Raw genomic sequence first — 72,089 nt, forward strand, 5'->3', positions numbered from 1 at the left:
GATTGTATTAGTAAACTTGGTTGCAGCGGTCAGTTTGTCTTTCGCATATTTAAAAAGACAATCACGGGACAAACGTACAGTTTGGAATGCAAATCCCTAATCTGTCTGTAGAACCTCAAACAATATTTCTCAACTCCCAATTATGAGCAAACAGCACTGTTTTTCAAAGTAGCTTATCCCCCGGTGAGTAGCATAGGCTTCATCTTCAGTGCCACTGGAAAGGTTATTTAATAGCCCTTTAGCCTATAATAAATATATATACAATGCCTTCAGAAAGTATTCAGACACCTTGATTTTTTCCAAATTTTGTTAGGTTACAGCCCCCCCAACACACATTACCCCATAATGACAAAGCAAAAACAGGTTTTTGGAATTGTTTAAAAAAACAAATGTAATAAATTAGCATACATCACATTTACATAAGTATTCAGACTCTTTACTCAGTGCTTTGGCAGCAATTACAGCCTTGAGTCTTGGGTATGACACTACATGCTTGGCACACCAGTATTTGGGGAGTTTCTCCCGTTATTCTCTGCAGATTCTCTCAATTCCTATCAGGTTGGATGGGGAGTGTTGCTGCACAGCAATTTTCAGGTCTCCAGCTGTTCGATGGAGTTCAAGTCCGGGCTCTTCCTGGCCACTCAACGACATTCAGAGACTTGTCCCAATGTCACTCCTGCCTTGTCTTGGCTGTGTGCTTAGGTTCGTTGTCCTGTTGAAGGTGAACCTTCGCCTCAGTCTTAGGTCCGGAGCGCTCTGGACCAGGTTTTCATCAAGGATCTCTCTGTACTTTGCTCCGTTCATCTTTCCCTTGATCCTGACTAGTCTCCTAGTCCTTACTGCTGAAAAACATTCCCACAGCATGATGCTGCCAAAACCATGCTTCACCGTAGGGATGGTGTCAGGTTTCCTCCAGACGTGACAATTGTCATTCAGGCCAAAGAGTTCAATCTTGGTTTCATCAGACCAGAGAATCTTGTTTCTCATGGTCTGAGAGTCTTTGAGTGCCTTTTGGCAAACTCCAAGCGGACTGTCATGTGCCTTTTACTGAGGAGTGGCTTCCGTCTGGCCACTGTACCATAAAGGCCTGAATGGTAGACTGCTGCTTCCGTCTGGAAGACTCCCATCTCAACAGAGGAGCTTTGTCAGTTTGGGTGGACAGCTCTAGGAAGAGTTGGTGGTTTCAAACTTCTTCCATTTAAGAATGATGGAGCCCACTGTGTTCTTGGGGACCTTCAATGCTGGAGAAATATTTTGGTACCCTTCCCCAGATCTGTGCCTCGACACAATCCTGTCTCGGAGCTCTACGGACAATTCCTTTGACCTCATCATGGCTTGGTTTTTGCTCTGACATGCACTGTCAACTGTGGGACCTTTATATAGACAGGTGTGTGCCTTTCCAAATCATGTCCAATCAATTGAATTTACAACAGGTGGACTCCAATCAAGTTGTAGAAACATCTCAAGGATGATCAGTGGAAACAGGATGGACCTGAGCTCAATTTTGAGTCTCATAGCAAAGGGTCTGAATACTTATGTAAATAAGGTAGTTCTGTTTTTATTTTTTATGGATTTTCTCAAATTGATTACCTGTTTTCGCTTTGTTATTATGGGGTATTGTGTGTAGATTACTGAGGACATTGTTGTATTGAATCCATTTTAGAATAAGGCTGTAACTTAACAAAATGTGGAAAAAGTCAAGGGGTCTGAAAACTTTCCAAAGGCACTGTATCCTAATATTGTACAATCTGTGTCTCTTCATTGGCCAGGGCTATTATTTGCATTCAAGACCGGGTTTTTAGATTTTTTGATTTCAGTTTGTCAGTGTCTTCTGTCATGTAAATGACGTAGAATTGCAGGAAATGCGTTTATAAAAGGCCTCCAAAAGTCTGGACCCTGCTAAAAAAAATCTGTGTGGAAATTCAAAAAATGCCTCTGCTCATCTGTATGCCACTACGCAGATGCGATTTATGCATCTGCATTGCTTTATTAAAAAGGGGTACCTCTCCCCCCTAACATCTTCCCGTGGCTATGCTTCATGGTTTCTCCTCTCTCTCCCCTTACTAACTACCTCTCGCTCTCCCTCTTGCTCTCTCTTTCTCCCTCTCTCTAGGTGCTGTCTCGTAGGGTGTTGTTGGCTTGTGTGTTCTTTGACAAACGGCTCACTGGCGGCCTCAGACAAGCAGACCTTCACAACATCTTACTGTCACTAGGGCTGTGGCTCACACCCACCCAAGTCCAGGTGTTGTTGAATAAGGTGTGTGTGGAGGGGCAATGCCCATACAGGATGCTAGCCTCTCGCTGGGAGGAGACAGAACACACAGAACCTGATATCAGCATGGAAGGTTAGACACACACACACACACACGTTCAGTATTTTTCTAATTGTTATCAGTGTGTCCCCAATGAGTGAGAGGGCAGGGGTGAGTACCGAAACACGCACACACTCTCTTTGTCTTCAGGTAACCGTGGGTTGTTTCGTGGAGCTACAAAGAAGGAGAAGGCTTGTGGCCGGAAGTCTGGGGGATCCAGGGGGCCAGCTGCAGCTGTGGGGGCTGAGGTGGTCTCCTACAAGGGCAGTGTGGTAAACATCCCCAGCCTGCTGCAGGCCCTGGAAGCAGCAGACAGAACACGGAAAGCCCTGGAGCTACGCATCGCCACCCTACAGGACGCACTGGGTACTACACACGTCTCCTTTTTTTCTCTCTCACACACTTACACACATTTTGTTAGACTCTTATTATATATCTTGTTAATTTCATAGATTTCTATTGGCTAACCATTTTTGTTATGCCTCTTCCCCCTCTCTGCTCCTCTTTCTTCACTGTCCCTCTCTTATTCTTTCTCAGTGGATGCTGCGGCTGTCACTCAGGGCCAGGAGGAGGGTCTTAGCAGCAGGCTGGAGAAGGTGGAACTTCGAAGCTCATCCTATGAGAAGAAGCTGAAGGAGGATGCTGGTCACATGTTCGCCCTCATCCACAAAATGCAGGAAATGGTCGACGAGGTGAGACGTTATAGGTTAACGGTTAGATAAACAGTAAAATGTTGATCATGTGTGAATGCACTGATTGGTCTGCCTCAATATCCTCAATATGGATTTGTTTCCCTCAGACGACAAGCCTGACTCAATCAAAAACAGCAAATGAAGAACACTGATTGGTCGGAGCAGAACAGAGAAGTGAAGATAAACTTGAACGATTACATTATTACATACACACACACGCACCAGCCGGCTTGACGGGGATGAGTGAGTGACTACACACATATACAGTCATGATGGAAAGTATTGGCACACTTGATAAAGATGAGGGAAAAAAACTGTATAAAAAAAAAATGATACAATTACTGAGCTATAATGTATGCTCCCAAATTTTTTTAAATTATATGATTTTATACTAATACAACTGCTCAAAGAAAGAGATTTTGTTTTTCTCAATAGATGGGGTCGAAATTATTGGCACCCCTCTTTTCAATACTCCGGCACCTTTGTGAGGATAACGGCATAGCCTTTTTCTCTAATGTTTTATGAGATTGGAGAACACATTGGGAAGGATGTTAGACCATTCCTCCATACAGAATCTTTCCAGATTATTGATATTCTTCGTCTGCGCTCATGGACTGCCCTCTTCAATTCAAACCACAGGTTCAATTGGATTCAAATTCGGAGACAGAGCTGGCTATTGCAAAATTTTGATTTTTGTGGTCAATTAACCATTTCTTTGTAGATTTTGATGTGTGCTTGGGGTTATTGTCTTGCTGGAAGATCCACTTGCAGCTAAGTTTCAGCCTCCTGGCAGAGGCAACCAGGTTTTTGGCTAAAATGTCCTGGTACTGGGTAAAGTCCATCATGCCGTTGACCTTAACAAGGGCCCCAGGACCAGTGGAAACCAAATAGCCCATAACACATTTTATTATTATTTTCTGCATATGCAGATGCCAGACCCACCACTGGCATTTACATTTGTTGGATATCATATTTCTCCAATGCCAAATCAGTGTCTTGTTTGCAATGAGAGAGCATCGCGGACCATAGCACTGTTATAGATCACTTTATATAATCACATCAGTTTTTATTTATCTTCAAAAATAGATAGGAAGAAATACGAAGCCCTCTATAATGAATTATTCCTACTCTAATTTTCCTACTTTCAGCACCATGAGCTGTCCATTTCCAATTGATTGTGCCGTGGCTGCTGCTTCAAGTTTCAGCACCACAATGTAAATGACTGAAATCTGGCTTAATGTGAGGTCAATAACTGATAAATACATCATTGGCAAGAAAAATGTTGTTTTTAATCAAATCTATTATAGTAGTAACAAGCTATTAAAGTTGACCTCCATCTTTGCCCTCTCCTCAAACTGAACAGAATATAGGCTATAGGCTAGTCTGTGTGCAAGAGTGCATTTTCTGGACTAGGTCAAATAAATAAAAATCTGAATAAGCCATTGACTCCTCCTGAACTGCTACGTTTTGGATGAGCAGAGCAGGCCGGGGTTGGAATATCCATTGGTTAGGCAGCACACAATAACGTTTTGGATGAGCAGAGCAGAGCAGGCCGGGGTTGGAATATCCATTGGTTAGGCAGCACACAATAACGTTTTGGATGAGCAGAGCAGAGCAGGCCGGGGTTGGAATAGCCATTGGTTAGGCAGCACACAATAACGTTTTGGATGAGCAGAGCAGGCCGGGGTTGGAATATCCATTGGTTAGGCAGCACACAATAACGTTTTGGATGAGCAGAGCAGAGCAGGCCGGGGTTGGAATATCCATTGGTTAGGCAGCACACAATAACGTTTTGGATGAGCAGAGCAGAGCAGGCCGGGGTTGGAATATCCATTGGTTAGGCAGCACACAATAACGTTTTGGATGAGCAGAGCAGAGCAGGCCGGGGTTGGAATATCCATTGGTTAGGCAGCACACAATAACGTTTTGGATGAGCAGAGCAGGCCGGGGTTGGAATAGCCATTGGTTAGGCAGCACACAATAACGTTTTGGATGAGCAGAGCAGGCCGGGGTTGGAATAGCCATTGGTTAGGCAGCACACAACGTTTTGGATGAGCAGAGCAGAGCAGGCCGGGGTTGGAATATCCATTGGTTAGGCAGCACACAATAACGTTTTGGATGAGCAGAGCAGAGCAGGCCGGGGTTGGAATATCCATTGGTTAGGCAGCACACAATAACGTTTTGGATGAGCAGAGCAGGCCGGGGTTGGAATAGCCATTGGTTAGGCAGCACACAATAACGTTTTGGATGAGCAGAGCAGAGCAGGCCGGGGTTGGAATATCCATTGGTTAGGCAGCACACAATAACGTTTTGGATGAGCAGAGCAGGCCGGGGTTGGAATAGCCATTGGTTAGGCAGCACACAATAACGTTTTGGATGAGCAGAGCAGGCCGGGGTTGGAATATCCATTGCAGTGTGTAATACAACCCAGTTTTATTTGCACCATCCCAGCAGCCATCTTAGAAATATAACTTTGCTCTATGCTTCTCCGAGCAGGCACTTTGTATTCTATAGGCCATGGATCATTTGATTGAACCACACTAAATAGCCTGCAAGCATACTTGATATTCCGCGCCCAGCAGAGAATCAGAGTTGAGGGGCAGCATTGGGCACACGGAAAATATTGACATTTCATCAATTACATGACTCTCCCCTGGACTAGAAAAAAAAAAAAAAATATATATATATATATATATATATATATATATACACACACACACTACCGTTCAAGAGTTTGGGGTCACTTTGAAATTTCCTTGTTTTTGAAAGAAAAGCAAAAAAAATTTCCAATAAAATAAAATAGATCAGAAATACAGTGTAGACATTGTTAGTGTTGTAAATTACATTAATGACATTGTAAATTACATTCTAAGTGACCCCAAACTTTTGACCGGTAGTGTATATACAAAACCCTCCTCCAGGTAACCATTCTGTAAATGTTTATCCATCCTCTACTGTAAAATATGGTGGTGGATCTTTGATAAGCTCAACATGTCAAGGATCTGATTCTGTATTGGGGAATCGTCTAAGATCCCTCCCAATGTGTTCTCTAATCTAATAAAACATTTAGGAAAATATGTATTTTATTTCATGATGTTAATGTTACTGCAAACATTCTTCATTCAACAACTCTACTTCCATCTATCGTTGTGATTTGGCAGGAATAAACACGTTTGAATTTTAAAAATTCAGTGTAAAAAAAGTGTTGAGTTATTTGGCATTTGTTTGTGTGATTTGACAAGAAAAAGAAAAGTTAGAATTCTGGCCTTACAGACTGGACTCACTTTTCACAGAGCAATGCAGCTAGGGGGAGCTAGAGCGTAGGCTACATAAATGATATGCCCGAGAAGCCGGTGTTTGGAGCATATGTTGGCACGGGTGTTGTTAGCCAATAACCCCAGCTTCGAGTGCATTATCACTTTTATACAACGGGTTACCAATATATTCAAATAATGATTGACATAGTTTAATTTATTTATTCATAATATTTCATCCTTCCACAAGATGTAGTCCCGACACAAATCTAGGGTTTGCTACCCAAGCCAGCAGGTTCTTCGTTCTATTGGTTCGGTTGCCGGAGATGTGACTGTCGTTGAGTCTTTTTGTTCTGTATCTATGGACGTGACCCAGTAGTTCGTTCTAAATGTTACATTGCCATACTCGCTGAACGTTATTTTCCCTTGCTTTCTAGCTAGCCAAGTACGGCTAACTTGCAGTCACGTCAAACAGTGCAGACAGAATAACAACAGTAACGTTAGCTGCATTTGTTTAAGCTGTTTTCCTGTGACATTTATTTGGACACCTCCATAACAATGAGGTAATGAGGCACGATTTCGCCTCGCATAGAAAATGTGCTCTCTCGGTAAGACACAGTCGTTCATCAACACAGCTAACACATTAACTTCAAGCAGAAGCTGGAAAGACCGCAAACAAGCTGCACTTCGTTTCGTTTTACCTTTTTTCAATTGACATTTCTTTGGGGGGGGGGGGGGGGGCTACGTTTTATATTTCGCTTGATCTGGCCCGTTTTTGTTTTGGGGCTGCCCCTGTCTTGTGAGTCGTGACCATAGACTTACATAATAAGGTCGTGGCTGCTCTCAGGAACAGGAAATCAGGGCCACGTGAAGGAAGTGAATGCATGGAGACGCATTGGAGGGGAACATTTTAGATTATCCTGTACTTCTGCATAGTTTTTAGCCTTAGATCTGAAAGTCAAATGTGGTCCCAGAAAATTGAATAGTATGTCACATATATGCAGATATGTGCACCACATCAATGCTCTCACTTTGCTGTTTGTGTATCTTAGCTGTCACTCAAATGGTGACGGGCTGAAGGTCATTAGCTGGAACTCTAATTGCTAGGGCGCTGGCACACGTGGGGGAAAATGGTGTAGCACAGCTTCCAGAAAAACTTTCACATTTGGGATTTAGTGGCAAATTGAGGTGAGACAGTAATTCTGTTGATAAATTATGCATATATGAACTATACATTGGCACATCCAGCACAAAGCGGGAGGTTTCTAAAATACTTAGCAGTCGCCAAAGTTCCAGAGCATGTCTTTAAGGAAATGAAAGAAGATGAAGTAGGGAGCAGAGGGATGAAAAATAAAGAGCCAGAGGCTGTGTTCAGAATCTTTTACCCTCCATACAACTTAGCAGTCATAGCGAGAATGAGTGGTTGCTTACTGTAGTATGCGCGGGGTAGAATACTCAGTTTAAAATAGTTGAAAGACCAGGATGTTAAAGTTCCCCAAAAATCTGTAGTAGTCATACACTGCTCAACAAAATAAAGGGAACACTAAAATTACACATCCTTGGTCTGAATGAATGAAATATTATTATTAAATACTTTTTTCTTTACATAGTTGAATGTGCTGACAACAAAATCACACAAATTATCAATGGAAATCAAATTTATCAACCCGTGGAGGTCTGGATTTGGAGTCGCACTCAAAATTAAAGTGGAAAACCACACTACAGGCTGATCCAACTTTGATGTAATGTCCTTAAAACAACTCAAAATGAGGCTCAGCAGTGAGTGTGGCCTCCACGTGCCTGTATGACCTCCCTACAACGCCTGGGCATGCTCCTGATGAGGTGGCGGATGGTCTCCTGAGGGATCTCCTCCCAGACCTGGACTAAAGCATCCGCCAACTCCTGGACAGTCTGTGGAGCGAGACATGATGTCCCAGATGTGCTCAATTAGATTCAGGTCTGGGGAACGGGCGGGCCAGTCCATAGCATCAATGCCTTCCTCTTGCAGGAACTGCTGACACACTCCAGCCACATGAGGTCTAGTTTTGTCTTGCATTAGGATGAACCCAGGGCCAACTGCACCAGCATATGGTCTCACAAGGGTCTGAGGATCTCATCTCGGTACCTAATGGCAGTCAAGCTACCTCTGGCGAGCACATGGAGGCCCCCCAAAGAAATGCCACCCCACACCATGACTGACCCACCGCCAAACCGGTCATTCTGGAGGATGTTGCAGGCAGCAGAACGTTCTCCACGGCGTCTCCAGACTCTGTCACGTCTGTCACATGTGCTCCGTGTGAACCTGCTTTCATCTGTGAAGATCACAGGGCGCCAGTGGCGAATTTGCCAATCTTGGTGTTCTCTGGCAAATGCCAAAAGTCCTGCACGGTGTTGGGCTGTAAGCACAACCCCCACCTGTGGACGTCGGGCCCTCATACCACCCTCATGGAGTCGGTTTCTGACCGTTTGAGCAGACACATGCACATTTGTGGCCTGCTGGAGGTCATTTTGCAGGGCTCTGGCAGTGCTCCTCCTGCTCCTCCTTGTACAAAGGCGGAGGTAGCGGTCCTGCTGCTGGGTTGTTGCCCTCCTACGGCCTCCTCCACGTCTCCTGATATACTGGCCTGTCTCCTGGTAGCGCCTCCATGCTCTGGACACTACGCCACAGCAAACCTTCTTGCCACAGCTCGCATTGATGTTCCATCCTGGATGAGCTGCACTACCTGAGCCACTTGTGTGGGTTGTAGACTCCGTCTCATGCTACCACTAGAGTGAAAGCACCGCCAGCATTCAAAAGTGACCAAAACATCAGCCAGGAAGCATAGGAACTGAGAAGTGGTCTGTGGTCACCACCTGCAGAACCACTCCTTTATTGGGGGTGTCTTGTTAATTGCCTATAATTTCCACCTGTTGTCTATTCCATTTGCACAACAGCATGTGACATTTATTGTCAATCAGTGTTGCTTCCTAAGTGGACAGTTTGATTTCACACAAGTGTGATTGACTTGGAGTTACATTGTGTTTTTTAAGTGTTCCCTTTATTTTTTTGAGCAGTGTATAATAAACACCATCAAAGAGTAAATAAAATATTTAACAATTGCATTTGATTTGCACAGCAGCATGTCCCAGTGGAAGGAGTTGACAGTTTATATTTTGCCAGTCCTACTCTGGTGGCATGTGTTTGATTAAATTCCACACTAACATTCGTACTGCCCTCATGCGTTTCCCCACACACCACCTGGAATTATTTGACATCTTTTGCAACACATCAACTGTGTGTGATCCATAAAGTATGGAACAATGCCCTCCAAGTCAAGCTTCCACAACAACAACAAAAAGGATGTAAAAAAGGAAGTACTCTGGAGAACCACGTCTGATCATGTGACTGGCACACGTGTGTGTGTGTGTGTGTGTGTGTCAAAACCGGTATTATGCTTATCAACGTTTGGTCAGGAAGGAAGGCATGTGACAGAGGGAGCCATGCCAGCTCTTGATCACCCCGCCAGACAGCATAAGACTGTTTTTGATGCTTAAAAGCAGGACAGGGGCAGGCCGGATCACAGATTTCACAGGCCAGTCAGATGAGGGCTTGTGGTGGGCTACTAAGCCTTGTGCCATTTAATTAAGAGGAACTCTCTTCATCACCCTAGATGTCCCATGTCCATGGATAAAGATGGGGTGAGGCTGTGAATATCAACAGTGAAGTATGGTTTGATTCATTAGTGATGGTTAGCTAAGGGGAGTAGGCCTACAATGGCCTAGTATGTTGCTGTTAGCAACATCAGGCTGACTGAATAAATGTCTGATGAGGTAACTACAGTGTCAATTTGTCAGAGCTTTAATGTGATCACATGAGAACCGTATTCATCACAGCCTTGATAAGCCTATACATTTCCCTGTTTGGCCTTGGGTTTGTTGGATCTCGAAAACTGACATTCAAATGTGTGGGTCTCTACATGCGCGTGTTTTATATGCCGAAAAAGTATGACATGAAACAGGAGTCAAGACAGGAATGTACTGAGTGTGGGAACCACCTGATCAACCATCTTCCCACCAAGGGTACACAGGGGTTCCCCACCAAGGGTACACATGTCCCTTCAGAGTCTCTGGCCATTGCAAAAACAAAACCATTCCTCAATACCCTAGGACAGTGGTTCCCAAACTGTGGGGTCCCCCCCAAACTTGTTGGATGTATTTGGTGTTTGTTTTGGTTGTGTTTCAGATGATTTTGTGCCCAATAGAAATGAATGGTAAATAATGTAGTGTCATTTTGGAGTCACTTTTATTGTAAACAATAATATTAACTGTTTCTGAATACTTTACTTTAATGTGGATGTACCATGATTATGGATAATACTGATTGAATAGTGAATAATGATGAGTGAGAAAGTTAGACACACATATCATACCCCCACAACCAAAACAAACAGTCATAAGCTTGATGTAGTCATTGCATGCTAGGAATATGGGACCAAATACTTAACTCTTTTACTACTTTAATACACGTTTACGTGAATTTGTCTCAATACTTTTGCTCCCCTAAAATGGGGGAACTATGTACAAAAAAAGTGCTCTAATTTCTAAACTGTTCACCGAAGATGGATGAAAATAGTTACATTTTCACGTACACTATGATGATGCTGAAGATGAATATGAACTTGAAAATGTTAGAAATTTCACTTGAAGTTAATACATTCTTAAGTTGCATGGACGCCCTGGAGCGAATGCCCAGTTAGTCATACCTGCAACATGCAGAAGCAGTCCATGTAGCTGAGTTAGAGAAAACGGTAGTCTCTTCCCACAATATCTCCAATGTGGATGACCATATATACATCCCAAATGGCACTCTATTCTCTATTTAGTGCACTACTTTTGACACAGGGCTCAGAAGTAATGCACTAAGTAGGGAATAGGGTGCCATTTGGGACGTAGACTGGATATGGCAGGGTGAGATTTATGGAAGTGGTAAGACCGGGGGATGAGATAAAGGAGGAAGAGAATACCTCTCTACTCTAGTCAAGCGTGATGTTAGTTATCTTATCTACCTCTGCCATAAATCCGTTACACTGTGGTGATTGTAACTATTAACAAAACAATGCCTGTCAGGTGTTTATACTATTAACACCTGCTAACAGGTAAACTGGTTTTGAAGGATGTGGACATTAGAAAGGACAAATTCCTTTTTGTTATCTTAAGGTGTTAATATGTTGACAGAATTTTTTAAATTATATATAAAATGTGTTAAATATGGGAAGGTCAAACAAGTTCCTTGTTAGATTCATTAGGAAGTGGTAATGGCCTCCTCCCAGGTTAGGAGGCTGTAACCTTTTTAAATGACGGAAATCTTGAACATTCCGAGGAAACTGAAAGCATCTTTACATGTGAGGAAAGTTTGGTAGAGGTAGAAGGAGTTTTTAACAGTTCCCCAAATCCCAAAACCATTTGAACATCTTATTTGACCCTATTGGAAAAAATGTTTCTGCATAAATTGGAGTCTACTGCAATGAGGGTTTAATTAAATAGAGCAGATATAACACAGAAATGTTTCAAAACATCCAAATGACTGATGATTTGTATGACAAAAGACAACCCACCCTCTGAGACAGAGGGATGGTGCAAGTGATCTGTCTTGTGTCAGGAGGGATGTAGACACTGACGCCTGGTGACATGCAGGATGTTTAGGAAGTCCACACGTGGTTAAGCCTGGTCCACTCTCTCTGTCATCAGATAGACACATGAGTTCAGATACGTTGAAATTCAGACTGACAGGAGGTCATCATGAGATTAATTAAGAGGCCCAAAATCAGTTCAGGTCTGAGGTCAAGATCTTTAAAAACCAGTCAGTTCAAGCCAGGAGCTTTAGAAACTCAAATTATGGAAATTATTATATTAAAAATCTCACCCATGCAGGTATTTTTAAAACAATGGCATTCAGATGATATTATGCTCACCCACTAACAGGTGAGCTCTTTTCAAACCGTGTTGACATTGGGAAAGGACACGCCCTCCTGTTTAGCATGTTGAAGGTGTTTGAGTGCCTTTGTGATTAGGAGGGTTTACCTTTTTTATTGGTCATTTCTAGTATAGGCCACTACGCCTACCTTCCACCTTGGGTGAGAATAAATGAACAAAAAAAAAGTTTATAGACCAGTATGAACTTTCTTTTGTCATGCTCTACAGATGGAGAATATGAGTTTAGGTTGGTTAAAACTGTTGAAATGTCAGATGTTGCTGTGAATCATATTACCCGGAGATGGGTGTAAAACTGGGTTTGAAGCTTAGAGCCTACATGCTGTTGCACACACTCAATCACATTCTGGCTATGTTTATACAGGCAGCCCAATTCTGAGCTTTTTCCATTTATTGTTTTTTTGAACAATCAGATCAGCTCTTTCTACAAATTTGGGCAAAATATCAGAATTGGGATGCCTGTGTAGATGCAGTCTCTGTAATGTATCACCTGACTGGGAATACAGATATGCATCTGTTGGTCACAGATACCTTTAAAAAAAAGGTAGGAGCGTGGATCAGAAAACCAGTCTGTATCTGGTATGCCCACCATTTGCCTCACATTGTCCGACTCCTCTTCAATGGTTGTGGTTGTGTGGATATTGGCAGGAACTGGAAATGACTGTCATATATGTTGATCCAGGGCCTCCCAAACATGCACAATGGGTGTCATGTCTGGTGAGTGTGCAGGCCATGGAAGAACTGGGACATTTTCATTTCAGCTTCCAGGAATTGTGTACAGATCCTTGCGACATGGGGCCGTGCATTATCATGCTGAAACACAAGGTGATGGCGGTGGATGAATGTCACGACAATGGGCCACAGGATCTCGTCACGGTATCTCTGTGCATTCAAATTGCCATTGCTAGAATGCAATTGTGTTCATTGGCCATAGCTTATGCCCGCCCATACCATAACCCATACCATGCTAAATTCTCTAAAATGAGATTGGAGGCAGCTTATGGTAGAGAAATGAACATTAAATTATCTGGCAACAGCTGGACAATACTGCAGTCAGCATACCAATTGCACGCTCCCTTCAAAACTTCAGACATCTGTGGCATTGTGTTGTGTGACAAAACTGCACATTTTAGAGGGGCCTTTTATTGTCCCCAGCACAAGGTGCACCTGTGTAATGATAATGTTTATGCAGCTTCTTGTCAGTTGGATGGATTATCTTGGCAAAGGAGAAATGCTCACTAACAGGGATGTAAACAAATGTACAGTATGCAGACAATTTGAGAAATAAGCTTTTGTGCATATGTGTTTCTCAACAATTCCACCCCTGCCCCTTCAACCCTCACTAGCTTTCCCAGTGGGGACACAGAGAGAGTCCTAAACTTCTAAATAATTCCTTTTTATAATTTAAAATGTGGTGTGCAGTTAAAATAAGTTGCCTTGAGGGTCCATTTGAATCAATTTAGGGAAAGTAGTCAGTTGTACAACTGAAATGTGTGTTCTGCATTTTGCTTAATCGACATCCACGGCACAGGGGAACAGTGGGTTAAATGCCTTGCTCAGGGGAAGAACGATAGATTTTTACTTTGTCAGGTCAGGGATTCAATCCAGTAACCACTGGCCCAACACCCTAACAACTAGGCTACCTGCTGCCACAAAAAGATAACCTTCACAGATTTACACCCTTCCACTGGTCTCTTTTGGTCCAGAGCATTTCACAACAATTTACACGTGGTGTTGTCCTTGTTCGTCTGTCTGTCCTCTGCCTGTCTTTGTCTATCTGACTCATAATTCACAACTGCAACAGAAAAGGTGACAGATTAATATGTTGGGCTTCATCTTCATTTTCTGACCTGGGGCCTCATTTGCTAAATTTGCTTAGTTCTTATACAATTAGGTCTTAAAATGTGATTTTGCGTTAAATGTTGTGATTTATAAATTAAATGCGTTTCTCTGCTACGGTAATTAAATTGCCCCCCCCCCCCCCCCCCCCCCCCCACTCACACACACACACACACACACACACCATCCCCAGCGTGTCGGGAGGCGTGGCTTGAACGATATAAACACAGCGGTTCCACTCTGAGAGCCCTCACTTAACTTCAACCGGCAATATCCACATTTCTTTGGACTTTCAAATCATATTCTGGCGAGTGGCAAGGACCTTCAACACTTTCCATTCAGTTAAGGTGTAGGTGTATATTGGTTGACACTCCATATTCTTGAATCTTGTCTAGAGCTGCAATAAACCAGACAGCGTTCCAAACAAAAGCCACTGAATGACTTGGCTATAGCCGACAGCCTACATGCATTGTTTTTATCTAGCTATAGCTTGATTTAGTACATTTTTATTGGTGCCCAGCTAAACTGTGAATAACTGTGAATAGCTATGAATAAATCTAAGCTAGCAATCGGACTTTTAGTCGTTGGCACTCTGACGCTAGTTTTTGGAACAGTTATAGTTTTCGTTGGACCAATCATTATCGACAACCAAATAGTCAAGGTAAGTGGAGATTCAATTAAAATATTGTTTTTACCTATAGGTTTTTAATAATTTAAAAACCTCTAACGCAACGCCATTAATATTTATCCTGGTCAGTCACGACTAACGTATAGCGAAGTGCCTATAATGAACCTGACGTACACATTGGTGATTGATTTAATTAATTAGTTATTAAAATTAGGTTGATCCAGCCGGAGACATTACATACATGTAACAAAACAAAAAAAGTCGAGCAAGACAGACTGATACATCACAAACTCAATGCAATTAAAAACAGTAGCCATTTACAGCAATTTACAACGATATCAATTAACAATTTTACTACAAGTTGAGTTTAATTGTTAATTTGGTTTTGAGGGAGATTTTAAAAAATGTATTCACATTTTATTATTGAGCTGGAACAAAATTTAGCATTCCTTGATTTGATATTTTAATGATTAAAATGAAATATGTGCACGTTCGTGTCAAATAGGTTATATCTTCTCTTAGTTTTAACAAGCAGAAACGTAAAGCAAAATAGTATGCACAATATTGTAAGAAGGTATATAATCACGAAGGAACTAGCCAAACATCTCATTCCAAAATCATGGGCACTATATAGGGTTGGTGCCTATATTTTTTAAGCGCAACAGCACTCGGCAGTCCCGTTCTGTGAGCTTGTTTGGCCTACTGCTTCACGGCTGAGCCGTTGTTGCTCATAGACTTTTCCACTTGATAATAACACTTACATTTGACCTGGGCAGCTCTAGCAGAGCAGATATTTGACGAACTGACTTGTTGGAAAGGTGGCTTCCTATGACAGTCCCACATTGAAAGTCATTGAGCTCTTCAGTAAAGCCATTCTATTGCCAATGTTTGTCTATGCAGATTGCATGGCAGTGTGCTCTATTTTGTACACCTGTCAGCAACTGGTGTGGCTGAAATATCAGAATCCACTAATTTGAAGGTGTTTGATTCCCACATGGGTCACACACTGAATATGGGCTTCTGTCAGTGAGCCCCTCCCACAGAGTATAGAATGAGCTGTCGTACTGCACGCTATGTATATTCATGTGTACATATGTTGTTTTGTATGGTAGTTAAATCATTGTCTTCTCCTCAGAACTTAGTGATAGACCCTAAGAATGAGATGTCCTACACCATGTGGAAGGATGTCCCTGTCCCCTTCTTCATGACTGTCTATTTCTTCAATGTCCTGAACCCTACTGAAGTCCTGGCTGGAGAGAAACCCATGGTGGAGCAGAGAGGACCTTATGTATACAGGTAGGCCTTCACACCTGACATCTTACCCCAGCTCTCTAACCCTTAACACTGACCTATTGCAGAACAGAGGGCCCTTCACCCCTCACCTCTAATCTCTTACCCTTAGGCCTACCTGTTTCCCATGGTGGATTAGAATGTAAAGAAATAAGTTGATCAACATCTTAATCTGAACGATCTGTTGCATGCGCCTCATTGCTTTTAAACTTTTTGGGGGATGTAGCCTTAACCTACTGGTTATATGAATTTTGGAGCAATCATTCCACAACTGTCCCAGAGTGTGTTGGGATAGGCTATTTCTTTCTCGCACAGAACAACAAGCTGACCAATAAAATAGGTGATCTTTTGTGCTATGGGGGATAGTAGATCGACGTAGGCTATTGATTTTTATTTTTATTACTACTCCTGTTGGAGTAGTTATCCCTCATTTTTTTTCTTTTTTCCCACCTTTATTTAACCATGTAGGCAAGTTGAGAACAAGTTCTTATTTACAACTGCGACCTGGCCAAGATAAAGCACAGCATTTCGACACATACAACAACAGAGTTACACATGGAATAAACAAGCATACAGTAGAAAAAAGAAGAGAATCTATATACAGTGAGTGCAAATGAGGTAAGATAAGAGAGGTAAGGCAATAAATAGGTCATGGTGGCAAAGTAATTACAATATAGCAATTAAACACTGGAATGGTAGATGTGCAGAAGATGAATGTGCAAGTAGAGATACTGTGGTGCAAAGGTGCAAGATACATAAATAAATACAGAATGGAGATGAGGTAGTTGGATGGGCTGTTGACAGATGGGCTATGTGCAGTGATCTGTGAGCTCCTCTGACAGCTGGTGCTTAAAGCTAGTGAGGGTGATATGAGTGAGGCTATTTTATAAATGACATCACTGAAGTCGAGGATCGGTAGGATGGTCAGTTTTACGAGGGTATGTTTGGCAACAAATGTGAAGGATGCTTTGTTGTGAAATAGGAAGCCGATTCTAGATTTACTTTTGGATTGGTGATGCTTAATGTGAGTCTGGAAGGAGGTTTACAGTCTAGCCAGAAACCTAGGTATTTGTAGTTGTCCACATATTCTAAGTCAGAACTGCCCAGAGTAATGATGCTGGATGGGCGGGCAGGTGCGGGCAGTGATCGGTTGAAGAGCATGCATTTAGTTTTACTTGCATTTAAGAGAAGTTGGAGGCCACGGGAAGAAAGTTGTGTAGCATTGAAGCTCGACTGGAGGTTAGTTAAGTATCCAAAGAAGGGCCAGAAGTATACAGAATGGTGTCGTCTGCTTAGAGGTGGATCAGAGAATCACCAGCTGCAAGAGCCACATCATTGATGTATACAGAGAAGAGTCGGCCCGAGAATTGAACCCTGTGGCACCCCCTTAGACTGCCAGAGGTCCGCACAACAGGCCCTCCGATTTGACACACTGAACTCTATCAGAGAAGTAGTTGGTGAACCAGGTGAGGCAATCATTTGAGAAACCAAGGCTGTTGCGTCTGCCAATAAGAATTTGGTGATTGACAGTCAAAAGCCTTGGCAATGAATACTGCTGCACAGTAATGTCTCTTATCGATGGCGGTTATGATATCGTTTAGAACCTTGAGTGTGGCTGAGGTGCACCCATGACCAGCTCTGAAACCAGGTTGCATAGCGGAGAAGGTACGGTTGGATTCGAAATGGTCGGTAATCTGTTAACTTGGCTTTCAAAGATCTTAGAAAGGCAGGGTAGGATAGATATAGGTCTGTAACAGTTTGGGTCTAGAGTGTCCCCCTTCTGAAGAGGGGCATGACCGCGGCAGCTTTCCAATCTTTGGCGATCTCAGACGATACGAAAGAGATTGAACGGGCTACTGATAGGGGTTGCAACAATTTCGGCAGATAATTTTAGAAAGAAAGGATCCAGATTGTCTACCCCGGCTGATTTGTGGGGTCCAGATTTTGCAGCTCTTTCAGAACATCAGCTATCTGGATTTGGGTGAAGGAGAAATGGGGAGGCTTGGGCGAGTTGCTCTGGGGAGTGCAGGGCTGTTGACCGGGGTAAGGGTAGCCAGGTGGAAAACATGACCAGCTGTAGAGAAGTGCTTATTGAAATTCTCAATTATAGTGGATTTATTGGTTGTGACAGTGTTTCCTAGCCTCAGAGCAGTGGGCAGCGTTTAGTGTCCCAGAACTTTTTTGAGTTTGTGCTACAGGATGCAAATTTCTGCTTGAAAAAAATAGCCTTAGCTTTCCTAACTGCCTGTGTATATTGGTTCCTAACTTCCCTGAAAAGTTGCATATCACGGGGGCTATTCGATGCTAAGAACGCCACAGGATGTTTTTGTGCTGGTCAAGGGCAGTCAGGTCTGGAGTGAACCAAGGGCTATATCTGTTCCTGGTTCTTTTTTGAATGGGGCATACTTATTTAAGATGGTGAGGAAGGCACTTTTAAAGAATGACCAGGCATCCTCCACTGACGGGATGAGGTCAATATCCTTCCAGGATACCTGGGCCAGGTCGATTAGAAAGGCCTGCTAATGTGATTGTATATTTAGGCTAACAATATACCTCAATTACTGTTCACTCATAATACTGTTCAATGCAGTGAGGAGTGGCTTAGAGTAGGTAGGCTATAGGGGTTATCACAGGAAAATATAATTTACTTAATTATGACTGAAGACATTAGCACAGTCTTTAACAGGCAGGGGAAACCACACTGGCACAAGGCGATCAAAAATGATAAAGAACAGCTCTGGCAGCTTTACTGTACGTTCTGCACACAGTCATTTTCTGATCCAACAAAAGCATCTGCAATATACATGTGACCCATGACACAACCAAAACAACTTACTGTATTTCTGTCAGGATGCAGTGTCCTGTCGATGGAATCCGAGCCTTGCTCTCTATATGTGATTACTGCATGGTTAACACATTTTGCTGACTGCTCTGTGCAACGTATCCACCTCTATATCCAAGATGCGGGGCGCACCTAGGTGGGTTGTTTTTCTTGGCTGAAGTATTGACATCAGTCAAATGCTTCTTCTGTTTTTGCTTACTGACGACATGCCCTCTGCTTGACAATTTCTTCCTGTTACCGGTCACGGCATTTAACATGTGTCCTTCTCGCAGAGAGAAGAACATACAAGTATAGAGGAAGGGATGAGCGGAGGGGTAGAGTGGGTGATGGCCTTGTCCCCTTTTTTAGGAGGGGGAACATTAGTGCTCCTGACACTGGGAGGGTCTTGATTGGTTTTACTCGCCTCTTGCCGCCTCGCCTGCTTTCCTAAAATGTCAAAAGTAATCGAGGCAAGGAAATGTGGAAACAAATGCGTTTTGTATGAAATTAGACTCTACTTCTCAATCACGTGTTATGAGGCAAAGTATTCAGATGTAGCGAAAACAGTTTAGAAATTAACACTAACTTTATAAAGATACATTTTACATAATAATTCTTACCTTTTGCTTTGAGACGATATCCTATTTCCAATGATCATCCTTGGTCCTTCTACAACTTGATTGGCGTCCACCTGGGGTAAATTAAATTGATTGGACATGATTTGTAAAGGCACATTCCTGTCTTTGAGGTCCCACAGTTGACCATGCATGTCAGAACAAAAACCAAGCCATGAGGTTGAAGGAATTGTCCGTAGAGCTCTGAGAAAGGATTGTCGGCACAGATCTGGGGAAGGGTACCCCAAAAAATTCTGCAGCACTGAAGGTCCCCAAGAACACAGTGGCCTCCATTCTTAAATGGAAGAAATTTGGAACCACCAAGACTCTTCCTAGAGCTGGCTGCTCGGCCTTACTGAGCAACGGTGAGAAGGGCCTTGGTCAGGGAGGTGACTCTGACAGAGCTTCAGAATTTCTCTATGGAGATGGGAGAACCTTTCAGAAGGACAATCATCTCTGCACCACTCCACCAATCAGGCCTTTATGGTAGTGGCCAGACGGAAGCCACTCCTCAGTAAAAGCCACACGACAGCCCGCTTGGAGTTTGCCAAAAGGCACCTAAAGGACTCTGACCATGAAAAACAAGATTCTCTGGTCTGATGAAACCAAGATTGAACTCTTTGGCCTGAATGCCAAGTGTCATGTCTGGAGGAAACAACATGGTACCATCCCTGCGGTGAAGCATGGTGGTGGCAGCATCATGCTGTGGGGATGTTTTTCAGCAGCTGGGACTGGGAGACTAGTCAGGATAAAGGGAAAGATGAATGGAGCAGGTCCTTGATTAAAACCTGCTCCAGAGTGCTCAGGACCTCAGACTGGGGTGAAGATTCACCTTCTAACAGGACAACAACATTAAGCACACAGCCAAAACCATGCAGGAGTGGCTTTGGGACAAGTCTCTGAATGCCCTTGTGTGGCCCAGCCAGAGCCCGGACCCCAATCGAATGTCTCTGGCGAGACCTGAAGATAGCTGTGCAGCGACACTCCCCATCCAACATGACAGAGCATAAGAGAATCTGCAGAGAAGAATTTGAGAAACTCCCCAAATACAGGTGTGCCATGCTTGTAGCGTCATACCGAAGAAGACTCTATCTGTGATCGCTGACAAAGGTTCTTCAACATAGTACTGAGTAAAGGATCTGAATATGTTTGTAGATGTTTCTTGTTTTTGTATACATTTGCAAAAATGTCAACCTGTTTTTGCTTTGTCATGTGTTATTGTGTGCAGATTGAGGTGGAAAAAATATTTTAGAATAAGGCTGTAACAAAATGTGGAAAGTCGAGGGTTCTGAATACTTTCCGAATGCGCTGTACATGGGTGGAATCCCAAAATAACTAAAGTTCTAAACAAAATTAGCTAGTTGTGCAATACATTTTATAAGTAAAAGGATAAGGAGCATATTGTTTTTAAATGTGTGCGTGCTCTTCTCCAAGAAAGCACCACACCCCTTTTTTGAATCGGCTGTTATCTGCCGGGAGGATAGTCTTGTGCTTCCTCTGCTGAAGGGCCATTTTATGCATCTGGAATTTGTTATTTTATTAGTATCCCCATTAGCTGTTGCAAAAGCAGCAGCTACTCTTCCTGGGGTCCACACAACATATGAAACATAATACAGAACATTAATAGTCAAGAACAGCTCATGGACAGAACTACATCCATTTTCTTTAAAGGCACATGTATCCTACATATCAATACATACACACAAACTAGGTCAAATAGAGGAGAGGCGTTGTGCTGTGATGTGTTGCTGTATAGTTTTTTTTTTTAAAACCAGGTTTGTTTATTTGAGCAATATGAGATGCAACGGAGTTCCATGCAGTAATGGCGCTATATAATACCTTACGCTTTCTTGAATTTGTTCTGGATTTGGGGACTGTGAAAATACCCCTGGCGGCATGTGTGGTGGGGTAAGTGTGTCAGAGCTGTGTGGAAGTTGACTATGCAAACAATTTGGGATTTTCAACACGTTCATGTTTCTTTCAAAAAGTGATGCTGTCAGTCTCAACTCAGAGCCAAGAGATTGGCATGCATAGTATTTATATCAGCCCTCTGATTACAATGAAGAGCAAGAACATTTCTTCCCCTGTCACTCAATTGAAGGTTCATGGCTGTAGTTTAGTGTCAGCTGTGTGACTCGGAGCCCTGTGGGGCCAAATGCATAGCATTCTTCTCGTCCTTTCACCCTAGGAGCGAGGGATGAGGAGGAGGGCACTCGCTTTTCCTAGTGTAATGGGATGATGGCGTAGACTTGATCCCTATTTGATGGTCTCCCTCTTCCCACTCCTGCCTCTCCTCCCTCTTGCTTTTTCTCACTGTCTCTTGCAGTTTTTTGTTGTCATGAATCTTGCTCTGGAGGCAGCTCTGCAGAATGGTCACTAGCTGGCACAGCCACAAAGTCATATAATCGTATTTTAACCTGAACTACACTGCTAACCCTAATGCCTAACCTTTACATTTTTACAATATGGCCTATTTTGACTTTGCAGCTGGCCCATCTAGTGGCAATTGCTCAGTTCTGCCTCAAGGACAAGACTCATCCCAATAAAAGCTGATTAAAAAAATAAAAAAAATAAAAAAAAATATGGTCAATCCGGTCTCTGTATTGGCCATACAGCATTTACTGCGATGTGGCCTCCGCAGAAGTCAAGGGCATTCATACCTCTTGTGCTTCGCAGAGCTGTTGTCAAGGTAGTGAGTTTGTTTGTACAGGATGTACCGCCCTCACCTACCGTCAACCAATCATGTCAATACGGAGCTATACAGAGCCTTCCGCATTGTTACAAAACTTCGGAGGTGCAAAGCGATGTGGTATAGAGCTTGATTTGGCCCCCGCGAGCCTTCCGACGGCGCCACAATTGCGTCACCCTCCATACGGAGCCTCCACCCACATTTCCTGATCAAGCATACATGGTCTTTAATAAATGTCAACCAGCCTTTCTCTGTCTCTTAGCTTCTCAGTCACCCCTGTCTATCGTATGCTCTGAACCCCTTTCCTTATTGATCTGGCCTCTTTCACCCAATAACAGACTATAGATGGTTATGTTTTCAAACGTAAGTCTTCTTTCTCGCTACCTTTCCTCCCCTTCTCTTTATACTCTAACAACTTCTCTCAAGTCCTCTCCTGTTTTTGTCTCTGTAAGCTAATTGGAGCCAGTCTCAGTGGAATCCCCTCGGTAGTTAATAAGCCAAACAGTAATGAACCAGTACTGTTGTGCTGATGTGAAAGTATTTGCCCCCTTTCTAATTTTCTTTACTTTAGCCACATTTTGGATACTGAATTATCGGATCTTCAACCAAACCCTAATATTAGATAAAAGGAACCAGAGTTAAGAAATAACACAATAATGACATATTTCATGAACAAAGTTATGCAACACCAATGCCCCTGTGTGTAAAAAGTAATTGCTCCCTTACACTCAACTAACTGGTTGTGCCACCTTAAGTTGCAATGAATCCAACAACTCTTCCTGTAGTTGTTGATCAGTCTCATGTTGCTGTGGAGGAATTTTGGCCCACTCTTCCATGTAGAACTGCTCGAACTCAGCCACATTTGTGGGTTTTCAAACATGAACTGCTCGTTTCAAGTCCTGCCACAACAGCTTCATTGGGATTAGGTCTGTACTTCAAATTTGTTGCTTTTCAGCAATGTTTGCATAATGGGACCCATGTCGTCCAAAAAGTTAGACTTTTGACTGTCCATAGAACATTCTGTCCGTAGTACATTCTCCCAAGAGTCTTGATGATCTTCCAGGTGCTTTCTGGCGAACTTAAGTAAACTTTTTTGAATGAAATGTGTCCCATTTATGTTTGGTGAAAACCAAACGCTGCATTCCACAGTAAGAACCTCATACCAACAGTCAAGCATGGTGGTTGTAGTGTGACGGTTTGGGGATGTTTTGATGCCTCAGGACCTGGACGAATTACCTTAATAAAAGCAACCATGAATTCTGCTCTGTATCAGAGATTTCTATAGCAGGATGTCAGGCTACCCGTCTGTGAGCTGAAGTGCAGCTGGGTCATGCAGCAAGACAATGATCCAAAACACCCAATCAAGTCTTCATCAAAATGGTTAAAAATCAACAGATTTGAAGTTTTGGAATGTCCAGACTTAATCCCAATTGCGACGTGGCAGGTTTTGAAATGAGCAGTTCATTCTTGAAAACCCACAAATGTAATTGGGCAATTACTTTTTCACACAGGGGAGTTGGGTGTTGCATAACTGTTAGTTAAATAAGTTAAAGTATACTTTTTGTTATTTGTAAACTTATCTAATGTTTTGGTTGAACATCCGATAACATTCGGTATCATAAATATGCAAAAATAGAGAATCAGAAAGGGGGCAAATACTTGGTTAATGCAATCCTGTGTGCTGGAAGAACAGTATGTAACGACTGGCAGTGGGAGTCCTCCAGAAACGAGAACTCCTGGTCCATGGTCCAGCCTCGGTCCCTGGAACCTTAACCATCTGAGGGAGCGGTCGTTAGCTGAAACCTATGTAATCACTTCTAAAGTGCTAGACTAAAGATAATGTACACTCTGGCTTCTCTGGGTCCAACAGTCAAACTGTGGCTCTTAGCCTGTACATAGATTTTAGAACACTATATATATATATATATGTCAATTGGCAACTCACAATGAGGAGTCGGGGGAAGTGTGTGTATGGGGGGGGGGTCATTTTGGGTTAGATGGCTAGTGCTTAGCCTGTGTGTGTGTGTTCTGGAGGTTGACTTCGGGGCAAATGGTTTCCAGTTTTTGTGGTTCAACATTCTGTGGCTCTGAGCCTGTACATGTGGACCATTGTTTCACAATTAGGTCAGTTGGGGAAAAATGGTCTCTGTGGGCTCTGTGGGGGAGTGGGCTGTGTGGGGGAGTGTATAGTCATGGTTTTTATGCTCCCAATCAGCAAGTGGGGAAGTATTGACAGGCTTTCCCCTGCAAGCTCACTCTCCTCTCTAATTTCCCCATGCTTCCCTCTTATCCCTATCAGCTATTCATTCAGAGCTTCAGTCAACTAACGTACTATTTAACAATCTATAAAGTAATCATAAACGCCTTATACTAGCTGTAAAGTTTCTGTCCATGTACATCTATGGTCAGTTAGAGGTTGACCTGGGTTGTGTTTTGTATGTGTTTTCAGGAAGCATATTCAGAAGCAGAACATCACGTTCCATCCAAACCACACTGTGTCGTATCTTGAATACAGGAGCTACTTCTTTGAGCCCAGCATGTCAGTGGGCAATGAGTCGGATGTGGTCACCATCCCCAACATGCTGGTGTTGGTAAGGCAGAGTACACACACACACACACACACACACACACACACATTTATTTATAAGAACTGGACTTCTGTCTTTGCTCTCATCTCCCCCTCACCACCACCTCTGTCTCCCAGGGTGCAGCAGTGATGATGGAGAACTTGCCGTTCGCAGTGCGTCTGATGATCAGCACCACCTTCAAGACCTTTAAGGAGGGACCTTTCCTCACCAAGTCTGTAGGAAAGCTGATGTGGGGCTACGACAGCAAGCTGGTGGACTTCCTCAATAAATGGCTCCCTGGGATGCTGCCCTCCACTGGCAAGTTTGGCCTTTTTGCTGAGGTGAGTGGGTGAGCGAGAGGGTGGAGGAGAGAAAGCCATTTTAGACTGGAGGGAGGTGCGTGGGTGGGTCTTCCTATTATGTCATTCACTGACAGACCTTAAAGAGCTATTGAAAACCTGTTAGACATTTCCAGTTGATCAGCAAGCCAACGTTAGCCAGGTAGGTAAGTTAGGCTAACCAGTTATCATGGCCAGAGTATGTGCCCCAACTTTTTTATTGTTATGATATGGGTGCTAATTTAGGGTTGCCACGTGGATGGACACTACATTACCACTTCCACACTCCATTCTAGAGTTCGACCAATTTATTTTTTTAACGCTGATACCGATTTATTGGAGGACCAAAAAGCCGCTTAATCAGCCGTTTTTTATTATTATTATTATTATTATTATTATTATTATTATTATTATTTTATTTATTTTTTTATTAAATTTGTATTTATTTTTATTTGTAAAATTGACAATTACAACAATACTGAATGAACACTTATTTTAACTTAATATAATACATCAATAAAATCAATTTAGCCTCAAATAAATAATGATTTTCAATTTGGTTTAAATAATGCAGAAACAAAGTGTTGGAGAAGAAAGTAAAAGTGCAATATGTGCCATGTAGGAAAGCTAACGTTTCAGTTCCTTGCTCAGAACATGAGAACATATGAAAGCTGGTGGTTCCTTTTAACATGAGTCTTCAATATTTCCAGGTAAGAAGTTTTAGGTTGTAGTTATAGGACTATTTCTCTCTATACCATTTGTATTTCATATACCTTTGACTATTGGATGTTCTTATAGGCACTTTCGTATTGCCAGTGTAACAGTATAGCTTCCGTCCCTCTCCTCGCCACTACCTGGGCTCGAACCAGGAACGCATCGACAACAGCCACCCTCGAAGCAGCGTTACCCATGCAGAGCAAGGGGAACAACCACTCCAAGTCTCAGCGAGTGACATTTGAAACGCTATTAGCGCGCACCCCGCTAACTAGCTAGCCATTTCACATCGTTACATCAGCCTAATCTCGGGAGTTGATAGGCTTGAAGTCAAACAGCAGAGCTGCTGGCAAAACACACGAAAGTGCTGTTTGAATAAATGCTTACGAGCCTGCTGCTGCCTACCACCGCTCAGTGAGACTGCTCTATCAAATCATAGACTTAATTATAACAACATAACACACAGAAATGCGAGCCTTAGGTCATTAATATGGTCGAATCCGGAAACTATCATCTTGAAAACAAGACGTTTATTTCAGTGAATTACGGAACGGTTCCGTATTTTATCTAATGGGTGGCATCCATCAGTCTAAATATTCCTGTTACATTGCACAACCTTCAATGTTATGTCATAATTACGTAAAATTCTGGCAAATTAGTTTGCAATGAGCCAGGCAGCCCAAACTGTTGCATATACCCTGACTCTGCGTGCAATAAACGCAAGAGAAGGGACACAATTTCACCTGGTTAATATTGCCTGCTAACCTGGATTTATTTTAGCTAAATATGCAGGTTTTAAAATATATACTTCTGTATATTGATTTTAAGAAAGGCATTGGTGTTTATGGTTAGGTACACGTTGGAGCAACGACGGTCCTTTTTCGCGAATGCGCACTGCGTCGATTATATGCAACGTAGGACACGCTAGATAAACTAGTAATATCATCAACCATGTGTAGTTACAGCTATTGATTACGATTAAGTTTAATGCTAGCTAGCAACTTACCTTGGCTTCTTACTGCATTCGCGTAACAGGCGGGCTCCTCGTGAGGCAGGTGGTTAGAGCGTTGGACTAGTTTAACCATAAGGTTGCAAGATTGAATCCCTGCGCTGACAAGGTAAAAATCTGTCGTTCTGTCCCTGAACAAGGCAGTTAACCCACCGTTCCTAGGCCGTCATTGAAAATAAGAATGTGTTCTTAACTGACTTGCCTAGTTAAATAAAGATTAAATAAAGGTGTAAAAAAAAATCTGCAAAATCGGAGTCCAAAATGACCGATTTCCAATTATGAATACTTGAATACAGCCCTAATTAGTTGGCCATTCCGATTAATCGGTCGAACCTCTACTCCATTCCCAGGGGGCAGCACTAACCGGGGCTGGTGGTCTGCCAGGAAGTCTGGTGAAGCCTTGATAAGCACACAGGTGCGGGGTAATCAAGGTGATTGGCGATCAGTGAGAGGGATGGCCAGAAGCCTCTTGGCCTGCCAGTGGTCATTTTGTGACAATGTTACCTCTTTTTAGTTTAGGCATGCGTGTTTTTTGTTTTCTGTTGTATACATTTATTTTCGGCATCAACTGAACAAACAATAATTGCTTGGGCTGACTGACCCAGGAGTTGAGACTGAGCTGGCCCTGGACCCAGGTAAGGTTGCTGTGTCCTGGGGCACCCATTCACTGTTCTCATATTCTGACTTCTCACCTAATTGCACCATTAAGTCTGATTACAGACCACTTAGCTATGCCTAGGACAACTAGACATAACGAGTGTAGCAAAACCAGTAGGCTGGCTAATAAGAACACACAAGACATGAGAATTACATTAAATATGGTTTAACTGCAAAGTTCTCTCTCCGCCATATGGCAATGTGTAGAATTGCAGGAAATTAGCTTTTAAAAATGCTAAATTTTCTCTCAACCAACATGAGGGCTGTGAACAGTTTTTAGGATGGGTTGTGAGCTGGGGCTTTGTTACTACAGCGATTAATGACAATATCCATCTGGACCTTTGCCACCTAGGACTTTTCTGTGACAGAACCTCAAATGGTAATTGCGTACTCTATCTACAACCTGTTTAGGTTGGTTGTCTGGTTTTAGTGAAGGGTGAAATATCAATCTGTGTCTTACTTCCATCAGTTCAACAACTCAAACACTGGTTTGTTCACAATCCACACTGGCAAAGATGACATCAGGCTGATTCACAAAGTGGACTCATGGAATGGCCTGACCAAGGTGAGGTCACACAGCCATGTGCCTTCACCTTTACAGATTGGGCTGAGGGGCTGTTAGAAAAAGCATGGAGAAACTGATTTGGGCCTCTTGTAGAAGGACTCCATGGAAATCAATGGCAACTGTTATGGAGTGGACTATCCCTGCTAAATAATTAAATGAATCCAAAGTAATAAAGTTTGACTGCAGTGAAATCCTGAATAATTTCCTGCTCTAGGAAGAGCGCTCAATGGATGATAACACTCAGTCTCTCGCTTTCTCTAGTTGACCAATTGGAAGACTCCTCAGTGTAACATGATCAATGGTACAGCAGGACAAATGTGGCCTCCCTTCATGACTAAAGAATCTACACTGCCCTTCTACAGTCCTGACGCCTGCAGGTACACACACACACACACACACACACACACACACACACACACACACACACACACACACATACACACATACATATGTGTATGTATCTCAGCAAAAAAAGAAATTATCCTGTCTTTCAAAGATAATTAGTAAAAATCCAAATAACTTCACAGATCTTCATTGTAAAGGGTTTAAACACTGTTTCTCATGCTTGTTCAATGAACCATACACAATTAATGAACATGCACCTGTGGAACGGTCGTTAAGACACTAACAGCTTACAGACGCTAGGCAATTAAGGTCACAGTTAGGCCTCTTTAGTGTCCTAAGTTTTAATTTCTACTGACTCTGAAAAACACCAAAAGATGCCCAGGGTCCCTGCTCATCTGCGTGGACGTGCCTTAGGCATGCTGCAAGAAGGCATGAGTACTGCAGATGTGGTCAGGGCAATAAATTGCAATCTCCGTACCGTGAGACACCTAAGACAGCACTACAGGGAGACAGGGTGGACAGCTGTGTAACACCTGTAACAACACCTGCACAGGATCGGTACATTCAAACATCACACCTGCGGGACAGGTACAGGATGGCAACAACAACTGCCCGGGTTACACCAGGAAGGCACAATCCCTCCATCAGTGCTCAGACTGTCTGCAATAGGCTGAGAGAGGCTGGACTGAGGGCTTGTAGGCCTGTTGTAAAGTCAGGTCCACACCAGACATCACCGGCAACAACGTCGCCTATGGGCACAAACCCACCGTCACTGGACCAGACAGGACTGGCAAAAAGTGCTCTTCACTGCCGCGGTTTTGTCTCACCAGGGCTGATGGTCGGATTCGCATTTATCGTCAAAGGAAAGAGTGTTCCACTGATGCCTGTACTCTGGAGCGGGATCGATTTGGAGGTCAATCATTCTCTGCGGCGGTGTCACAGCATCATCGGACTGAGCTTATTGTCGTTGCAGGCAAACTCAACGCTGTGCGTTACAGGGAAGACATCCTTCTCCCTCATGTGGTACCCTTCCTGCAGGTTCATCCTGACATGACCCTCCAGCATGACAATGCCACCACACACAGAACGTGCAGTATGGCTGAAGACAGGAATATCAGTATTCTGCCATGGCCAGCGACGAGCCCGGATCTCAATCCCATTGAGCACGTCTGGGAGCTGTTGGATGAGGGTGAGGGCTAGGGACATTCCTCCCAGGAATTTTCTGGAACTTGCAGGTGCCTTGGTGGAAGAGTGGGGTAACATCTCACAGCAAAAACTGACAAATTTGGTGCAGTCCGTGAGGAGATTCACTGCAGTACTTAATGCATCTTGTGGCCACACCAGATACTGCCTGTTTTGATTTTGACCCCCCCTTTGTTCAGGGACACATTATTCCATTTCTGTTAGTCACATGTCTGTGGAACTTGTTCAGTTTGTATGTTGAATCTTATGTTCATACAAATATTTACACATGTTAAGCTTGCTGAAAATAAGCACAGTTGACAGTGAGAGGACGTATCTTTTTTTGCTGAGTTTATATATAGTGTGTCTCTCTCTCTCTCTAAAGATCTTTGGAGATGGTGTACCAGCGTGAGGGGATAATGGAGGGGATTCCTCTGTATCGTTACGTGGCACCTAAGACTCTGTTCGCTAATGGCTCAGACTACGCTCCCAACGAGGGATTCTGTCCCTGCAGACAGTCTGGCCTCCTCAACGTCAGCAGCTGCAGATCCAGTCAGTGCACACACGAGCGCACGCACACCCGGACGCATGCACATGATTTGTTAGAGCTGCAGGTAGCCTAGTGGTTAGCGTGTTGGTCCATTAACCAAAAGGTCGCTGGTTCGAATACCCGAGCTGCCAAGGTCAAATCTGTCTTTGAGAAAAGCACTAACCCGAATTTCCTTCAGGTGTGCTGTACTACTATGGCTGTAAAAACCCATTTCCCTGCACCTATTTTATTTTTTCAAACACACAAGATACAGGCACACCTCCTAAGTGACGGTTATTATAATCCTTGTAATCATGACCCAGATACCTTGTCTGATAAACAGACTAGTGGAGGAGGTATGGCAAACGCACACAGAGGAGCAATGCTGCTGTGTGAACAGATGGAGAAGCACTTTGTAATGAAACATAATGCTGTCTCATGCCTCTATGGTCCTAATCTAGCACCCCATAGAACATGCATCAATATATCATATACACTTGGGGCTGAATTGTAGCTTGAGAAATGCCCACATACTGTATAACCATTTTTTGTATAAATCATGCATTGATGTCGAGGGGAGATTTGAACAAAAGTTCAAATTCAGGAATCAACCGCTTGTCTCATAAGTACTTCTTACATAGGATATTAATTGTATTAATATTGTTTTCTAGACTCCCCAGTGTTTATCTCCCACCCGCACTTCTACAATGCTGACCCTGTCCTGCTGGACTATGTACAGGGACTTCAGCCTACTGAGGACCAACATGGACTCTTCATAGACATCCACCCTGTGAGTAATATTTGTGTGTTTATTTGTGTGAGTACCAGTCAAAAGTTAGGACACACTCATTCCAGGGTTTTTCTTTATTTTATTATTTTCTACATTGTGGACTAATAGTGAAGACATCAAAACTATGAAATAATATGTGGAAGCATGTAGGAACCCCAAAAAGTGTTAAACAAATCAATATATATTTGAGGATCTTCAAAGTAGCCACTCTTTGCCTTGATGACAGCTTTGCACACTATTGGCATTCTCACAACCAGCTTCATGAGGTAGTCACCTGGAATGCATTTAAATTAACAGGTGTGCCTTGTATTGTGGATTTCTTTCCTTCTTGATATGTTTGAGCCAATCAGTTGTTGTGACAAGTTATGGGTGGTATACAGAAGGATAGACCAATTTGGTAAAATATTATGGCAAAAACAGCTGAAATAAGCAAAGAGAAATTACAGTCCATTACTTTAAGACATGAAGAAGCTTTCCGGATTGACTGACCTTCAAGTGCAGTCGCAAAAACTATCAAGCGCTATGATGAAACTGTCTCTCATGAGGACCGCCACAGGAAAGGAAGACCCAGAGTTACCTCTGCTGCAGAGTATAAGTTCATTAGTTACCAGTCTCAGAAATTGCAGCCCAAATAAATGCTTCAGAGTTCAAGTAACAGACACATCTCAACATCGACTGTTTAGAGGAGACTGTGAATCAGACCTTCATGGTCGAATTGCTGCAAAGAAAATGCTACTAAAGGACACCAATAAGAAGACTTGCTTGGGCAAGGAAACACGAGCAATGGACATTAGACCGTTGGAATTCTGTCTTTTGGTCTGAGATTAAAGATTTTTTGGTTCCAACCCCCATATCTTTGAGATGCAGAGTAGGTGAACGGATCGTCTCTGCATGTGTAGTACCCACCGTGAAGCATGGAGGATTAGGTGTGGGGGTGCTTAGCTGGTGACACTCAGGTTTATTTAGAATTCAAGGCACACTTAACCAGCATGGCTACCACAGCATTCTGCAGAGATACGCCATCCCATCTGGTTTGCGCTTAGTGGGAATATAATTTGTTTTTCAATAGGACAATGACCCAACACACCTCCAGGTTGTGTAAGGGCTATTTGACCAAGGAGCTTGATGGAGTGCTGCATCAGATGACCTGGCCTCCTGACCTCAACCCAATTGAGATGGTTTGGGATGAGTTGGACCGCAGAGTGAAGGAAAAGCAGCCAACAAGTGCTCAGTATATGTGGGAACTCCTTGAAGACTGTTGGAAATGCATTCCAGGAGAAGCTGGTTGAGAGAATGTCAAGTGTGCAAAACTGTCAAGGCAAAGAGTGGCTACTTTGAAGAATCTCAAATATAAAATATTTTGATTTGTTTAACACTTTTTGTTTACCAAATGATTCTATATGTGTTCATAGTTTTGATGTCTTCACTACTACAATGTAAAAAATAGTAAAATTTAAAAAGCCCTTGAAAGCTTGGACACCAACTCTTTCGACTGGTACTGTGTGTGTGTGTGAGAATCTGGAAATTATTCAGACCCCTTGACACACGTTTTGTTACAGCCTCTTTCAAAAATTGATACAATGTTCCCCTCAATCTACACACAATACCCCATAATACAAAGAAATGTAAAAAAAAACAACCTGTAATTAGCACATTTACATAAGTATTCAGACCCTTTACTCAGTACTTTGATGAAGTACCTTTGGGAGTGACTACAGCCATGAGTCTTCTTGGGTATGACGCTGCATGCTTGGCACAACTGTATTTTGGGGGTTTCTCCCATTTCTCTGCAGATCCTTTCTAGCTCTATCAGGTTGGATGGGGAGCATCGCTGCACAGCTATTTTCAGGTGTCTTCAGTGATGCTCTGGCTGGGCCACTATTCAGAGACTTGTCCCCGTAGCCACTCCTGCGTTGTCTTGGCTATGTGCTTCGGGTTATTGTCCTGTTTGAAGGTGAACATTCACCCCCGTCTGGTGGCCTGGAGCAGGTATTCATCAAGGATCTCTGTACTTTGTTCATTCTTCTTTCCCTTGATCCTGACTAGTCTCCCAGTCCTTGCCGCTGAAAAACATCCCCACAGCATGATGCTGCCACCACCATGTCTCACCATAGGGATGGTACCATGTTTCTTCCAGACGTGACACTTGCATTGTTTTTCATGGTCAGAGTCCTTTAGGTCCATTTTCTCAAACTCCAAGCGGGCTATCATGTGCCTTTTTTACTGAGGAGTGGCTTCCATCTGGCCACTCTACCATGAAGGCCTGATTGGTGGAGTGCTGCAGAGATGGTTGTCCTGGAAGGTTCTCTCATCTCCACAGAGGAGCTCTGTTGCTGACCAAGGCCCTTCTCCCCCGAATGCTCAGTTTGACCGGTCGGCCAGCTCTAGGAAGAGTCTTGGTGTTTCCAAACTTCTTCCATTTAAGTTGTATTTTTTTTGTAATTGATTTAATTAGGCAGGTCAGTTAAGAACAAATTCTTGGTTACAATGATGGCCTACCTCGACCAAACCCTAACCCGGACGACCCTGGGCAAATTGTGTGGCTGTTTATGATACAGCCTGGAATCTAACCATGGTCTGTACTGACGCCTCTAACACTGAGATGCAGTACCTTAGTCCGCTGCACCTCTTGGGAGCCCATGATGGAGGCCACTGTGTTCTTGGGGACCTTCAATGCTGCATAATTTTTTTGGTACCCTTCCCGAGATCTGTGCCTCCACAATCCTGTCTTGGAGCTCTACGGACAGTTCCTTTGACCTCATGGCTTGGTTTTTGCTCTGACATGCACTGTCTTCTCCCGGGTGGCGCAGTGGTCTAGGGCACTGCATTGCGCATCGCGCACCAGCGACTCCTGTGGCGGGCTGGGCGCAGTGCACGCTAACCAAGGTCGCTAGGTGCACGGTGTTTCCTCCGACACATTGGTATGGCTGGCTTCCGGGTTGGATGCGCGCTGTGTTAAAAAGCAGTGTGGCTTGGCTGGGTTGTGTTTCGGAGGACTCATGGCTTTCGACCTTCGTCTCTCCCGAGCCCGTACGGGAGTTGTAGCGATGAGACAAGATGGTAATTACTAACAATTGGATACCATGAAATTGGGGAGAAAAAGGGGGTAAAAAAATAACTTTTTTTTATTTATATCAACTGTGGGGCCTGATATAGACAGGTGTGTACCTTTACAAATCATGTCCAATCAATTCAATTTACCGCAGGTGAACTCCAATCAAGTTGTAGAAACATCTCAAGGATGTTCAGTGGAAACAGGATTAACCTGAGCTCAATTTGAGTGTCATAGCAAAGGGTCTGAATACTTATGTAGATACGGTATTTGTTTTTTTTTCTATAAACTTGTTTTCGCTTTGTCATTGTGTGGGGTAATGTGCGTAGATTGAGATTTTTTTTCTTTAATCCATTTTAGAACAATGCTGTAACCTAACACAGTGGAAAAAGTCAAGGGGTCTGAATACTTTTTGACTGCACTGTACATCTCTATAATGGGGCAATAATGTTTCAGGCTGCTTGGAAGCGCCCTGCCTGTCGGGCATAAGTAGCCTTGTCAATTAACATTTTATTTGACCTTTTTGACACTAAATGGGAACTGGAGCAAAGAATTAACCGTTTTGAAACCTGTGTGGGTGTGTGTGACAATATGAGCACATCCGTTAACTCCAGTCATTAATACGTTAAAGGTCTGATTCTGCCAAAACTTTGTTTTCATCTTATCATTAGAAGTAGTGTCATGGTCAAAAACATACCCATCATAAACTATGGTATGTACAGAACATAAATTTACCCAGTATCTCTGTTTGCCCAATATGTCATTATCTATATTTATCTGGTAGAAACTGGTATTGCCGACCAACTTTTTCTCTCTGTTTATATCACCCAGAGAGGCAGTAAAAGTGATGCCGCTTCGTCCTTAACACAATCAATATAGATAACACATCTAATCTGACAGCTGTAGGGCCGTATGGAATGTCAAGCATGCATACATACTGTCCTAGTGGCGATCACCTAACCCATAAAAACAGAGTGCTTAGCCTTAACAGTTTCTTACAATTATCTGTCCTCTGGACTGGGGGAAATTGGTCTTAGACATTAATTTTCAGAGACATTCACATGAAGACTCAGGACTGAGTCAGAAAGACGTTTGTATCCGCTCTCACTGTTTGCTGCAAACCATAGAGATGATCTTGTTCAGCTGTAATCACAGAAAGCTTGTTTTAAAAGACACTTGGAGATGCTAACGCAGGGGTAGACTAGATTCAGCCGCTGGCTGTTTTTATTGGAGAGAGAGGATAATCTGGAGGCCGGAACATAATTATTTGTACACTGTAAATTGACCACAACTAAGCCCCTAAAGAGATTGTATTTGAAAATACAATCAGTTCATACCTTGATTTATATTGAGACGCCCCCATGTAGGTCTTTTTTTATTAGTGGGAGTAATTGGAAAATATTTTCTAAATTAAACTAATTTTTAGTCGAATTCCTTTTACCAAGCCTGTTGCTGGCCTCTGAGCTAACGGATGTGAGAGCAGATATCTTTAAAAAAAAGATGAAATTGTCCAGCTCCTGTGCCAAGTTGTCTGTACTGTATGTGAACTCTGAACTGTACACTTTTCATAGTACAGTCAGAGGAGGAGTTGGAATTGGTATGAAGCTAATAAGGCCTTGCTGTAAAACTTTAACAACATGAGTTGGTCTGTCTGGACTAAGGTTGAAAACCGTTAGTGACCAGGGTAGCTGGGGTCCTAGATTATACAGAGGGCTTTGCTGTGGCAGCAGTGTGTAAATGTCATATATAGATGGCAGCTCTGTCCTCCTTTGCAGTCTTCACTAGGCTTTGTATTGTGGTCACACACAGGTTTTGGGGTGATTTAACAAAGTGTCTGACTGTACCCAACTACCTCCGATATTAGCAGCCAAAAGTCTAGTCTGTGTAATCTGGGCACCCAGAACCAAAACATGCATGCTGATGGTAGTCTTTTGAGTCTTCACCTCCCATCTCCTTGCTTCATTCTGAGTCATATTAGAGAAGGTCTAAGACCACCTTCTCCAATGTGTTTTGAGGAGCTAAGGAGAGAGGATGTGTGGAATTGCAGAAAGATGAAGTGACAAACAGCCTATGCCATTGTGACCTATAGCGTTAAGCTAATTATAATTGCAGTAGTGATTTATTATTTTGATATGGGTATGAATGTTATGATACTGGTGGTATGATGCCTGTATGGTACCACTAAAATGGATTCAGTAAGCTAAGATGTGAGGGTATTGGTGTGACTGGTGCGTTTGGCTGTCCTGTACTGTTTGTCAATACCATTTAACAATATTGGTACAATTTTATAATGTGGCTACAGGTGATGCGATGTGGCTACAGATAAGGCCATGTGTGCCTGAGCTGCTAGTATTTTGACCCTTTATTTGACCCAATAGATGTGGGGTAATGGTACATAGTGGGATAAGATTAGCTTATTGCGGTCTAAGAAAGAACCACACTTGTTTTAGGTAACGCTCTCACCCACACCCATTCTAAAGGCATGGTAGACACACAGATTGCTATAAGCCTTTCCCAGAAATTGGTTAATTGACCAGTCTTGGTGTAGCAGTAAGGGGGAAAAACCAGAACAGGGCTTGTACCAGTGACGTTTTGGATTTAGGGCTGTTGAGATGAACTTACCACCACACCAGCAGTCATGAGTCATTACTGCAGTAAAATTCTATATGACCTGAGTCATCATGATCTCCTTTTATGCACTCTGGACATGCCTTAGTAGTAGCCTACCCAACCTGCTAACAATCATCAGGTTGCTAATGGCCTGGTACTCCGGGCTCTATTTAAACAATAGGCACGAGGGGGTGTGATATATGGCCAATATACCATGGCTAAGGGCTGTTCTTATGCACAATGCAGCACAGAGAGCCTGAATACAGCCCTTAGCTGTTGTATATTGGTCATATACCACAAACCCCTGAGGTGCCTTATTGCTATTATAAACTGGTTACCAACGTAATCAGAACAGTAAAAATAAATGTCCCATCAAACACTTATCGAAACGGTATGTGTTTTTTTTAAACTTACCTCACTGTGATTGATCCATTTGAAGAAAGAAGTTCAACGATAGGTTGAAACTGAGTGGACATGGTCGTTGCGGATATTGTGTCAAAGCTTAACACAACAAAATGGACAGTGCTTTCTAAGGTGATTCATTCAAAACACCCATATGCATATTTAATGCTTGTGCATAAGCATAGGCTTATATGAGCCCAAGCCTGATCTATTAAAACATTTAAATGATTGTGCCATTATACAATACATAGCCAACCGCATTATACACATGACAGAAAAACCTAAATCAGTATTTTGTAACATTTTTGGTACATAATTGGTCTAACATAGGCTAAACCCGAATTTGTTTAACTTATGAGTGAATTTGTTTTAGATTTTGAATAGCCTAATAATAGGGCTTTTTTTTCCATAAGTAGGACTGACACATTAACTTTAGCTATAGAATATCTCTACCTTAATTCCTTTCTCCACTGTGCAGAGAGGGGCTGTCAACAGTTTAAATATGTTTTGTTGTGAAAACATGTTACTATTGGTGTTCCTGAACAGATTTAACTTGGTTTCCCAAATGAAGTACTGGGTAGTTTGGGTGGAATATCACCTGTGGCACAGCGACATTACCAGAGTAGCCTACCCAACATGAGTGGAAAACGAAAGTGGCCTCCAGTCGCTATTCCAGTGCACACGGATGTCGTCTTTTTTGTCTTGCCCATTTGATAATGGCCATTTGAAATCCGAACTAAAGACTAGATTAAGTTGAGGGTAGTCTGATGGGTGAAAATATGATCACTTGATGAGAGAGCAGTGTGTGCAGCCTGTGGAAAGGAACGGAGCACAAACTTTCTCAAATCATCAATAGCCTATAGTGCTTCATGTTGCCCATGCTGCCTTTTTGATTTCTAAGGCATTTTGAAGTTTTGTATCATTGTCAACTAAAGTTGTCACAACGCAATCTAGCGTGTGACCCTTTTTAACATGGGCACTTCATATGGGGAAAATCTTAATATTATTCAGCTAAGTTCAATTTTATATTCTTCTTACTATAAAATAATGGCATATTTTAAGCATATCTTGTCTGCTAAATGAACAAGCCTATGGCATTGCTCATAGCCACATACAGTAGGCTAACTCCTATTCAGTTCTTCTGAAATACATTTTATTCATACCACTCTTTCTTTAGACCTGCTTAATAAAAAGCATGAGCTTGTGCACATCCAGATAATTATTTAGTGTAGAGGTGCTGACTTATGGCGAGTACTATTAAAAACAAAGTTGCAAATGAACTCCCAGTAATTTCTTGGGTAGCCAATAAATGACTGAGTTAATACATATGGAGTGTGCCACTCTCTTTAGACCTGCCTGAAATAAGGAGTTTATTGTAATGGTGTATTTAAAAAAATAAATAATAATTTAACCTTTTTTTAACTAGGCAAGTCGGTTAAGAACAAATTCTTATTTTCAATGACGGCCTAGGAACAGCGGGTTAACTGCCTGTTCAGGGGCAGAACGACAAATTTGTACCTTGTCAGCTCGGGGATTTTGACTTGCAACCTTTCAGTTACTAGTCCAACGCTCTAACCACTAGGCTACCCTGCCGCCCTGTATATTCAAACAATTTTAGACCTTTTAAAAATGTAATGTTCCATAGGTGTGCATCAGAGGCTTTTATGATGCTTGTATGAGTGAAGCATGGTGATGCTAAACATGTATGTTAATTTCACGGTCAATTACCGTGAGACCAGCAGGCTTTTGCATAACAATAACCACCTGGTAAAATGTCATGACTGCCACAGCCCTATCCAGGGATAGTGCAGTGGTGCACAACCTCCTGTGCCATTAACTCTGTCCTCTTGGTATCTTTAATAGAGGATGTGGAAGTTTCCTTTCACACAGGTAGGCTTCTTTAGTCAATAAAGTGAAGACATGACTCATAACTGCTGCTGTAACAATTGGCAGGCAGTGGTATCAGACTGGGACAGTTGAGCCCTGCAGAGCTCAAGGAGGGAGAGCGGAGGAAGGATCCCCGATGTGGGATTAACCATCTGGGGTTAGAGCCCAGCATGAGTCCTTGCGGTCCCCAAGGTCCATCCAGCTCTCCTAGAACTGTTTCCTAGCCAGAACTGTCTGAACAGAACCAGATCAGAATAGTAGAACTCTATCCTCAAATGAGCCAAGTGTTTCTCTCTGTGTCTAGGAACGGTTGTGTTAGTGTGTTTGTGGAATACGTGTGTGTGCAGGAGGAAGGGTGTATGACTGAGTGTGTGCATGGCATTTGCATGTAACTTCAAGGAGTAGACAGATTAAGCCTATTTCTGGATTTAAAAAAAATGGAAAGGATATTTTAAGCATGCTGTTTAGTCCAGTACTAGGTTCAATCTGTCTGGCAAACCGTCCCCAACAGCCTCTACGCAGAGTCATGAGCTTGCACCCCCACCCCACACTTTTTGTTTCTCGCTAACGGAATTCGAAACGTTAAGGTAATATTTTGACAACTTGTATGAACAGAGTTGCTGATCTGTCAAAAACATATTGTCTGTGGTTTAACTGTGTAGTCTAGTTTAACACTTCAGTCTTTGACCTCACCTGACAGACCCCGACTATCTAATCTCCAGTTTTGATAATGACAGTCGGTTTTCACTCATCTATTGATGAATGTAACCTACAGATCTGTACTGAAATGTTTGCTAATGGACCCAGTAGATAATGTTGATTTGTCAGTCTGTTATGAATCTAGGCAGTAAAATGTTATTGTGACAAAGGTTGGGAGATCAATGTTATTGACAAGTCCCATGTTATCCAGTAACTTGGTGTGATATGGCACAGGCAGGTATTGATGTTTCAGATGGGGTGAAAAACAATTCTCATGGCTTGTGGCAGTATGCACGGTGTCTGCTTGGGCAGCTAATACTTTCACCTCAAGTGAAGTCACTAACGATCTGCCATGATACTGATGTGCCTCTTAATAACAATGGTTGTTTCTCAAACCTATGTGTTGGGATGCACATGAATCATTTCAAATGCACTTTTCACACAATAAATCAATAACACCAGCTAGCGTTTCTAGCTAGGACCCCATCTTTAGCTGTCTTTGACGCTAAGCAGGGTTGGTCCTTGTCAGTCCCTGGATAGTAGGATAGATGATGCTGGAAATGGTGTTGGAGGGTCAGTTCTCTGGTTTAATATAATTTTTTTTATTTTATTTTGAATTTTTACCCCTTTTTCTCCCCAATTTTGTGGTATCCAATTGTTGTAGTAGCTACTATCTTGTCTCATCGCTACAACTCCCGTACGGGCTCGGGAGAGACGAAGGTTGAATGTCATGCGTCCTCCGATACCCAACCAGCCGCACTGCTTCTTAACACAGCGCGCATCCAACCCGGAAGCCAGCCGCACCAATGTGTTGGAGGCTACACCGTGCACCCGGCAACCTTGGTTAGCGCGCACTGCGCCCGGCCCGCCACAGGAGTCGCTGGTGCGCGATGAGACAAGGACATCCCTACCGACCAAGCCCTCCCTAACCCGGACGACGCTAGGCCAATTGTGCGTCGCCCCACGGACCTCCCGGTCGCGGCCGGTTACGACAGAGCCTGGGCGCGAACCCAGGGACTCTGATGGCACAGCCACCCGGGAGGCCCTTGGTTAAAAAAAAAAATTAAATATCCAAATGCCCCAGGACAGTGATTGGGGACATTGCCCTGTGTAGGGTGCCATCTTTCGGCTGGGACGTTAAATGGGTGTCCTGACTCTGTGGTCACTAAAGATCCCATGGTACTTATCGTAAGAGTAGGGGTGTTAACCCTGGTGTCCTGACTAAATTCCCAATCTGGCCCTCATGCAATCATGGACACCTAATCATCCCCAGCTTCCAATTGGATCATTCATCCCCTGTAACTATTCTCCTGGTCATTGCTGTAAAATAAGATTGTGTTCTCAGTTAACTTACTTGGTAAAAGGAGGGATAAATAAGCAAGTTCCCCTCAATATTTTGGAATTCCTTCCTTTAGAAGCATATAAACAGCTGTCTGTCTGACTGCGTCTCTATCCTGTGTATGTTTTTATGTGTTCTGCTTACACACAAACTTCTAACTTAAGTACTGTAGATTGTGGGGAAATATTTACTGTGAAGAGAAATGCAACACTGACATTTCCACGGGGGGGGAGAGACTCACTCTGTATGCAGGCCTATACAGTATGTTTATTCCTCCGTTTGAAACTAGGGAACTCCACACACATTGCTGTAAGACTGGGGACAAAAAGCGTTTGTTAGGCAAATGTTTTCATTGTTTCTCAGTATATTTTATAACGACTAAGCCCGCTAACAGAGTCCTAGTTGATTGTGTGTGGGACCGATGCTCAGACTGTTCAGAGGGTATTTTTGAGCTGTGTGTGTAAGTCCCTTGAGTATTAATTTAGCTAGGTGTGATCCTGTTTTGGACAAAGTGCAGACTTTAAGCGGCTTGGCTTGGAAAGCAAAGCGATTGTCAAGTAGATTTAGTTGTTTTGTGCCACAAACTGTGTGTTTGGACAACAAGGGAGTGGAATGACCTTACCCTGAGAAGAGAAACGAGTAAGACAAGATGTTTGGTTCGAGCTCTCTCACTAAGCTTAACGACTGGTTCTTCAACTGAGGCCAAAGAGCCCTTGTCCAAATGTTTAATCTATTTCAATTAGTCTCCGTATTTAGTGCACTCAGTACAGACCACTTGTTTGTCATTAGATGTCTAGGGAACATATTTCATGCTCTTCCGCCAACAACCCAACATTGTTTACTTGCTTGCTGTGGCAAGTATTTTCCCCATTTGACTTATTAAAGCTGTAAATAAGCAGTTTATTCATTTCTCTCTCTGCAGGAGACTGGTGTACCTCTGAATGTGTCTATCCGTCTGCAGCTCAACTTGTATATGAAGAAAGTGTCTGGGATCACGTAAGGATAACCCCTATCCAGGGCCACTAACTTTTGTCCACCAGCCACTGGCAGTTAGATGAGAATCTACCAGCCTCTCAGATTTTTAAAAACAATATTGTAGTTGCCCTTTAATTTTTAATTGCACACCTTGCAATGGACTGTTGATTGGGAAGGGGGATACCTAGTCAGTTGCACAACTGAATGCATTCAACTGAAATGTGTCTTCCAGAGAGGTAGGGGGGTGCCTTAATCCATGTCCGGGTGGGTGCCTTAATCCATGTCCGGGGGTTGCCTTAATCCATGTCCGGGGGGGTGCCTTAATCCATGTCCGGGGGGGGTGCCTTAATCCATGTCCGGGGGGGGTGCCTTAATCCATGTCCGGGGGGGGTGCCTTAATCCATGTCCGGGGGGGGTGCCTTAATCCATGTCCGGGGGGGGTGCCTTAATCCATGTCCGGGGGGGGGTGCCTTAATCCATGTCCAGGGTGCCCGGGAGCAGTTGCTGGGGTGTTAACGCTTTTGTTCAAGGGCAGAACGGCAGATTTATCCACCTTGCCCACTCGGGATTCGAACCAACGCCCTTTCAGTTACTGGCCCAATGCCCTTAACCGCTAGGCTCCCTGCCACCCTAGTATGCTAGGCGCCATGTGATGGCAGAGTTTGCAAAACAAATGCCCAGCCAATTGATACATCATGATTAATTCAGAAGGTTTTAGAAATGACTGTTTCGGCATGGCTAACTGGCTACAGAGACACTTAACCAGGTAGTAACGTTACACAGGCAGTGAACATGCAGTCATGCCGTAATGTCTTCAGAAAGTTGTAAGAAATGGCCTACCAATCACTGATGCATTCTTTACTATTCCTTACATGTGGGTTTTGGATTGCCCAAGTGCTCTGTGTGACAACTGCTAGACATTCTGCCTGCCAATGCTAAAATCGACCCGCATTTGGTCGGGTGGAGGGTGTTCATTTTAGGACCTACCCCTCAACCTCTCTGATCTATAACCCCTATCTGACGCCCAACCCATCACTCCACATTTCAACATGTACATGTCATATAAGGACATTCCCTGACCTTTAACCCCAAAGGCATTAAGGTGGAGGGTCCCGTTCAATCTGGTAGTTTCTGATGGGAGAAGAACTGTCTTCCTCTGCTGTGACCGTTGCATGCATTTGTGTGTATAACTGACGGTTTGTGTTCGTCTGGAGCAGGGAAACGGGGAAGATCTCTGAGGTGATGATGCCCATGATGTGGTTTGAGGAGGTGACTGATGAGACACTTACTGGGTTCTTACCCCCTAACCTGCTGTATACCCCATACCATCTCTCCTCCCATAACACTTTCCACCCCTAACCTCCGGGCTCAGACATTACTCGTCCTAATGTTTCTGTATTACTTAATTCCATTATTTTACTTTTAGATTTGTGTGAATTGTTAGATACTACTGCACTAGGAACACAAGCTTTTTGCTACACTCTCCGCCCCAACCTGCTGTATACCCCATACCCATCTCTCCACCATAACATTCTATATTCCTCACCCATAACCCTAGCATATATACGTATCCCTAACTCTTTCTACACCCCCATAAATCTGTCCACTCATATTCTCTCCCCCTGTGGTAGAATGGTTATATCGACGGTGAAATCCTGGCGACGTTCCACACTAACCTGGTGCTATTGCCAATGGTGATGGTGTACATGCAGTACTGTTTCATAGTCCTGGGCCTGGCCACCGTACTGGGGGTTGTACTACTATACTACAGGAACAAGGTAAGGCCTCTACACTGCATTTGCATGGAGGGATGGATGGGAGAGTGTTTGTTCACAAACTGGATTTGTACAAGTGGTTGTGAGAGAGGAGAGAAATAACATGCTCATTCTTTGGTTTGCATGGCATGCGTACTAACCAATGTGACCCTCTGACAATCCTGAGCAGCTCTCCACTACCCATCAGAGAACAGAGACTCTTCCCACAGCCTCCCATAACAAACCAACACACTGGTGCTCCCCCCTCTCCACCAGTAGGGGTGCACATCACAGCAAACAGAGTTCATATGAAGTTTGTAGTTCACTGACTGAGTAGCTCAGTAGATTGTGTTCAGTGATCTATACTGTACAGTGCAGAGGTGCCACTTTGGGACGAGGTCACACCCCCACTGCCTGTCTCTCGTTAAAATAATCAGAGATTTCCCCTAATATAGCTGACACTACATTAGCCAGTTCATTTAATAAACAAGTGGACAACTCTTAATGGTCCAGTTTATTCAATGAGGTATAATGCCCATTTCAAGTTTATTTTCCTTTTGGAAATGTGGTTCTTGTTTTGGAGAATTTAGGCAAAAATGAGTTGTGTACACACTCACTGCACTAGTGAGATCACGTCATGTGGTTTGTATGCGGCCTTACAGTAGCTGAGCACACTTCTACTGGCTGGACTAGCTGCGTAGGTTTAGATGCATCACACCTGAATCACACCTGTGTATGGACAGTCTAGATGCTGAAACACAATGTTCCCTAAGGACAGTGGACTGTACTGATAAGTTTGTGACGAGCGTTATGACTGTTGTGAATGTTTGCAGGGAATCAGTTGGCCTGTTTGTTTTCCCACAGGCGTCGTTGAAAAAATATCAGCCTACAGTGATCCAGAACCATGGGGTTGGTCCACATGTTAAACTGTTCCCAATCACTCCTGAAAACATGCCTCTATCATATCAAGCAGAAGAATGTGATGGCAATATGAATATAAAATAATAAAATCATGATTTACCCTGACAGATTCTGATCTGCCTTGATTTGATTATAACAGTCCATTAGGAAGGGTGGCCAATTCCCTGGGGGACTGATGTGCAGGCTTCTGTTACAACCCAGCTCTAAAACGCATGTTAAACTATAGGGGTCATGATCTTTAATCTGGACCAGAATGATTTATAGTCTCTAGAACTAGACTAAATATATATTGTTCAGATTGAAGAATGACTGTAGTATTAGCTGAACCAGCTGTGTGGAAGCTGGTTTGGAGTAAAAGCCTGCACACACTGGCCTTCTGGGACCAGAGTTCTCCTGATCAGTAAGATAAACATGTCTATAGATCACGTCCAGCCTGTTTGTTACTGCATGAAGCTGATCAATCGGGTCGATCAGAGGGACAATCCAAATGTTACGATTGATTGTTCAAGATTGTCTGTATGAGGTGTCATTAACCAATTGCATTAACACTGGATGTCTTGCATGCCACGCCCACAGTCATCTGTTTTCAAACTGCATGAACACACTCATAAAAACGCACACACACTGCATTGACGAAACCACACACTGCATGAACACACACACTGACTCAACACAAATTACCCAATGGCTGAGAAACTAAATACTGGGCTATGTTCAGTACAAAAACAATGTGGAATGTTGCAGATAGAAAAGCCATGACTAGAGCTGAATGGATTACGTATTCTATATACCAGTGAGGTATGTATATTCTACATTGTACATTTCTATCTGAACGTTGGCCAACGTTTTCCTGCTGAACATGGCCCTGCGCTTTTTGTCTGTCACGTTATAATCGACCACCTGACAGCAAATAAGGTTGCTCAGTAGCTGCTCTGATTGGCTGATTTAGTGAAGGGCTGGTTATCTTTTAGGCATCTGTTAAAGACACCGTAAACAGCGCAGATGCCCTCAAACAACAGACGGACAAATGTATCGTGAATGACACAGGTTGGTTTCAGGCCCACACACACACACAGCCGCTTATGTCCAAGGTGTACACGTGCTCAGCCTCTTATGTCCTAAGTTTACACACACACACACATCATTGAGGACTTACACAATAGGCATCACACTCACCTATATTATTTTACCAACATCTCTATCATTTTAAAACACCATTTTCTCATCCACTGCTCTTGTGCCATGTTTCATAAGACCAAGTTATCGCTGCCTGTGGTTTGAGTGTGGGTTTTGGAAGTGTCAAGTTGAAAGATCTAAGCATGGTTGAGCAAGAACTCCCAACAGCCCAAAGTTAACACGCAGCAGACTGCTATTGCTGGATGAACAATGTTTTAGGTGATCTGTTGACAGGATGTTGTGATTTTCATGTGACCCTTTTGAAGCACTGTCACTGACAGGTGAAATTGACTCTGCATCTGACATGAGACTGTTTTTGTCTGTTTAGTTGCATGTCTGACGAGTAGTGGTGCAACAGATCACAAAACTCACGGATCGGATCACGGTTTTGCGTCACGGATCGAATCACGGTTTTGCGTCACGGATCGGATCATTTTTCGGATCATCAAAAAATAAGGGAGATTAATATAACTTTGCTTTCCATTTATGACTTAAAGCAAGGAACTTTTAAATGTTTAAATCAAATATTCAATACTCAATTGTTAAATGAAAGTGCAATATGAGGCATTATACCTTCTTCCTTTGAACAATAGTGAATGAAAAAATTGCCTGTGTCCACATCAAAAAAAGAAAGCAAAGTAGACCTGAGCTTAACTTTTAAAATAATTTTTCAAAAAGATGAGGATGTCTACATTGTCTGGGAGATGGTAGACTTCTTTGCAGTTACTATGTCCCCTGCTGTGGAGAACACCCCTCTCGCTAGGAATTGAAGTGCCAGGTAGCATCTTGCCATCATGGCAATGTGAGGGTATTTACACTCATTCCTTTCCACTATGTCAGTGGATCACCATCCAGTGGAATGCCGCTTGCTGCCTTGTAGGATTCCACATCCTCTTTGATGGTGTTGGCAAACGTCTTGCCTGTGTCCTTGCTCGCAAAGGTCTTCCCAAAAAGCTCCTTCATGGTCAAATTATTTTGTGGAGGAGATGCCTCCTGAGTCTGCTCCTGTCGGCTCTGTGGCTTGACCCTGCAGATAAAATGACTTATTTTCATTTTTCTTTTAACTATAATTGTGGCAATAACGTTTAATAAAAGCCATAATTATTCCAAATCAAATGGATGATTCTAATAGACTAAGATTAGACTACAGTATATTTATTATTTAAGTAATTCACTCTTACATTTAAACAAAAATGTGCCTCAGTGGTGAGATCACTTTATGTCCTCCGGTGCAGGGCAGGGTCTAGGTGAGACAGGGACTTGAACCAGTAGATCTATGAAGGTAGTTCTGTACATTAGGGGGCATCTGGGGTTCAGGTCCACTTTTTTTGGATTTATTTCACCTTTATTTAACCAGGTAGGCAAGTTGAGAACAAGTTCTCATTTACAATTGCGACCTGGCCAAGATAAAGCAAAGCAGTTCGACACAACAACAGAGTTACACATGGAGTAAAACAAACATACAGTCAGTAATACTGTAGAAAAATAAGTCTATATACAATGTGAGCAAATGAGGTGAGATAAGGGAGGTAAAGGCAAAAAAAAAGGCCATGGTGGCAAAGTAAATACAATATAGCAAGTAAAACACTGGAATGGTAGATTTGCAGTGGAAGAATGTGCAAAGTAGAAATAAAAATAATGGGGTGCAAAGGAGCAAAATAAAGAAAATCAAATAAATACAGTAGGGAAAGAGGTAGTTAAATTAGGTAGGCTAAATTATAGATGGGCTATGTACAGGGGCAGTAATCTGTAAGCTGCTCTGACAGCTGGTGCTTAAAGCTAGTGAGGGAGATAAATGTTTCCAGTTTCAGAGATTTTTGTAGTTCGTTCCAGTCATTGGCAGCAGAGAACTGGAAGGAGAGGCGGCCAAGAAATAATTGGTTTTGGGGGTGACCAGAGAGATATACCTGCTGGAGCGTGTGCTACAGGTGGGTGATGCTATGGTGACCAGTGAGCTGAGATAAGGAGGGACTTTATCTAGCAGGATCTTGTAGATGACTTGGAGCCAGTGAGTTTTTGGCGACGAGGATGAAGCGAGTGCCAGCCAACGAGAGCTTACAGGTCGCAATGGTGGGTAGTGTATGGGGCTTTGGTGACAAAACGGATGGCACTGTGATAGACTGCATCCAATTTATTGAGTAGGGTATTGGAGGCTATTTTGTAAATGACGTCGAGGATTGGTAGAATGGTCAGTTTTGTTTGTTTGGCAGCATGAATGAAGGATGCTTTGTTGTGAAATAGGATGCAAATTCTAGATTTAACTTTGGATTGGAGATGTTTGATGTGGGTCTGGAAGGAGAGTTTACAGTCTAACCAGACACCTAGGTATTTGTAGTTGTCCACGTATTCTAAGTCAGAGCCGTCCAGAGTAGTGATGTTGGACAGGCGGGCAGGTGCAGGCAGCGATCGGTTGAAGAGCATGCATTTAGTTTTACTTGTATTTAAGAGCAATTGGAGGCCATGGAAGGAGAGTCGTATGGCATTGAAGCTTGCCTGGAGGGTTGTTAATAAGGTGGCCAGAAGTATACAGAATGGTGTCGTCTGCGTAGAGGTGGATCAGAGACTCACCAGCAGCAAGAGCGACATCATTGATGTATACAGAGAAGAGTCTGTCCAATAATTGAACCCTGTGGCACCCCCATAGAGACTGCCAGAGGTCCGGACAACAGACCCTCCGATTTGACAAACTGAACTCTATCAGAGAAGTAGTTGGTGAACCAGGCGAGGCAATCATTTGAGAAACCAAGGCTGTCGAGTCTGCCGATGAGGATGTGGTGATTGACAGAGTCGAAAGCCTTGGGCAGATCAATGAATACGGCTGCACAGTAATGTTTCTTATCGATGGGTAAGATATAGTTTAGGACCTTTAGGTGCACCCATGACCAGCTCTGAAACCAGATTGCATAGCAGAGAGGGTATGGTGAGATTCGAAATGGTCGGTAATGTTTGTTGACTTGGCTTTCGAAGACCTTAGAAAGGCAGGGTAGGATAAATATAGGTCTGTAGCAGTTTGGGTCAAGAGTGTCTCCCCCCCCCCCCCTTTGAAGAGGGGGATGACTGCAGCTGCTTTCCAATCTTTGGGAATCTCAGACGACACGAAAGAGGTTGAACAGGCTAGAAATAGGGGTGGCAACAATTTCGGCAGGTAATTTTAGAAAGAAAGGGTCCAGATTGTCTAGCCCGGCTGATTTGTAGGGGTCCAGATTTTGCAGCTCTTTCAGAATATTAGCTGACTGGATTTGGGAGAAGGAGAAATGGGGAAGGCTTGGGCAAGTTGCTGTGAGGGGTGCAGTGCTGTTGACCGGGGTAGAGGTAGCCAGGTGGAAAGCATGGCCAGACGTAGAAAAATGCTTATTGAAATTCTCAATTATAGTGGATTTATCAGTGGTGAGCGTTTCCTATCTTCAGTGCAGTGGGCAGCTGGGAGGAGGTGTTCTTATTCTCCATGGACTTTACACTGTCCCAAAACTTTTTTGAGTTAGTGTTGCAGTAAGCAAATTTCTGCTTGAAAAAGCTAGCCTTGGCTTTTCTAACTGCCTGTGTATATTGGTTTCTAGCCTCCCTGAAAAGCTGCATATCACGGGCTGTTCGATGCTAATGCAGAATGCCATAGGATCTTTGTGTTGAGGGCAGTCGGGTCTGGGGAGAACCAAGGGCTATATCTGTTCCTGGTTCTAAATTTCTTGAATGGGGCATGCTTATTTAAGATGGTTAGGAAGGCATTTTTTTTAAATATCCAGGCATCCTCTACTGACCCGATCAGATCAATGGCAGCCTCTAATGGCAGCCTTGACATCTCTAGTGATGGTGCTGTCTTCCTCACTTGGGGCCATTGATTGTAGAATCCTTGTTTTCAGAGGTAGGATCATGGACACATTAGGTTCTCAATGTTTATACCCCAATTTAATGACTCTGTCTGCAACCAGGATTTGTAAGATACTGGTTGGAATGAAAACAGAGGCCCAGTCCACAATAGTCAAATGTTTATTCACGGGAACGTTCTGGCGTGCACAGTACAAAGACCTTAATTTTATAGTGACACACATACTTCCACACAAAACATTTAGTTATCATACGCCCACACTGTCCTGCTACCCAGCCGACGTAGAGAGACCCTGGGAAGTTCTCAGTGCCCCAGCCAAGGTCGGCACTGAATCTTGCTCAGTCAAGACACTAGATACAGTGCAGGTATTGATGTTTCAGATGGGGTGAAAAACAATTCTCATGGCTTGTGGCAGTATGCACGGTGTCTGCTTGGGCAGCTAATACTTTCACCTCAAGTGAAGTCACTAATGATCTGCCATGATACTGATGTGCCTCTTAATAACAATGGTTGTTTCTCAAACCTACAGTGCCTTGCGAAAGTATTCGGCCCCCTTGAACTTTGCGACCTTTTGCCACATTTCAGGCTTCAAACATAAAGATATAAAACTGAAGAATCAACAACAAGTGGGACACAATCATGAAGTGGAACGACATTTATTAGATGTTACAAACTTTTTTAACAAATCAAAAACTGAAAAATTGGGCGTGCAAAATTATTCAGCCCCTTTACTTTCAGTGCAGCAAACTCTCTCCAGAAGTTCAGTGAGGATCTCTGAATGATTCAATGTTGACCTAAATGACTAATGATGATAAATACAATCCACCTGTGTGTAATCAAGTCTCCGTATAAATGCACCTGCACTGTGATAGTCTCAGAGGTCCGTTAAAAGCGCAGAGAGCATCATGAAGAACAAGGAACACACCAGGCAGGTCCGAGATACTGTTGTGAAGAAGTTTAAAGCCGGATTTGGATACAAAAAGATTTCCCAAGTTTTAAACATCCCAAGGAGCACTGCGCAAGCGATAATATTGAAATGGAAGGAGTATCAGACCACTGCAAATCTACCAAGACCTGGCCGTCCCTCTAAACTTTCAGCTCATACAAGGAGAAGACTGATCAGAGATGCAGCCAAGAGGCCCATGATCAATCTGGATGAACTGCAGAGATCTCCAGCTGAGGTGGGAGACTCTGTCCATAGGACAACAATCAGTCGTATATTGCACAAATCTGGCCTTTATGGAAGAGTGGCAAGAAGAAAGCCATTTCTTAAAGATATCCATAAAAAGTGTTGTTTAAAGTTTGCCACAAGCCACCTGGGAGACACACCAAACATGTGGAAGAAGGTGCTCTGGTCAGATGAAACCAAAATTGAACTTTTTAGCAACAATGCAAAATGTTATGTTTGGCGTAAAAGCAACACAGCTCATCACCCTGACCACACCATCCCCACTGTCAAACATGGTGGTGGCAGCATCATGGTTTGGGCCTGCTTTTCTTCAGCAGGGACAGGGAAGATGGTTAAAATTGATGGGAAGATGGATGGAGCCAAATACAGGACCGTTCTGGAAGAGAACCTGATGGAGTCTGCAAAAGACCTGAGACTGGGACGGAGATTTGTCTTCCAACAAGACAATGATCCAAAACATAAAGCAAAATCTACAATGGAATGGTTCAAAAATAAACATATCCAGGTGTTAGAATGGCCAAGTCAAAGTCCAGACCTGAATCCAATTGAGAATCCGTGGAAAGAACTGAAAACTGCTGTTCACAAATGCTCTCCATCCAACCTCACTGAGCTCGGGCTGTTTTGCAAGGAGGAATGGGAAAACATTTCAGTCTCTCGATGTGCAAAACTGATAGAGACATACCCCAAGCGACTTACAGCTGTAATCGCAGCAAAAGGTGGCGCTACAAAGTATTAACTTAAGGGGGCTGAATAATTTTGCACGCCCAATTTTTCAGTTTTTGATTTGTTAAAAAAGTTTGAAATATCCAATAAATGTCGTTCCACTTCATGATTGTGTCCCACTTGTTGTTGATTCTTCACAAAAAAATACAGTTTTATATCTTTATGTTTGAAGCCTGAAATGTGGCAAAAGGTCGCAAAGTTCAAGGGGGCCGAATACTTTCGCAAGGCACTGTATATTGTCACCAAAACATTAATTCTGACTACGAACTACACTCTCAGATATAATTCTGACTAAATCACACACAGCATGAAAATAGTCTAATGATTCTAATCAGTGCTCAATAGGGTTGTAACTGTTTTGAGGTTTGATCACCCGGAGGACCTCAGCCACCTTCACCACCTTCACATCATCAGACAAGGTGAAGATGTTTGTTTTTCCAGGGTCTTGTCTGGCAGTGCAGAGTATACAGTTGCCTGCTGCTCAAGATAGAGCTCCAACATGTCATAAGTGGAGTTCCATCTTGTTGTGACATGGTGTATGAGCTTGTGGGTTGGTAGCTGTAGCATTTCCTGCTTGGTCTTAAGAACATCAGCGGCTGTTGTGCTTCGGTGGAAAAAGGAAACCACCTTCCTGATCCTCCCACGGAGGCGGTCAATCTGGTTCACTGAGATTCCCTTTTGAGATGCTAAATTGATCACAAGTGCAAAGCAAGCTATCTGTGGCCCCAGTCCAGCCTCTATCACTGCATTTACTTGGTTATGGCATTATCTGTGGTGGTTGGGATATTGCTATTGGGCCTCTCTAGCTTCCACTCTGCTACTGCTCCTAGCACTACCTGCACCAGATTTGTGCCTGTGTGACTCTCATAGAGGGGGTGTGTCTGTAGCCCTGGACTTCACATCTTCCCCTCTGTGGTGTTGTGAGCAGTCAGTCACGTAGCTTTCCGTTGCCCTGGAGGTCCACTCCTCTGTGGTGTAGTGAGCAGTCAGTCACATAGCTTTCTGTTACCCTGGAGGTCCAGCTGTCTGTGGTGAGGGCAACAGAGGATGTCTTGGATGATCTTTTGACAATTTAGATATTTTCCTCTTCATAAAGATCTGGCACGATCTTCATACTGAAATGGGTGCGCCAGGTGATTTTGTAGCGTGGCTCAAGCACTTTCACCATATGTTTAAACCCTTTGTTTTCCACAACAGAGTATGGCCTCATGTCTGCAGAGATAAACATCCCAATAGATTTGGTGTTGACTTTAGTCTGGTCTGATTCTGCAGCGAAGGGCTGCTTAAATGCCGCGGTGTGAAGTTGTCTATTGGCTGAGTTGGCTCCTGTCACTGACACACCAGGGTGATGATGCTTTAAATGTGTGGCCATGCTCGCTGTATTTCCATGATCATACGGCTTTCTTGTGGCTCAATGCCTACACACTAATGGTGTTGTCCACCACCCTTCTAACGTCATCATATTTGACAGGGAAGCCAAAATGCTCCCATACAAGAGACTTAAATGAAGCGGGAGGATCCAGGATTGATTCATTAGGATTCAACATGCCCGTTTCACGTGAACAGTACACACAACTGCTTTTTAAAATGTTTATAATCAAAACAACCTTCAGGCTTCAGAGTAAAACGTTTCACTGCAGCTCTGCATCGAGATTTAGGGAATTATTACTTTAACAAGTAACAGCGGCAGTAGAACTGTGTTTCACATTATGATGGTTAAACTTTGCAATTGATCCTCGGTTCACATGCGTGCCGAACCGTGGGGGGGGGGATCCATACGGATCACGGATCGACTACGGTCTGTTACACCACTACTGACGAGACATTGTTTTTTTGGCCTTTTGTAGTGAAAAGGCCAAATAAAAGTTCTCTATGAACAGATTCACAGACTGAAATGAGAGCATACTTGATCCTAACTATGTTGTGTTTTTAACATTATTTCTCACATTCTCTATCTCCTCTTTTCCTAACAGATAAGATGTGAGAGGACTGTCATACAGGACACCAACGGGAGCGAACAAACCCCTCTACTACAGCACTGGGTGGACACACACAGATAGCAGTCTAGCCCAGTGCTGCAGGGCTCTGTGTTTGAGACTGAAACCCTATAGCCACTGACTGACAATTCTCTCTCTCATATATATATATATATACTGCTCAAAAAAATAAAGGGACCACTAAAATAAAACATCCTAGATCTGAATGAATGAAATATTATTATTAAATACTTTTTCTTTACATAGTTGAATGTGCTGACAACAAAATAACACAAATTATCAATGGAAATCAAATTTATCAACCCATGGAGGTCTGGATTTGGAGTCACACTCAAAATTAAAGTGGAAAACCACACTACAGGCTGATCCAACTTTGATGTAATGTCCTTAAAACAACTCAAAATGAGGCTCAGTAGTGTGTGTGGCCTCCATGTGCCTGTATGACCTCCCTACAACGCCTGGGCATGCTCCTGATGAGGTGGCGGATGGTCTCCTGAGGGATCTCCTCCCAGACCTGGACTAAAGCATCCGCCAACTCCTGGACAGTCTGTTGGTGGATGGAGCGAGACATGATGTCCCAGATGTGCTCAATTGGATTCAGCTCTGGGGAACGGGCGGGCCAGTCCATAGCATCAATGCCTTCCTCTTGCAGGAACTGCTGACACACTCTAGCCACATGAGGTCTAGCGTTGTCTTGCATTAGGAGGAACCCAGGGCCAACCGCACCAGCATATGGTCTCACAAGGGGTCTGAGGATCTCATCTCGGTACCTAATGGCAGTCAGGCTACCTCTGGCGAGCACATGGAGGCCCCCCCCAAAGAAATGCCACTCCACACCATGACTGACCCACCGCCAAACCGGTCATGCTGGAGGATGTTGCAGGCAGCAGAACGTTCTCCACAGCGTCTCCAGACTATGTCACGTCTGTCATGTGCTCAGTGTGAACCTGCTTTCATCTGTGAAGAGCACAGGGGGCCAGTGGCGAATTTGCCAATCTTGGTGTTCTCTGGCAAACGTCCTGCACGGTGTTAGGCTGTAAGCACAACCCCCACCTGTGGACGTCGGGCCCTCATACCACCCTCATGGAGTCTGTTTCTGACTGTTTGAGCAGACACATATGCACATTTGTGGCCTGCTGGAGGTCATTTTGCAGGGCTCTGGCAGTGCTCTTCCTTGCACAAAGGCGGAGGTAGCGGTCCTGCTGCTGGGTTGTTGCCCTCCTACGGCCTCCTCCACGTCTCCTGATGTACTGGCCTGTCTCCTGGTAGCGCCTCCATGCTCTGGACACTACGCTGACAGACACAGCAAACCTTCTTGCCACAGCTCGCATTGATGTGCCATCCTGGATGAGCTGTAGTACCTGAGCCACTTGTGTGGGTTGTAGACTCCATCTCATGCTACCACTAGAGTTAAAGCACCGCCAGCATTCAAAAGTGACCAAAACATCAGCCAGGAAGCATAGGAACTGAGAAGTGGTCTGTGGTCACCACCTGCAGAACCACTCCATTATTGGGGGTGTCTTGCTAATTGCCTATAATTTCCACCTGTTGTCTATTCCATTTGCACAACAGCATGTGGAATTTGTCAATCAGTGTTGCTTCCTAAGTGGACAGTTTGATTTCACAGAAGTGTGATTGACTTGGAGTTACATTGTGTTGTTTAAGTGTTCCCTTTATTTTTTTGAGCTGTGTGTGTGTGTGTGTGTGTGTGTGTGTAAAATCACACTACCGGTCAAAGGTTTGGCTTCACTTAGAAATGTCCTTGTTTTATGAAAGAAAAGCACGTTTTTTTTTCATTTAAAATAATATCAAATTTGTCAGAAATACAATGTAACATTGTTAATGTTGTAAATGACTATTGTTGCTGGAAATTGATGATTTTTAATGGAATATCAACATAGGCCTATTACCAGCAACCATCACTCCTGTGTTCCAATGGCATGTTGTGTTAGCTAATCCAAGTTTATCATTATAAAAGGCTAATTGATCATTAGAAAACCCTTTTTTTGCAATTGTTAGCACAGCTGAAAACGTCTGATTTTAAAGAAGCAATAAAACTGGCCTGTAGACTAGTTGAGTATTTGGAGCATCAGTATTTGTGGATTCGATTACAGGCTCAAAATGGCCAGAAAGAACGACCTTTCATTGGAATCGCGTCCGTCTTTTCTTGTTCTGAGAAGTGAAGGCTATTCCATGCGAGAAATTGCCAAGAAACTGAAGATCTCTTACAACGCTGTGTTTGAACCCACTGATGCTGATGCTCCAGATACTCAACTAGTCTAAAGAAGGACAGTTTTATTGCTTCTTTAATCAGAACAGTTTTCAGCTGTGCTAATGTAATTGCAAAATGTGTTGTCTAATGATCAATTAGCCTTTTTATAATGATAAACTTGGAACACAGGAGTGATGGTTGCTGGTAATAGGCCTATGTAGATATTCCATAAAAAATCATCCATTTCCAGCAACAATAGTCATTTACAACATTAACAATGTCTATAATGTATTTCTGATCAATTTGATATTTTAATAGACAAATTTGTTTTTCTTTCTAAAGAAACAAGGACATTTCTAAGTGACCCCAACCTTTTGAACAGGTGCGTGTGGGTGAGCCATGAACTCCCTCAGGCCTGGGCTGGTGTCTGCCTGCCTACACCTCAATTGGTCCGGGTTCTCACCTGGTACGATTCTCAGCAGGTCCTGCGTCTGCTCCTGTAGAGGCTCTGGACTTAGGTTCTGTTTACGACTTACGAGTCGAAAGGGAAAGGCAGGACCACTCCGGTGTCCCACCCAACCCTCCAATGAGGATCGTCATGGGACATCACTGCATCCAGTTTTTGTTTTGTTGTGAATCGCTCGTCTCTCTTATCCTTGCATTTCCTCGCAGGATCATGTGTCCTGAAATGCTGTAGGAATCCACTGAGCAAAAATATAAATGCAACAATTTCAAAGAATTTCATGAGTTACAGTTCATATAAGAAATACATTAATTAGGCCCATATCTATTAATTTCATATGATGGGAGTACAGACAGACATCTGTTGGTCACAAATACCCCCAACATTTTTTTATTTTAAAGTAGGAGCGTGGGTCAGAAAACCACTCATTATCTGGTGTGACCACCATTTGCCTCGTGAAGCATGACATCATCTTCACATATAGTTGATCAGGCTTTTGCTTGTGGAATGTTGTCTCACTCATGAATGGCTGTGTGACGTTGCTGGATATTGGCGGGGTATGGAACACGCTGTCGATCCAGAGCATCCCAAACATGCTCAGTGGGTGACATGTCTGAGTATGCAGACATTGGAAGAACCGGGACTTTTTCAGCTTCCTGGAGTTGTGTACAGATCCTTGCGACATGGTGCTGTGCATTATGCTAAAACATGAGGTGATGGCGGCAGATGAATGACACAACAATGGGCCTCAGGATCTCATCACTGTATCTCTTCAAATTGTATCTATTCAAATTGCCATCAATAAAATACAATTGTGTTCGTTGTCTGTAGCTTCTGCCTGCCTATACCATAGCCCCACCGCCACCTTGGAGCACTCTGTTCACAACGTTGACGTCAGCAACGCACTCGCCAACACGAAGCTGAACACGCTTTCTGCCTTCTTCCTGGTACAGTCAACTGGGATTCATATGTGAAGAGCACACTTCTCTAGTGGCCATTGAAGGTGAACTTTTTCCTACTGAAGTCTGTTATGATGCCAAACTGCAGTCAGATCAAGACCCTGGTAAGGATGACGAACATGCAGATGAGCTTCCCTGAGACAATTTCTGACAGTTTGTGCAGAAATTTTTCAGTTGTGCAAACCAATGAAGGCTCATAATGTCTGGAACGGAGCTAATGGAATGGCATCAAATACATGGAAACCGATGATCCCCAGGTGAAGAAGGCGGGTGCGGAGGTCCTGGACTGGCATGGTTACATGTGGTCTGCGGTTGTAAGGCCGATTGGACGTACTGCCAAATTCTCTAAAATAATGATCGAGTCAGCTTATGGTAGAGAAATTAAGATTCAATTATCTGTCAATAGCTCTGGTGGACATACCTAATGTCAGCATGTCAATTGCATGCTCCTTCAACCTGGGACATCTGTGGCGTTGTGTGACAAAACTGCACATTTCGGTGGCCTTTTATTGTCCCCAGCACAAGGTGCACCTGTTTTAATGATCATGCTGTTTAATCAGCCTTTTGATATGCCACACCTGTCAGATGGATGGATGATCTTGACAAAGGATAAATGCTCACTAACAGGGATGTAAATTAATTTGTGCACAAAATTAGAGAAATACATTTTTTTGTGTGTATGGAACATTTCTGGGATCTATTATTTCAGCTCATGAAACATGGGATCAACATTTTACATGTTGTGTTTTATATTTTTGATAAGTGTAGATATGTATTCTTCTGCTTTCCTCTCTTACTTTACTCCTGGTAGCAGTTGCCTACATGCACAGATCTAAGATCGGCAAACCTTAGCCATTATGGGGAGAAATGCAAAACTGACCCTAAATCAGCATCTAGAGGCAACTTCATTCTACAATAGCTCACCAGACAAAATAACCAAAGTCTACTGTTATTTGAGAACTGAGATGCAATTATATTTTTTGCCAGAGTTGTGGTCAATTGTATTTTAATTTCAGTCAATTCAGGAAGTACACTGAAATTCCCATGCTTTTCAATGAGGAAAATGTGGAAATGGAATTTGGTGTACTTTCTGAATTGACCTAACCCTGTTTTTTTGCTTGTGGTGAATAACACCTCATTCAGATCAAATTAGGTATGTCTTAGGCACCAATAATGACTATTGAGGTTACAATTACAATTGAGCCATTTAAATAAGGAACTCTCGCTCTCTCTAATGAAGATGACTCATGAAAAAAATTGTCAAGGTTCTTTTCTGTGTAAGTGGGTGTTCCCTCTTTCGCATGGGCATGCTTTCCAACTTGAGCACGTGCAAAAATGGTCTTGCGAGAGGGTACGCCCACTCACACAGAAACTGCCCCATAACGGCCATCTCTGGCCTACCTATCCCCGGAAATTACTCTGTCTGGGGTTTTACTACACCTTACCTCTGCCTTTTTAATTGTAGATGTTTCCTTGGCCCAATCCGAAATTGACCTCTAACCCCTTGGCACTCCGTGCAGATGTAGATTTGAGAGGATTGGATAGCTGTGATAGCTCCATATTGTTCTCTGGATTTTTACCATACAGAAAATGCTCCAGGTTAGGGGCTAGCCAGCCTCTGTCACAGGCTTTCACTTCTTAATGTGAGTGATGCCGGGGCATCCAATGCTAGGTGCCAGGGGTCCATTTGGAATTGGGCTGTTTCTGTCCTCTGCATTTCACTGTGTGCTTTCTCAGCACACAGGACCTTTGAATGCGATTGATAATGTGAAATGTGGATTTGCCGCCTCATACTCCTTGTAGACTCCTTTAGTGGTGAAGATGATGAATAACTCTTTCTTAAATAATAAATAAATGTGCCTGGAATAGGTATACAGTACTTCTACTACTGGTTTGGTCTCCTGTGGTATTTTACATCAGAAGGTGGCCTCTTCTGTTCAGGGAAATGACAAACATCTCTCTGTGTGATGACTTTTTGAAATGGTTTGGGCTGGAAGTGAAAGACGATATGCAGTGTTCTATGAAAGATGCAGCAGAGGTACACTGGTACAAGTCTAAAACTGATAAGCCCCCAACATTAACACTAATGAATAAACCAATCAGCGTTTACACTCGTCATGAAACATATAGCGATCTTGTTTAATGTTGCTGGCGGGAGGGGGGGAACAGGAGCTTGTCCATGAGTATTCAACCAGGCTTGATATGGTTGACATTTCCCTCTGCCTGTGGTCATGAAGCTAGAAGCTGTGAGAGAGGTGGCCCTAGCATAGATTCAAATGTGCATCTCCCACAAGGTTCTGAGGGAAATTAATAACAAAACTGTTCAAGTGGTGAGAAAGTGGCTCTGCTTCAACACACAACACGGGATGTCTTCCTGAGCCAAAGAGAGTGGGGTTTAAGTGTCATGACTATTGAGTGGATTTACGCTGCTACCAGACTGACTCACCTGTTGAACATGCTCAACAGTGACCATGTGGCAGTCAGCCTGAGCCTCCCTCCTCCTGGACCTACGGAGGAGGAAGGTTCCACTGGCCAGTGACACTGAGGACAACTTCCTGGGCTTCAGGAGGAAGGCCAGTGTCAAATTGGACAATCATGCTGCGGGCTTTGGAGTGTGGTCAGACTGTCTGGTCCTGTTCAACTGGAGTAGAGTTCAGGTGGACACAGGCTGATATGCAAACTGATCCAGTTGTGGCAAATTGTGGTGGTGTTGTGGAGGCTTCTGTAACCCGTGATTGAACATCTCATCCTACATCCAGGACAACACTTCTTGGTATCAGATGGATGCAGGTACCGCAACTCTGGACTGTGTTGACCACTCTGTCTTCCATTCCATGTACCAGAATGCTGCCGTTGGTGAGGGCATTCTCACCTTTACTGTTAAGGCGAGGCTGCAACAAAATATAATCTATCACTCTGGTACCCTGCAAACAATTATCCACTTTGTATTCTACATGAGTCAAATGTAATGGAGTTCATTGCCCATGTTATGAATGGCTGCTGTTCAAACAAGGATTTTTACATTTCTAGCAATAAATCAAATGTATTTATAAAGCCCTTTTACATCAGCCGATGTCACAAAGTGATATACAGAAACCCAGCCTAAAACCCCAAACAGCAAGTAATGCAGATGTAGAGGCACAGTTGCTAGGAAAAACTCCCTAGAAAGGCAGAAACCAAGGAAGAAACCAGGCTCTGAGGGGTGGCCAGTCCTCTTCTGGCTGTGCCGGGTGGAGATTATAACAGTACATGGCCAAAATGTTCAAACGTTCATAGATGACCAGCAGGGTCAAATAATGATAATCACAGTGGTTGTAGAGGGTGCATCAGGTCAGCACCTCAGAAGTAAATGTCAGTTGACTTTTCATAGCCAAGCATTCAGAGTTCCAGACAGCAGGTGCGATAGAGAGAGTCGAACACAGCAGGTCCGGGACAAGATAACACGTCCGGTAAACAGGTCAGGGTTCCATAGCCGCAGGCAGAACAGTCAGGTGGACTGGGGACAGCAAGGAGTCATCATGCCAGGTCGTCCTGAGGCATGGTCCTAGGGCTCAGGTCCTCCGGGAGAGAGAATTACAGGGAGAATACTTAAATTCACTCAGGACACCAGATAAGACGGGAGAATTACACCAGATATAACAGATTGACCCTAGCCCCCCGACACAAATTATTGCAGCATAGGCTGAGACCGGAGGGGTCGGGAGACACTATGCCCCCGTCCGACGATACCCCCGGACAGGGCCAACCAGGCAGGATGTAACCTCACCCACTTTGCCAAAGCACAGCCCCCACACCGCTAGATGGATATCAACAGACCACCAACTTACTACCCTGAGACAAGGCTGAGTACAGCCCACGAAGATCTCCCCCACTGCACGACATGGCCTCTTTGTTGGCCGCTTTGTTGACCTGTTGAGTCGTCTCACCAACAGCACACATGCATTAACATTCTTGTGTAAAAGGAAGCTGGTTTGATGATGTGTTTTCCTGTGTACAAATACACCAGATATATTTGTGGGGGAGGTCCGGGGGAGGTGCTGATTGGACGGCTACATGGAGCAGGCCTTTTGTGACACGCTGCTTCAGTACCAGCCCCTCGTGGTGCTGAGACAGCCTGGGTGGAGGTACAAGCTGGTGGTGCTGATATTTGGCAGTCTCGGCCACATACACAGGCTTGCAGTGCGTGGCCTCCAGATTGCAGGCCTGACAAAAACTAGGGCAAACCAATTGGCTAGGTACTGCTCTGTTTCAGCTGTCATGGGCAGCCTAGCTGTTTGGAGAAGGAGGTGCTTTCTGTACCCTTGAGTGCCATGCAGACAGGGACCTTCGAAATGTTTGGATCCTTTTTTGTGTGTGTGTGTGTGCGCAGAAATCTTCACTCTGGTAACTGTAAAAGTATTGAGTAACACGTACAAAGACTTTGCAAGAGATATAGTACAATATAAGCCATGAGGCTTTAGATGTGTTCGTGTGCATGCGAGTGTGTTTGCTTAGTATGTAGGCTACGTGTGTGAAGTGTGTTCTTTTATTGATTTGTAACACACAGGAAGAGTTGCATCACAGATACAGTGAGAATCTCAGGGTGGTATGGTTGGTGTTGTTTCATCGGGATGACTCCTGTGGTCAGCAGAACGACGATGACCATGGCAATGATAACGATCACCGCGGTCACTATGCCAACGATCAGCTTGATGTTCTTCCTGCGGTAGGAACGAGCCACGAGCCACACTTCCTCTCAAAGAGCTTTGAATGTAAACACACACCAGAGAGAAAGAGATGGGGGAGAAAAGAGAGAGATGTACAGTAGTCTATGGCATGTGCTGAACTCAGAGCAGCAACTGCTACCAGGTGAGGGTGAGATGGAGGGATGGAAATCTACTAACCGAGTCCTGGAGGTTTTCTGCTATGGAGGTGATGTGATCCTGTCTCTCTCCTCTGCAACATGTTCTCTGTGTTCTGTTTCAAGTAAAATTTAGTTGATTTTACGTCACACTGCTCTTATTTGCATGTTCAAAATACAGTCTTATCTGCAAACAGTTGTGTAGTTGCAGGCTTTTGCTCCAGCTAAAGCAGTATCACCTGATCCAACTATCACCTAATCATAGTCTTCAAAAAATAAGATCTATAAGGGCTCTATTCAATTCGTAGCACTGAAGAGCCGCTTTATAGCCGATTGACAATGACAATTAAAAGGCAATGTTCCTGAGGTTGCGGACACTGCATTCAGGTAAACGCTGCATATGTCAGCTCAATTGGAAATTACCTTTAATTTGTTCGCTGCTCTTCCGGGGATACTTCGTTGATGCTGATTGAATAGTGCCCCTCGTTGAATCAGCTGTGTAACTGTCTTGGCTAATATGAAAGTCTACACCTTCTCTGGTCCTCCCTCTTCACAGGGTCAAACACATTCAGGGTTGTATAAGTGAATAGATGTTGAATACCATAAACTATTCACACTCACCAGATCATCTTCCATGACCAAAATGTCCAAACTCTCAGCGATCACCTAGAAAAATTCAAATTTGGTAGGAGTGATAGGATACGCCGTTGTTATAAATTGGTTTGGGATATTTAGTCAACATCTTCCTGATTATTCAGTCATCTCTTACAGTATACAGTGTGTGTGTGTGTGTGTGTGTGTGTGTGTGTGTTTCCGGGATGTGATGTGTGTTGGTTCAGCACCTGTTGTGTGAGTAAGAGAGAGAAAGACTAGACAGTTTTAGTTTGGTCCACTAGATGGAATCAGAGTGAAACAGATGCTTGTTGTTGAAGAACAGAATCAGTCCTCATTCTCCTCTTCTTCCTCTCAAATGGATGTGACACCGAGGGCAGAGATGGCCTTAAACAAACTGATAATGGTCTTATTTCTTCCACTGAGAGAGAGAGAGGTGGAGAGAGAGGGGTAGGGAGAAAGAGAGATGGAGAGAGAGGGACTGGGTCTGGAAGAGTATATAACAATGAACAAAAGATGAGCCAGCCTGAGAGGACAGGATAGAAGGGGACAAAAGATGAGCCAGCCTGAGAGGACAGGATAGAAGGGGACAAAAGATGAGCCAGCCTGAGAGGACAGGACAGAAGGGGACAAAAGATGAGCCAGCCTGAGAGGACAGGACAGAAGGGGACAAAAGATGAGCCAGCCTGAGAGGACAGGATAGAAGGGGACAAAAGATGAGCCAGCCTGAGAGGACAGGACAGAAGGGGACAAAAGATGAGCCAGCCTGAGAGGACAGGACAGAAGGGGACAAAAGATGAGCCAGCCTGAGAGGACAGGACAGAAGGGGACAAAAGATGAGCCAGCCTGAGAGGACAGGACAGAAGGGGACAAAAGATGAGCCAGCCTGAGAGGACAGGACAGAAGGGGACAAAAGATGAGCCAGCCTGAGAGGACAGGACAGAAGGGGACAAAAGATGAGCCAGCCTGAGAGGACAGGACAGAAGGGGACAAAAGATGAGCCAGCCTGAGAGGACAGGACAGAAGGGGACAAAAGATGAGCCAGCCTGAGAGGACAGGACAGAAGGGGACAAAAGATGAGCCAGCCTGAGAGGACAGGACAGAAGGGGACAAAAGATGAGCCAGCCTGAGAGGACAGGACAGAAGGGGACAAAAGATGAGCCAGCCTGAGAGGACAGGACAGAAGGGGACAAAAGATGAGCCAGCCTGAGAGGACAGGACAGAAGGGGACAAAAGATGAGCCAGCCTGAGAGGACAGGACAGAAGGGGACAAAAGATGAGCCAGCCTGAGAGGACAGGACAGAAGGGGACAAAAGATGAGCCAGCCTGAGAGGACAGGACAGAAGGGGACAAAAGATGAGCCAGCCTGAGAGGACAGGATAGAAGGGGACAAAAGATGAGCCAGCCTGAGAGGACAGGACAGAAGGGGACAAAAGATGAGCCAGCCTGAGAGGACAGGACAGAAGGGGACAAAAGATGAGCCAGCCTGAGAGGACAGGACAGAAGGGGACAAAAGATGAGCCAGCCTGAGAGGACAGGACAGAAGGGGACAAAAGATGAGCCAGCCTGAGAGGACAGGACAGAAGGGGACAAAAGAAAGAGGGATGTGGGAAAGAGAGCAAAACTGAAGCGTTACAGATTCAGATATAGAAATGTAAAATTAACTTCCGATTGAGCCGACATATGCAGCATTTACCATAAATGCAGTCTCCGTTAACGTGGAAACATTGTCTAAAAGAGAGGAATGAAACAGGACAGCAGTCAGCTAAACAAGCGAGGAAGGAATCTATTAAAGCTAAGAGATCAGAAGAGAGAGAGCGGGAGGGAGAGAAAAATAATGTGGAAGAAAGAGGGGAGGAGCGAGTCGTCTGGTAGCATTCAGAGCTGCTAAACCTTTGGCTAATCTGAGTGTCTGTCTGTCTGTCTGTGTGCATGCAGGTGCATGTTTATGTGTGTACTTGCAGGTGTGTCTCTATGCAGGTGTGTCTCTATGCAGGTGTGTGTTATTTGAACTTGCCCGCTTTCTGAACCCTTTCTCCATCCCTTCATCCCTCCCTCCATATCACCCAGCTCTTCCACAGGCTTTAGAAGTGTGAACATCAGTTCAGAATAAACAGACACCTGCACCTGCACTCTTGAAGTGCAGGTGCAGGTGCGTGGGTGATACAGTAACTGTCTGAAAAAAACTAGAAAATAAACTCTTGCGAAGAGATGTTTGTGTTTGCATCACACAGATGCCACAATCCCTGGTTTTCAGGTTATGCTATAAAATGCACTTGTAATTCACTAGCAACGCACATATCAACATGACGCATTGGACAGAGCGACAACAGAACAACTAATTTAGTGGACGTTTTCTCCAATGATCAAGTGTCTGGTGTCAACCAATGACGGACAGTATTTGCTTTAACATATTCGTATGTGTATGTGTTGCTGTTATATGTGGCACGTTGATATGAGAGCTGCACTCAGTGGCCAGTTTATTAGGTACACCCATTTCGTTCCGTGTCGGACCCCCCATTGCCTCCTCCTACTGTATTCTTCGGGGCATAGAAACGTAGCTAATTTGGTATCAAGGGACCAAAAGTGTGCTATTCCCTACACCATTACACCACCACCACCAGCTTGTACCTTTGACACCAGGCAAGATGGGGCCTTGAACTCAAGCTGTTTGGCCAAATCCTGACTGGATTCGTCGAACCCGGCAATGTTTTTCTACTCTTCAATTGTCTAGTGTTGGTGATGGCGTGCCCACTGCAGCCGCTTCTGATCGGAGTGGAGCCTGGTGTGGTCATCTGCTGCAATAGCCCATCCGTGACAAAGACAGATGAGTTGTGTGTTCCGAGATGCCGCTCTGCAGGCCACTGTTGTACTGTGCCGTTATTTGCCTGTTTATGGCCCGCCTGTAAGCTTGCTTAACCCAGAACTGTCGTGCGTGAAAAGCCCAGGACGCCAACTGCTTCGGAGCTACTGGAATCGACACGCCTGGCACCGATGATCATACCACACTCAAAGTTGCTTATGTCACTCATCTTTCCCATTCTAACGTTTAGACGAACAGTAACTGAATGCCTCGATGCCTATCTGCCTGCTTTATATAGCAAGCCACAACCACGTGACTCAGTGTCTGTAGGAGCGAACCATTGTGAACAGAGTGGTGTACCTAATAAACTGCCCACTGAGTATATTCAGCTATTGGCAGCTTCCTGTCTCTCTTCTCCTTCGACTCTAGATGTCTATAGGAAATGACCTGCAATTTATACACAAGTACGTGTTCACACACTAAAGCAGATGGGTTCACATAGAGTAGCTGTAACCATAACAACCTGGCCTAGCCAAACAGAAGACCCCCACCCGTCCTCAATACCAGCTCTGTCACACCGTCTGGTCTGAACACAGAGGAGCACTAAAAGGATCTGTCATTATTGAATAATAACACAGGAGTAATGTCATATCTGTAGAAACAACCAGCCTGGTCTCCTCTTCATTTACACACCAACTGCCAACACAACATAACAGCTCCCAATCACTATCAGCTCCCAATCACTATCATAACTCACACGAACGGACACACTCATCATGGCAGAACATGCAGTCACAGATGGTGTACATTAGCCTCATTTCATTTACAATCAATTGAAATGAAAATGTGTGCTCACTTAGACTGTTTGCTTTAGCAGGAGTTTTAACTGCCATAAAATCAGTGGGACGGTTTAGATTTAATAGCAACTGACTGAATTTTGGCAGACCTAAAATGAGACTGGAGTTGTTGTTCCTGTGGAGTTCTCGTCTCAGAGACCACCTGACAGACAGGCAGATGGGCAGGCAGACAAGACAGACAGAGACAGACAGATGGGCAGGCAGACAAGACAGACACAGACAGACAGATGGGCAGGCAGACAAGACAGACACAGACAGACAGATGGGCAGGCAGACAAGACAGACAGACAGACAGATGGGCAGGCAGACAAGACCAACACAGATAGACAGATGGGCTGGCAGACAAGACAGACACAGACAGACAGATGGACAGGCAGACAAGACAGACACAGACAGACAGATGGGCAGGCAGACAAGACCAACACAGATAGACAGATGGACAGGCAGACAAGACAGACACAGACAGACATATGGACAGGCAGACAAGACAGACACAGACAGACAGAGACTTGAATGGATTTACTGATCAGACGAATCGATGGGCTGTTAACAGCATCTCTCCATACAGACAGCCTGTCCTCCTGTGGAATGGATTGTCTGGGACTCACAGACAGTTAACTTTCCTCATGTTGTTGTCGTTAGGTCCCTTCCCCATATACTGCACTACTTTCCAGGTTTTCTGATCAGACTGATGGATATGCTGAACACAGACAGTCTGTCCTCCTGTGGAATGGATTGTCCTAAAGGCTAGGATGTCTGTCAAGACAGCCATTTAGAGAACGTCAACTTTCCAAGTTAACGTTCCTCATTTTATCTTGATATAATGTACTACTTTAGAAAGTTTTCTGTATCATAAATATGTTTATTTGTGGTGTATCAGCAGGATTCTTCAGATAATTCACAACTTTTACTATTTTGACAGAATGATGTCTAGCTACTGTTTGATATGGTAAATAATATGTAATCATACTTCAGTCAGGTAGAAAAATATAATGGTCTGTCACGACTTCCGCTGCAGTTGGTGCCTCTCCTTGTTCGGGCGGCGTTCGGCAGTCGTCGTCACCGGCTTTCTAGCTGCCACCGGCTCCCATTACCTCTTTGCTGAAGGGGGGACCGGTGCGACTGCAGTGGACAGCTGGGGCGAACAGAGCTTTTGTCAACTGAAGGCTCTGTTTACCTCGGCTCCTGTGTTGGCTCATCCTGATCCCTCCTTAGCGTTCATAGTTGGGCTCACACGTCACCCTCCTCTGGTCATCCTGGCATCGGTCGGACACTGCTCTGTCTTAGTGGGAAGTACTGGTGGCCCACTTTAGCTAAGGACGTGAGGGTGTATGTTTCCTCCTGCTCGGTGTGCTCTCAGTGCAAGGCACCTAGACACCTAACCCAAGGGAAATTACAACCCCTACCCGTTCCACAACGGCCGTGGTCCCACCTATTGGTGGATTTTGTGACGGATCTTCCTCCTTCACAAGGGAACCACGATTCTGGTTGTTGTGGATCGGTTTTCTAAGTCCTGCCGTCTCATTCCTTTGCCCGGTCTCCCTAAGGCCCTACAGACTGCGGAGGCCCTGTTTACACATGTCTTCCGGTACTACGGGGTGCCTGAGGATATAGTGTCTGATCGGGGTCCCCAGTTCACATCAATGGTCTGGAGGGCGTTCATGGAACGTCTGGGGGTCTCGGTCAGTCTTACCTCAGGGTTTCACCCCGAAAGTAATGGGCAGGTGGAGAGAGTTACCGCAGTAAGGCCCTGGTGTATGCACCGGGAGACCGGGTCTGGCTCTCTACCCGAAATCTGCCCCTTCGCCTGCCCTGCCGGAAGCTGGGTCCGCGGTTTGTGGGGCCATTTAAAGTCCTGAGGAGACTGAATGAGGTATGTTATAGGTTACAATTTCCCCCTGATTATCGTATTAACCCCTCGTTCCATGTGTCTCTCCTCAGGCCGGTGGTGGCTGGTCCGCTCCAGTAGTCCGAGGTGCGGGAGGTTCCTCCGCCCCTTCTGGACATCGAGGGGGCCCAGGCGAATACCGTACGAGCCATCATGGAGTCTAGGCGTCGGGCGAGGGGCCTTCAGTACCTCGTGGAGTGGGAGGGGTATGGTCCGGAGGAGAGGTGCTGGGTGCCGGTGGAGGAGAGATGCTGTGTGCCGGTGGAGGAGAGATGCTGGGTGCCGGTGGAGGACATCCTGGACCCTTCCTTACTACAGGAATATCACCGTCTCCACCCGGATCGCCCTGCGCCTCGTCCTCCGGGTCGTCCCCGAGGCCGGTGTCGGCGCGCTGCTGGAGCCGCGCATCAAGGTGGGGGTACTGTCACGACTTCCGCCGAAGTTGGTGCCTCTCCTTGGTCGGGCGGCGTTCGACAGTCGTTGTCACCATCTTTCTAGCTGCCACCGATCCACATTTCTTTTTCCATGATGTTTTGTGTGTGATTGTTCCTGTTTTGTGTTAGTCTTGTGTGTTAGGGTTTGTTGTCCCTACGTGGATTTATTGAACTGTTTCTTTTCCCAGAGTAAAGTACGTTATTTTTACTCAGTTCTGTTTCCTGCGCTTGACTCCGTCCTCACCTATACACCACTGACGCTGACATGGTTACAATGTCATTCAATACAACACGAACATGAAGACTGCAAAACTCTGGGCAACATATTTTGATGCACAACAAAACCATAGATAGATACTGTATATTCAGTACAGAGTCACCATTCCATAACACATTAAATTGTTTCACTTTTCATGTTAATTTATGTAAACACAGGACACACTCAATAAGAAGAAATAAAAATGACTATACTTTATAAAACATTGTGTGCCATGACAATCATGGAGGAAATAATATTCTCAGTTCAGGTAAATCAGTTGAAATAGTTTGTTTACCTTCTAAATTAAACGGTCACATATGTCCAGTTTTTTTGTGACAATCATGCATCAATCACACTGGCGCTTATCCTCATGCACAGATAGCTGAAACAAAGCATGACAATCAGGTGTGTGTGTGTGTGTGTGTGTGTGTGTGTGTGTGTGTGTGTGTGTGTGTGTGTGTGTGTGTGTGTGTGTGTGTGTGTGTGCGCGCGCATGCATCATTGTTCAGACACACACACACACATTGTAGGAAAGGAGCAGTTGGTGGACGCTCAGTCAGGTGTTCAAAGCAAGACACACACACACACACACACACCTGGGCATTGAGTGACACTTGGCATGTCATACCTGGCTGTGATACGTCAGCCACCAGCTGTGGCAGAGATTTTAAGTACCAGTGTTTGTGTGAACCAAGCATGTATATAGAGAACATACGTACATTATACATACACATTAAATCCTAGACACATACTAAGTAACATACTAAGTAACATTCTAAATAACATACTAAGTAACATTCTAAACAACATACTAAGTAACATACTAAGTAACATACTAAGTAACATTCTAAATAACATACTAAGTAACATACTAAGTAACATTCTAAATACCATACTAAGTAACATTCTAAATAACATACTAAGTAACATACTAAATACAATACTAAGTAACAGACCAAATAAAATACTAAGTAACATACTAAGTAACATATCGGCACACACACACACACACACACACACACACACACACACACACACACACACACACACACACACACACACACACACACACACACACACACACACACACACACACACACACACACACACACACACACACACACACACACACATACACACGCAGCCAGCCCCCCATGGCCCTGCTCCATACTCTGTGTGTGAACAGATGAGGTAATACAGATAACTACATAAATATGAATATAATATAATACAGATGGGGCTTAGAGAGGCAGAAGAGTATACTGTTTTTCCTCTACCTCTCCTCTCTTCCTACTGACACCTCTCACTCTGATTCCTCCTCTCTTCCTACTGACCACTCTCACTCTGATCCCTCCTCTCTTCCTACTGACCACTCTCACTCTGATCCCTCCTCTCTTCCTACTGACCACTCTCACTCTGATTCCTCCTCTCTTCCTACTGACCACTCTCACTCTGATCCCTCCTCTCTTTTCTCACTGACCCCTCTCAGTCTGATCCCTCCTCTCTTCCTACTGACCACTCTCACTCTGATCCCTTCTCTCTTTTGAATGACCACTCTCACTCTGATCCCTTCTCTCTTTTGAATGACCACTCTCACTCTGATCCCTTCTCTCTTTTGAATGACCACTCTCACTCTGATTCCACCTCTCTTTTGAATGACCACTCACACAGATCCCTCCTCTCTTCCTACTTACCACTATCACACTGATCCCTCCTCTGTTTCAACTGACCCCTCTCACTGATCCCTCTTCTCTTTTGAATGACCACTCTCACTCTGATCCCTCCTCTCTTTCTACTGACCCCTCTCACTCTGATCCCTCCTCTCTTTCTACTGACCCCTCTCACTCTGATCCCTCCTCTCTTCCTACTGACCCCTCTCACTCTGATCCCTCCTCTCTTTCAACTGACCCGTCTCACTGTTTTCCCTCCTTTCTTCCTCTACTCTCCTCCCCCCTCTTCTAGACTCTATTTGTGTCCCCCTCTTTCCTCTCCTGTCTATATATATCTGACCTTTGTTCTGACCAGGCAGACAGAGTACTGCTCCTCAAATTGTCGTCTCTGAGCAGTAATCCCTGACAACAGGTGCTGAACCAACACACATCACCTCCCGGAAAAACACACACACACACACACACACACACACACACACACACACACACACACACACACACACACACACACACACACACACACACACACACACACACACACACACACACACACACACACACACACACACACACACACACACACACACACACACACTTGTATGAAGAAATTAACACACTGCCTGACTTTCACACAAAAACACTCACAAAAAAAGCAAGGGAAGCATTGGAGTCAACATGGGCCAGCATCCCTGTGGAATGTTTTCGACACCTTGTAGAGTCCATCCCCCAACGAATTGAGGCAGCCCTAGCCGATGTGTCGGCATTAGAATGTGTGAGAATAGAGCACTAGCCCAGGCTATAGTGCACTAAACCACGTATAATCTCCCGTGGACAGTACCTACAGTAAACATAACTGGTACAGTACACCTGTCGGCATAATATGGGATACGAGCAGCAATAGTTCTGGGGTTTGGGTTTTCATCACTGTTTATTTGGACATATCAGGATTGGGTGAAGGCGGTGCTTAAACTGCTTTACTTCGGCGGATGATAACCACCGGTGAAAATATCAGAAGGGGGTGGGAGGGATTGACTGAGATTTTCCTTTTGTGAGAGTGGAGACAAAACGGAAATCTCCATTTCTAACACACTTCCCACTAGAACCTAATCGAGCAGCTGACCAAATGACGTAACATTTTAGTTCTGGGTTAAGTGACATTAAACCACGACTAATTCAGTTAGGCGTTTGTTAGGCCACTAGTCCATGTTATGTCTGCCGTAGTAAGCAGGGCTGTCGGGGGGGTTGAGGGCTGATCGTGAGGCTGAGCCGTTGGAGGTGGAGGTGAGCTCCATGGTTGTCTGGATGATAGGGGGGCTGGCTGGCTGCTCTGCCCCACAGCGCTCCTCCTCAGTGGGCTGCAGAACTGTTGACATACTGGTCTCCATCCGGCTGGCCCGGTACACACTCATCTGGAAACAGAGATAATTGGGACAGAACTTAAAAATACACACTCATACTAGTAACTGAAAGGTTGCAAGATCGAATCCCAGAGCTGACAAGGTAAAACATCTGTCGTTCTGTCCCTGAACAAGGCAGTTAACCCACTGTTCCTAGGCCGTCATTGAAAATAATAATTTGTTCTTAACCGACTTGCCTAGTTAAATAAACAATACACACACCCAGAAAGAAGAGGGAATCTATACACACCTGGGTCTGTAGGTAGCGGGTGGACTTGAGTTCCAGTCCCTCGTAGGAGGCGGCAGGAACACACGGACACCAACAGAACACCTGCTGAAAGCC

General features: G+C 44.0%; 3 protein-coding genes across 8 annotated transcripts in view; 2 read left to right on the forward strand and 1 right to left on the reverse strand.

The window, feature by feature from the left end:
- Nucleotides 1-6,191, forward strand: part of ccar2 (cell cycle and apoptosis regulator 2) — a 21,030-nt gene extending 14,839 nt beyond the window's left edge. For all 3 annotated transcript variants that reach the window (XM_021602060.2, XM_021602061.2, XM_036977025.1), the window contains 4 exons: nt 2,114-2,345; nt 2,463-2,678; nt 2,850-3,004; nt 3,112-6,191. In XM_021602060.2, coding sequence (XP_021457735.2) covers nt 2,114-2,345; nt 2,463-2,678; nt 2,850-3,004; nt 3,112-3,156 — 648 coding nt within the window. In that variant the 3' untranslated portion in view covers nt 3,157-6,191. The remainder of the gene's footprint in view (nt 1-2,113; nt 2,346-2,462; nt 2,679-2,849; nt 3,005-3,111) is intronic.
- Nucleotides 6,192-14,296: 8,105 nt separating this feature from the next.
- On the forward strand, nt 14,297-53,524 carry LOC110523398 (scavenger receptor class B member 1). 4 transcript variants are annotated; one of them, XM_021602063.2, is made up of 13 exons: nt 14,297-14,728; nt 15,831-15,991; nt 24,559-24,700; nt 24,814-25,017; nt 27,864-27,959; nt 28,221-28,336; nt 29,872-30,038; nt 30,687-30,805; nt 41,717-41,790; nt 42,987-43,038; nt 43,401-43,547; nt 45,416-45,491; nt 53,329-53,489. In XM_021602063.2, exons 1-13 carry the CDS (start codon nt 14,615-14,617, stop codon nt 53,337-53,339), a joined length of 1,479 nt encoding a protein of 492 aa, XP_021457738.1. In that variant the 5' UTR covers nt 14,297-14,614; the 3' UTR covers nt 53,340-53,489. The 4 variants fall into 4 exon arrangements, with proteins under 4 accessions (XP_021457738.1, XP_021457739.1, XP_021457737.1 ...); XM_021602064.2 differs by lacking the exon at nt 45,416-45,491 and having other exon boundaries at nt 53,329-53,524; XM_021602062.2 differs by lacking the exons at nt 45,416-45,491; nt 53,329-53,489 and adding an exon at nt 44,388-44,551 and having other exon boundaries at nt 14,298-14,728.
- Nucleotides 53,525-70,072: 16,548 nt separating this feature from the next.
- Nucleotides 70,073-72,089, reverse strand: part of LOC110523399 (substance-P receptor) — an 11,042-nt gene continuing 9,025 nt past the window's right edge. Inside the window, exons 6-7 of the mRNA XM_021602066.2 lie at nt 71,997-72,089; nt 70,073-71,758 (exon numbers count right to left, since the gene is read on the reverse strand). The exon at nt 71,997-72,089 is cut by the window's right edge and continues 10 nt beyond it. Coding sequence (XP_021457741.2) covers nt 71,546-71,758; nt 71,997-72,089 — 306 coding nt within the window. The 3' untranslated portion in view covers nt 70,073-71,545. The remainder of the gene's footprint in view (nt 71,759-71,996) is intronic.

This window comes from Oncorhynchus mykiss, chromosome 5, assembly GCF_013265735.2.
Source record: "Oncorhynchus mykiss isolate Arlee chromosome 5, USDA_OmykA_1.1, whole genome shotgun sequence".
NCBI classification, from domain to species: Eukaryota; Metazoa; Chordata; class Actinopteri; order Salmoniformes; family Salmonidae; genus Oncorhynchus; species Oncorhynchus mykiss.

Excerpts from the sequence above, each read along its gene's own strand:
- LOC110523398 (XM_021602062.2), top strand. The coding sequence starts at position 14,615 with ATGAATAAATCTAAGCTAGCAATCGGACTTTTAGTCGTTGGCACTCTG. Across the intron at positions 30,039-30,686 it reads CGTCAGCAGCTGCAGATCCA|ACTCCCCAGTGTTTATCTCC; the intron begins GTCAGTGCACAC and ends ATTGTTTTCTAG. Across the intron at positions 43,548-44,387 it reads TACTATACTACAGGAACAAG|GCGTCGTTGAAAAAATATCA; the intron begins GTAAGGCCTCTA and ends GTTTTCCCACAG.